The following is a 72,089-nucleotide window of genomic DNA, read 5'->3' as shown; positions in this document are numbered from 1 at the left end:
CCCATGTCCCCATATTTGTTCCAGGTATTACAGAGCCCAAATGTAGACCATCAGATGTACACTTTCAAGACTACAATTGCTTTCTCGTAGAGATTTGTTCCATTACAGACTGTGATGGATTCTGGCACTAAATGTCATTGCTAGTGGTTGTTCTAGAGTTTCACGGCCCAGGGTGAAGCGTCATCTATTTGGGCGAATTGTTTCCAACCCCAAAATATACATAGCTGGTTTACTGTTGATTTCAAAATTTCAATTCAATCTTACTCCTCTGAAGGAAAGATGCGTTTAGATTTCGTTTTTAAAAGCTGTTGCAGGATACACAATGTCTCCCTTGAAATGGATTGGAAATTTCATTTTCTCTAAAGAATATGTTAAATTTCTGTCAAGTAGAATCAATACGTTATATCCTTTGGCCATGTGTGTGTGCTCACAGAGAAAGGTGTGTGGAGAATCACTAAAATATTTTACCAAAGATCTGGTGGACTTCAAAGTAATGTTGTCAGTGAAAAGTGACATGTTTCATCAACTCCATGGCTTTGTCTTGTAGAAGTTACTTATTTCTAGAATGTTCCTTTTAAGGAAGTGATAATCCACAATTAAGATTCTTATTTGTAAATCTTCAAATAGTCTGCAGTTACCATTAGCATAATTTACTTTATTCATTAAAAAGTTTATCATTTCGGGCTTCCCTGGTGGTGCAGTGGTTGAGAGTCCTCCTGCCGATGCAGGGGGCACGGGTTCGTGCCCCAGTCCAGGAAGATCCCACATGCCGCGGAGCGGCTGGGCCTGTGAGCCATGGTTGCTGAGCCTGCGCAACGGGAGAGGCCACAGCAGTGAGAGGCCTGCGTACTGCAAAAAAAAAAAAAAAAAAAAAAAAAAAAAAAAAAAATTATCATTTTATTTTATTCATTTTCTTTCATTTTTTGTCTACAAACTCAGTGTCCCTATGCTTTTTAATTTTATTTTTATTTTATATTGGAGGATAGTTGATTTATAATGTGTTAGTTTCAGGGGTACAGCAAAGTGATTCAGTTATACAGATAATTGTATGTACTTTTCATATTCTTTTCCCATTTCGGTTATTACAGAAATATTGAGTATAACCCCCTGTGCTACACAGTAGGTTCTTGTTGGTTATCTGTTTTAAATATAGTAGTGTGTATATGTCAATCCCAAACTCCCAGTCTTTCCCTGCACTTTTTTATAAGGAATTCTTTTAAAGGAACACTGTTGTTGAACATACATTTCAAAAAACTTGAACATACATTTCAAAAAACTAGAACAGTTTGAAGTTGATCAGAGCAGAGAAAATAATGTTAAAAATTGGTTAAAGAAAACAGTACAGATACAAACAAACCTTATTTAGCACTTTATGAAGTGGACAGTCTCCGTTCCCAGAACTGCAAAATTGGGCAAAAGGCAAGAAGCTCTTATAGGATAAAGAATAAAGAACACGGAAGAGACAAATAGGAAATATCTGATTGGCGGGTGCCACGTAGCCAACCTCGTGTGGGTTGAGAAGACCCAGCAAATATTCCTGGCAGTATTGAATGACCCCCATGGATGCAAGAGGCATCCCCCAAAGAGGGTGCAGGTATACTATGTCCAAAGATCCAGAGCCAGTTCCAAAGGTAATCAGAAGAAAGGAAGACTTGGACAGTCCCCCTGAGAGCTGGCCACTGTCTGTAGGACACTGGCCACAAATGGGGTGCAGCCTACATTTCTGGCCATATCTGGGCACCCCCATATGCAAGAATGAACAACCTGTGTGACCCTGGGCAGGCAGAAAGCCAAGCCACATTCTCAGGATGCAAAACGAGATAAACAAGAAGGCAGTAGCTATCCCTGGGAAAGGAAGGATGGACAGCCTTCCTATGCAGTTGGTCCCCCAAAAGCATATTCACAAGAGTGTGCATTTGGAGAGGAAGGGACAACTTGAGATGTTAGCTCCCTTTCCCCACCAGTCACTGAGATCCCGGAAGAGCTGACTCTGGGGGTAATTCTCTCCTTCCCTGCCTTCTGCCAGTTTTCCCTGGATCCCATCTGCAGGATCCCCAGAATGTGGGGTTTAGAGAGCGTAGCCCTGGTACCTACCAGGATTTGGCCAGATTTTCCATTAATTTTAATTTGAGTTTTCCCCTTGCCTGTTTCAGGGAATACCCGGTAGCAGTCCCAGGAGAATCCCTTAAAGAGTCCCATCAACTCTGCGAGGGGCTGATAGGGGGACCCTCTTTTGAGGGTAGATATGACGCCATTCGGTTTGGTGTGGAAGGATTTGAGACAACCTTTGAGGACAATCTCTTTTCTGGTGTCCTGGTTGCCTACAAATGAGACCCTGAATTCTGGGCCCGTGTTTTGAGGATGGACCCTGTGAGAGTGCAAAGGGGGAGGCCCAGGTGTGTTAGGTTTTCTGGCCTTGGAGCTGTTGCACTATAAGAACGCTAACTTGGCCGACTTTTGTTTATGGTCCTGTGGCCTCTTCCGAGTAGAAAGGCAATTCACATAGAGGATCGGTAGACGGATTCTCAAGGTCAAGGAAGAGAGAGGAGAGTAGTAGGAATCGCTTGTACAGTCTTTTGTCTTAGGTCCCACTTGTGTCTTTAATTTGTCAGTAGCCTCTTGCAATCAATCAATCTTTCAAGGAAGCTATTTTGGAATCTTGAACATTTGGGGCAGCTTCTACGTGCCCATCAAAAGAGGTATACCATTCTGTTTGTTTATCTGGGATTCCTTATTGTCAAGTGCACCTTCTAAATGAATGACCCTAAATGTTCCCCATAATGACCATCATAATTCACTTGTCTGCGTGAAAGTGTGGCCATGTTTGTACATATCTACAGCTTTGGCTTTATGTTCTTAACCATAAAATAAGCAAGTGTGCCAGAAGGTGGCTGTTCAGTTCTTTGAAACTTGAGGATCCCCTTTCTTTTGCTAAACTGTAGGTCTCAGAGACAGTATTTAAGAAGGACGTGCCACTGGGTGGGGGATTGCGTGGTATTTTTCAGTGCACCTCACTGCACGGACGGTCTCGTGAGGTTGGCGGGTGACCCAGTGTCAATCTAACCCGTTTCATGATCACCTTATCCTAACACCAGAGTCTTAGATTTAGGTGGTGAGCATGCCAGCAGCTTTCAAGTGCTTGACCCATGCCCACTAGGTACTTCTGCAGTGTTGACTTTCAAGATTCCCATTAACAATAGATCTGTTATTGCTTTCACTGGAAGACTTCTTTATCCTTGATAGGTTTCAGTAGTCCCACTTTTGCCTGCTTAGACTTTGGTTTTGATGGCCAAAAGAGTCAGGACTTCTCCATGAATTTCTCCAGTCCCCCAGTGGTTTGTGCTGTGGACTTATCCCGAGACTTTGGGAATCTCCTAAGGGCTGCTGTTCATACTGAACAAACAATATAACCACCCAGGAACATTTGTGGGAATTTTAATAAACCTTGGAACAGTTTTGGGACCTCAGAACCTTTTTGAAAACGTAAACCTCTTTCTAGAGGTAATGTATATATACATATGTATATGTATGTGTGTATATATATAAAATATATGTATATATGTGTGTATATAAAGTATATGTATGTATGTATATATAGGTGTGTATGTATATATGCATATACATATATAATATACTTAAATAAAATTTGTTTGGCTTGGGGAGCTGCATGCAAGGAGTAGGTGTCCAGTCCAAGAGTGACTTGCCCACGGCTTTAGGAAGGACAGAGGCACAGAGGACCCCGAGGGCTCAGTGGACCCCTGGCCTGTGTGGCTCCCTGTCCTAGGACGTTTAACCATCACCTACGGATCCCATTTCTCATCCCCCAAAACTGTTAAGAAAATGATTAAAGAAGACAGTTTAGGAGATAAAAACAAACTTTATCTAATACTTTGTAAAGCAGACAGACTCCTTTGATAGACTGGCAGGCAGGAAGCTTTGATTAAAAGAAAAGAATAAAGAACTAGAGAGACACACATGGAAAGCCTTGGATTGGCTGGGGCCATAGAGTCACCCGTGGTGGGCGGGGCCTGGCCGGCCCCATATCCTGCGTGTCTGGTCAAGGGACACGTTTACAGAGACACGAAAGTGATCCAAGTGTGCTGCCCTGGCACCCTGTACGGGAGCTGCTCCCTCTTGGGCCTAGAAAATCATTTCAGCGATAAGAAGGGAATGATGTTTTTGCTTTAATTTTATTTTCAGTGTACACCATCAACATTTAAAAACATTATTTATCCCCAGTGAGAAGAAAATTTTATTCAGTAAAGTTGAAAGTCTTTTTTTTTTTTTTAAATGCACAGTATTATTTTTGGTATGATTTGAGAAAGAATGGTTGGTTTTTAATCTCAGAAGCGTGTGGACTTACAAAACTCAAGGGTCATTTGGAAGGAGGACGGTAAGACAAAGGTCTGGGCCTTCCAGCTCCAGATATGACAGGTTATGAAAGAGGAAAAATGATGTGGAAAAGAAAGTGGTGGATTCAGCTGGCTCTGGATTGGCACACAAGTTGGATCCCTTTAAAATATTTAGAGAGAGAATGCCTCAGCTAGGAACCACTAATTCAAAAGTTAATGCAATTTAATCTGTTTTTGCAAAGCATTTTTCCTATTCCTAGATTAATATCCTTGAATAATTTAGAAATATTTGTTTGATATCTGAATAAAGAAGTGTGTTCCTCAATTTGACATAATTTAAACATTTTTCCTTGTTTTTCTTGCAGTATAGTTGACTTACAATGTTGTATTAGTTTCAGGTGTACAGCAGGGTGATTTAGTTACACTTAAGTATATATACTTTTTCAGGTTCTTTTACATTTTAGGTAATACAAGATTATGAATATAGTTCCCTGTACTATACAGTAAGACCTTGTTGTTTATTTTATACATAGTAGTGTGTATCTATTAATCCCAAACTCCTAATTTATCCCTTCCCTGCTTCCTGTTTGGTAACCATAAGTTTGTTTTCTATGTCTGTGAGTCTGTTTCTGTCTTGTAAGTTTATTTGTGTCATTTTAGATTCCACATAAAAGTTATATCATATGGTATTTGTCTTTCTCTGTCTGACTGACTTAGTGTGCTAATCTCTAGGTCCACCCATGTTGCTGCAAATGGCATTATTTCATTCTTTTTTATGGCTGAGTAATATTCCCTTGTATATATGTACCACATCTTCTTTATCCATTCATCTGTTGATGGACACCTAGGTTGTTTCCATGTCCTGGTTGTTGTGAATAGTGCTGCTGTGAACACGAGGGTGCATGTATCTTTTTGAATTAGGGTTTTCTCTGGACATATGTCCAGGAGTGACATTGCTGGGTCATATGGTAACTCTATTTTTAGTTTAAGGAACCCCTCCATACTGTTCTCCATAGTGGCTGCACCAATTTACATTCCCACCAACAGTGTAGGAGGGTTCCCTTTTTTCCACACCCTCTCCAGCATTTATTATTTGTAGACTTGTTGATGATGGCCATTCTGACTGGTGTGAGGTGATACCTTATTGTAGTTTTGAGTTGCATTTCTCTAATAATTAGTGATGTTGAGCATCTTTTCTGCTAGCCATCTGTATGTTTTAAGATGTAATTTTAAAGCAATTCATTCACATTAAGGTCAATTTTTGCATTTGATGAGTTTTAACTCTGTTTAAGATGATCAGTTCACACCTTTCTTGGTCTTTGGGTTAAGCCGTTAATCTAAAAGGTAACTGCTGATAGAAATGTCTTTATCCTACTCGGCTCTCAATTTTTTTCTGAGACCACTGGCACTGTCCAGGAGAACTTTTTGCTGTGATGGAAATGTTCTATACTTGTCCTGTTCAATATAGTAGCCACTAGCCAAGTGTGGCTACAGAGCAGTTGAAATGTGGCAACTTTAACTCAGGTGCTGGACTGTGAACTGTTATTCATTTTAATTAACTTAAGTTTATCCATATATTGCTAATTGCTACCATATTGGACAGCCCAAGTCTCATCAAACTGTTTTTTTTCCTTACTCATTTTTTGTCTTATCAACAATAGATTTCACTGCTTACATCCCTATAGATAGACCTTATCCTTGAAGATTGACTGAGAACTATCACCTCCCCCTTGTTTATATTTGTTGCTTTTATCACTCCAAACATTGCTTCCCTTTGCCATTTGACTTCTCTGGATACTCTGTTTATAATTACATTTCCATTCTGTCTTATATGTGTCTTACACCTTTGCCTCCCTTATGTAAATTGGTATGGGTCCAAATGATAATATTTGTGCAATGAATTTGAAAAATGCATCATTAAATATGTAATTAAATATGTACTATATAATTCAGTGTTACTGATCAAAACACAGAATTCTTGGTGACACTCCCTGGGTTGAGATATCATTTAGTAGCTAGATGAAGATTTAAAGTTGTGAGATTCAGTTTCCTCGTCTAAAAATTGGAATACGATTAGTAGCTTGATAATGGATGGGTACTTGTAAGAAAAGTGGGATGAGTACTTTTAAGTGTTAGATTTATTTATTTATCAGTATAGGGAAAAAATGAAACAATTTTTGCCATTGATTCCACTAGTATTTCCGATAGATGAAAATATAGATAAGGAAGATGACTTGTATCTGTTTAGCTGTACATTGTATGGTAGATAATGCATGTCTTTATGATACATTGTATCATAGTAGTTCATGCCGTAATATTATGTATGTCACAACTCCCAACACAGATTTCATGTTGTTTTAACTTACGAACAACATCTTTGCAGTTGATTATAAGTAATAAGCCCCCAATTTTTGCATCATTGGCAAAACCTCCTAGTGTTTTGAATATATGTATAGTAAAGCAGTGTGTCCTCAAAGTGAATGACGTATTCGGCTGTCCAATTTCACCTAGAACGTCATAGATTTAGTAATAAACACATTATTAAGTACAGGAAGAAATCAAATGGCTCACTTAAGGTGACATCACACTTGACTCTTCAGCACATCTTCATTTATTTGAGTGTCTGAAGCGCTCTAAGATGTTCCTATCGTTAAACGTTTTGGACCCAGAATGGATAATGTTGCTGTCTTTCAGAGAGTGTTGTAGCACACACAATGTCTCTATGCCCTTATTACCTACAACCGTGGGTTTAATTTTAACTGCCTTCGGAACGGAGCAGGCATGGTGCAAGGATGCAAAAAGCATTCCCCAAACTCAAAGCACAGTCATTGGGTTATATTCTGCTGGCCAAATAGCTTTTGGGAATCCCATTTGTTGGTTATGACATAGAGGTGCTATTTCATTATGCAGCTGGATAGCTTTCCCATGGCCATCATAGTTGAGGTCTCTTTTGCCTTTGGCGTGAAAACATGAAGATACAGTAAAGCGACAACCGTATGATGAGAACTTCAGTATTACAGGAAAGGATGGACAATGAACACACAGAAATATTGTCATTCTTTTTAGGTTGTTCAAAGCCAAGGTCTAGGTTTATCAGGGATTGAAATGTGTAAGCTTAAGACCAGCACATGCCATTTTGACCAGGAATGAAGACATAAGAGCAAATCACGGAGGAACCAGAGAATAGAATTTATCTCGGCTGAAGGCAATAATCCGAATGCAGGCTTCCCTTTTTATAGAATGATGTAATGTGTTTAAGAAAGAAAAAGAGTTAAGCTAGAAAACTTCAGGAATGAAAATAATTTAATGCATTGAATAAGCTATGTCCAAACACAAATACTGTACATAGAGAATAACCCCAATCTCAGTGTCTTTAATTCTAGAAGATTTTCAGATTCTACAAGAACCCCATATTTTCTGCTGAAGTCAGATAATGTTAGCACTGAGAAGTGCTAAGTGGGTCAACATTCCAGCACTTCTGTCTTTTTTGAGCCTCATATGACATTGACATGGTAAAGAAAGCTGCGATCCTCTCTCCAGAAAAATTCAGGCAATCACGTATATATTGAATGATCCTCTTGAAGTCCCCATGGAACTACATCCAAACAACTAAGTCAGCTCAGCTACTAATTTAAGAAGTTAGAAATCTGAGTGCCAGAGAGATAAGCTATATGCCCAATACACAGTGCAAGAGCTTGAGTTCCACTTTTTTTTTTTTTACACTAATGCAGTCTTTTGACTATACTATATACTACCTCTATTTTAATTATAGTTAGTGTTTTAAATACTAAGTTAAAAAGTATTCTCAGAAAGACAAATATCATAGGCTATCACTTATATGTGGAATCTAACATAGGACACAAATGAACTTATCTAGAAAACAGAAACAGACTCACAGACATAGAGAACAGACTTGTGGTTGCCAAGGGGGTGGGGGGTGGGGGAGGGATGGATTGGGAGTTTGGGGTTAGCAGATGCAAACTATTATATATAGAATGGATAAACAACAAGGTCTTATGGTAGAGCCCAGGGAACTCTATTCAATACCCTGTGATAAACCATAATAGAAAAGAATACAAAAAGAAAAAGAATGTATATATACGTATAACTGAAGCACTTTGTACAGCAGAAATTAACACATTGCAAATCAACTATAATAAAATAAAATAAAATCAAGTATTCTCCATGTTGACCATGAAACATGACAGGATCCCCCCAGTCCCATCCTCCTGGGCTGCACATCTTGCCATGCAGCAGTGCGGGCCCTGAGACATGAATCTTTGCAACTTGGACGATTTTTTCCCCCCATTTAATACTTAGTTATTTTGAGGACTAGCCATGCTCAGTCACAGAGTTTTGTCACGGCTGGTGTTGTCGTGTCATTAAATCTGTCCTTGTTCTGTATTTTTGGAGGAAATATCAGAAACTGTACTCACAGCTGCTGTTACTTCAAACCATCTCTTTGGTAGATACTGAGTTTTTAGTTTTGGTTGCTTCTTTGACAGCTGTATTTGGAAGTATGTTTCTTTTTTTTTTTTTGTTTTGTTTTTTTTTTTGCGGTAGGCGGGCCTCTCACTGTTGTGGCCTCTCCCCTTGCGGAGCACAGGCTCCGGAGCGCAGGCTCAGCAGCCATGGCTCACGGGCCTAGCCGCTCTGCGGCATGTGGGATCTTCCCAGACCGGGGCACGAACCCGTGTCTCCTGCATCGGCAGGCGGACTCTCAACCACTGCGCCACCAGGGAAGCCCTGGAAGTATGTTTCTTAATGACTCATCTTTCTAATTTAATTTTTCTTTGCATGCCATTTAATTTTTGTTGGCTTATGGGTAGACTTTGCCCTGGGAGAGATCAAAGTACTGATTTTTATGGAAATTCCACTGATATATTGGAAAACAGCTCTCTTATTGAGGGCTGAAAGACCCCTTCCCATAGATAGGAATGTGGACCCAAAAGCAAGCTGGTGATTGTTAGTCACTTTCTCTTTATTCCTAATTTTGTAGTAAATCTGCCCAACCTGAATGAGGTTCACTGTAGTGTTTAAATTTTTATTTTTATCATTTTCAGATTATTTCTCATTTGTGTCTTCAACTGTCATGTTGGTAAGTCTACAAATTTATGACATAGCATCAGAAATTCCATCTTCAATCATTAAAAGTTCTCTTGATTCTGATTACTATGCTTAATCTAAAATTCCACATATGATATTAAAATTACTTTTATTATGTTCTTTTTTTGTATTCAGCATTTGTTCATCACTTAGTATTTAATCTCACTTTATATCTGTTTGAAGTATGTTTCTGCTGAATAATAATCTAAATAATTTGAATAATTTAAAATTTTAAGTCACAATTTTCACTTTAACAGAAAATATGTGACAGCCAATTTGTTTTTCCTTTCAACTTACTTCGTAGTTATCATGTTTTTAATATTTATTTTGTTGTGGTAAGAATACTTAACATGAAATCTACCCTCTTAAAATTTTAAGTGCACTACAGTGTTGTTCTTTTTTTTTCTTTCTATATTTCTGATTGCTTAGAAGATAGAATTTTTTTTTTTTTTTTTTTTTTTTTTTTTTTGCAGTATGTGGGCCTCTCACTGTTGTGGCCTCTCCCGTTGCGGAGCACAGGCTCCGGACGCTCAGGCTCAGCGGCCATGGCTCACGGGCCCAGCAGCTCCGTGGCATGTGGGATCTTCCCAGACTGGGGCACGAACCCGTGTCCCCTGCATCGGCAGGCGGACTCTCAACCACTGCGCCACCAGGGAAGCCCAGAAGATAGAATTTTTTTATTCATGATATTGGAAGTTAAAGCGGGATTCTTTTTCCTTTAATTCTTCTTAAATGTAATGTTTGATTTATTCAAGCATATCTAATGTTTGTTTGCTTTTTTGACTTACTAAATAAACTAACTCCTGTGGTGTCCGTTTATCCATCTACCATCTGGCATCTATTTACCTATCTATAGTCTATTATCTACCTACCTACCTACCTATCCTCTATCTAATTGAGTTTGAACATTGAGTCAGTTTCAAAGCATTGCTATATATCTAGGTTTTAGACAAATGACTCATCTTTATGTGGAAAATTTTACATTTTCCTTTTTTGCCATGTAGACTGCTAATCCATTTGGAGTCTATTTTTATTCGTGGTGTGAGGTAGGGAACCTCTTCTAGTTTTCCAAATATACATGTATATAAAGCAGTCCCTGTTGATTGAGCTCTTCATTTTATGGACTACATTGTCATATGTGCTTGGGTGTATTTCTAGAGTTTCTCTTCTGTTGACCTTGTCCGGCTACACGTGTAATAGAAAGGTACTAATTTACTTACTGAAGATTGTTGTTCTGCTTTAATGTGGTGTAGGGCTCATGCCCTCCGATGTGACCACTTGTGGGCTTTTCCATGGTTCTGCATACCTGCAGCCTCCCAAGGTCTACAGGTTCTGACGAGCATCTTCTTCCTCTTGTCCTTCCCATCCAGAGCTGGTTAAAGGCTAGCAATTCTGCTAGTGCAAATCCACAGTGCAGGTGGCCAAGTGCAGTCTTCAGCACACCTTTGTAAATGGTCCTCTCACTAAACTCTCTTCTGCATCACTTTGGAGTAGATCTGTTTACCCCTCCCTGGAGACGTAACCATCACTATACCCTTTCCTGTGTTGAGAAAACATCTCTGGGGTCCATACGTTAGCCCAATTCTGTTCCTTTTTTTTTTTTTCTTTTTGTATTTGGTAATTTCTTTACCGTGGTCATAAAGTTCCAGTGTTGATCACTTTAGCTGACTTTGCTGCACCTAATCTGCAAAATTGTTAACTGTTGAGGAAAGCTGTGTTACTTATTTGTACAACGAAATTTACAACAGTCCGTGTAGTTTAGTTCTTCCTATCTTTTTTTTTTTTTCTTAATCTCAACTCTTTTTCCCTCTTTGGTTCCCTCAAGAAAAATTTAGAATGCCAAGTTCAGGCTCCATGGCATATAGAAATTCATATCCCATTAACATTCTCCTTACTACTTTGTTTTCACACATCATGCCATGATTGGTAACCAGCTTGACCTATAACCTATAGTTGAAAGAAAAAAAAAAAAACCCCAAGGTGACTTCAATGCAAAGCATCTCTTGCTTCAGTGGACAGATGGCAGAAATGTCATCCGGGTGAAAAAACAGATCAGTTGTAAGCGGTGACTTAATGATAGCTTCTTAGAAAATAGCATCCCTTTGTTTTGCTTTATAGGCAGGTCCTTCTAAAGTCTGTGGTCAAATCACTAGCTGTCTGCTCAGCAGTGACAGGGGACCCCTGATCATTTACTTCACGGTTGGCGCTCGCAAACCCGAGGTAGCACCATTGTTTCCTTACTGGCTTGATGCGGAATCACAGCACAGAATGGACAGTTATCTTCTAGTGGGGGAAAAAAGGAACAGTCCTGTTTATGTTTAGAAGACAGATTCAGGCAGTTTTTTTGGGAAGGGAATTCTCTGTCATAAAATGCCTTCTTGTGGAATTTGGACATGCACCTTTTTTTTCTGAACACCGTCTGTACCTAACTGAAAATGATTGTGCCCAGGCTTCCTGGATCCCTTCAATCTTCTCAAGAACTTTTGGATGGGGGAAGAAAAAAAAAAAAAACTTCCCTGTGCATAAATAAAATTCTGAGGCATTTGCTCAAAGCGTCCTGAATATTTATTCAACAATATTGTTAATCTCAGTTGGTTTCCCTTTGTATTTATATTATTCTCATACGTTAAGTTATTAAAAATGGGGTAGAAGCCCATTGAATTCACCTGTCGCCCTGCCCAGTGAGGTAATATCATGTGATATGTTATCCCCTGAAAACGTTTGTTTAGAGCAAGGATCAGCACACACGCTCTGGACAATTTTATGGAACAGGACAGTATTAAATGTTTTAGGTTCTGTGTGCCTTGTCACAGCTACTCAGCTGTACCTGGTAGCCCAAAACGACCCACAGATAATGTCAGTGAATGGGTATGGCTGTGTTGCAATAATTGTATGGACACAATTTGAATTTCATATAATTTTTCATGTCATGAAATATTCTTCTTTTGAGTTATTTGTTCCCAACCATTTAAAAATGTAAAAAGAATATTAGGCAGTAGTCCATACGAAAAACAAGTGGCGGGCTAGATTTGCCTTATGGGCTGTCATCTGTGGGCCTCTTATTTTAGAGTAAAAATCTGTTAGCGCTTGAGTGACAATAGCTGCCTTCTGTGCCATGTCCGTGATTGAATTCCCCTTTTATTTTATTGAAGTGTACTTGATTTACAATGTTAATTTCTGCTGTAGAGCAGTGATTCCGTTATATACATATATTCTTTTTCAGTCTTTTCCAGTATGGTTTATCGCGGGAGATTGAATATAGTTCCCTGTGCTCTACAGTAGGACCCTGTTGTTCATCCATTCTGTATATAATAGTTTGCATCCGCTCATCCAAAACTCCCAATCCACCACTCGCCTCTCCACTGCACGTTGGCACCCACAAGTCTGGTCTTTACACCTGTGAATCTGTTTCTGTTTTGTAGATACGGTCATTTTTATCATATTTTAGATTCCACATATAAGTAATATCATATGGTATTTGTCTTTCTCTGTCTGATTTACTCAGTATGATAATCTCTAGTTGCATCCATGCTGCTGCAAATGTCATTATTTCATTCTTTTTATGGGTGCGTAGTATTCCATTGTATATATATACCACATCTTCTTTATCCATGATTGAATTCCGTTAATTCCCTCTTGGCTTCGTAGGGGAAAAGAGAGGGGAAAAAAAAGAAAGAAAACTAGCAGAAGAAACTAGGGGTGATCTGATTGCTTTAATTGAGTTTTGTCTTGAGCTGCCTTCATTTGTTCTGTCCCGAGGACGCAAATTTATGAGCTGTCATTGCTGAGTCACACTCCCCATCAGTATTTCCCAAAGACATGTGTCTTCTCCAAGAGAGTGGGTTGTTCTAGAAAGACTAGGGGTGAACAATCATTTTTAAAAAGGCTGCCTGTTGGATCACTGACCACGTGCGAGGTCCTCTGTAGAGGGATGTGTGTAAGTAATTTTGTAAAATGCTCTCACCAGCTCTAGGCACTTGGAATCCTTCTTCACCCGGCTTACAGTCGACGAAGTTGAAATAGCACGAGCGCACCTCCTAGAAAGTCACAGAGTGTTAAAGAGGGGAGACACTTAATGATGCCGAGTCCCATGCTCTAAAAATTGTGAGGAAGCATTGCTACACTGCTTTCCTCATGATAGAGTTTTCCTTTTGAACAAGAAGGGAAAGAAGAGAAGGATAGAAGATACAAAGACGGTAGATTTACGTCGACTCTTAATGAAAAGACGTGGGGATTGCCCCACCCTTCTTTCCCTGTGCATGCATTTTATTTATTCACACCACCTGCATTTATCATTGTGGGCTTATCACCTTCGGCATTGTATGCAAGGACCCAGTTTATAGAGCAGACCACTCTGTGGCAAGAAAACAAGGTAAAAAATGACACTCTTTGCCCCAAACGGTTTGGAAGGAAAGTAGCACCCCACAACCCGGCCCCCCGACATGCACATCCTGATGTTTGCCCTCACAGGAGGGATGCCATGCAGGCTTCTGCTCCTTGGTCCGCTCCAGTTCCCTGTTTATGTGATAATATTCTTTTGAAGGGGTTTCTAGCTGAAGATGTAGCATATGTGCATTAGGAGAAGCTTCAGCAGGTACACGTGACCTCAACAAACGAGCCCAAATACACACCTTTTGCAAGAGCACACAGCCTGGACTGAAAGATGGACTCAGGTTCAAAACAGCCCCCCTCAGTGTTCATCCTCTGGGGACCTGCAGTTGCCATGGTAACCTGATAGCTTGTACGTTGGCTAGAAGAATTGCAGATGGTACAGGTCTATGTTTCCTAGTACGTGGAGGTGAGTTGATTATATACAAGTCTCTGATCTCCAGTCATGAGAAAAAGGAAAAAACGAGTAAAGCAGACATAGTACTTAGATGCAGGGACAAAGAAGGAAGTATCCCCCCCCATATGTAAACAGTTGCATTTCCACCCCGGCCACTGGGAGTGTTGATACGTGAGGCTGATGCCGGAACCTCCGGGGCCTTGTCCACTGTTGTATAGATGTAGCTGGTGGTGACTGTCATGTCAGGAATAGCAACCTCATCTCAAGCCTGGATCTTGGGTTCCTTGAGCTCATTTGTCTTCTCCACGCCTTGTCCACTGAAAACGAGATCCATCGATCCCAAGATGGTTATAAGAATGGGCATCCTTCTCACTGACCTGCTTATTCCACCTTAAGGTCTTTATGTTTGCACGTCCTCTCCCGGTTGGCAAATAGCCTCCCTTTGAAACTGTCTGCAGGAGGCAGACGGCCTCCCAAAACCTTCTCTCTCCTCAAGAACACTTTTCACAACCATACAGCCAGTCCTTAGAGGGAGCCTTTGTCAATTTCCCCGTAAACACAACGGGAGTCCATTTAACCCCCTCAGTGGTGTTCATCTGGATTGGCTATGGTTTCTCCACGTGTATCTTGAAATGTGTAATTGGAAAGATATGCAATGCCCCAGGTATGCTTTAATCACACCGGGAGCTGGTAAACTGCTTTCTCTTCGCATCATGCATCCATTAACTAGATTTAATGAACAGTGAAACTAGCAGTTCGCCATCCTGCCTTTGAGAAACGAAATGCAAGAGTTTACCCTTTCTCGGTTGATTATCATTGTAATTTGGCTGGTCATTTTAGCTTTCTCGACAACGTGAAATGTTGCTCCAAGCAAGCTAACGCTTTGGAGAATGATCATGTTTTTTATGGATCCGTGCAAGCCGTGGACAATCATGTGAAGGGGGGAAACCAGGGAAAAGGCCTTTTCTGTGCAGTCCTAATAAACTTCCAGCAGCTTGATAACAAGCCATAAAAAAACACTCCTCATCACATTCTGAAGTCCATCCCCTAACCAGCTGCAAGACAATTTGCTTACACTATTATCAAGCTCAAAATTTTTCATAGGGTTTCCCTGGCGGCGCAGTGGTTAACAGTCCACCTGCCAATGCAGAGGACACGGGTTCGAGCCCTGGCCCGGGAAGATCCCACATGCCACAGAGCAACTAAGCCCGTGTGCCACAACTACTGAGCCTGCATGCCACAACTACTGAAGCCCGCGCACCTAGAGCCCATGCTCTGCCACAAGAGAAGCCACCACAATGAGAAGCCTGAGCACCGCAATGAAGAGTAGCCTCCGCTCACCCCTCAACTACAGAAAGCCCGCGTGCAGCAACGGAGACCCAATGCAGCCAAAAATGAATAAAGAAAAGATGGCTGTTGCTATAAAAAAAAAAATTTTTTTTTAATAGTCTCAATAAGACTATCACCAGAAACTTTGCCAGGCATTTTTCAGAAATTGGAATGTATGTTTTGTGTATGTCTCTCCTAATCTCTCCTCAAGTTTTAAATAGCATTTTTTGCTTCTGCTGGGTTTTTTTTGTTTGAATCAAATATTTTCTTGTATTTCATCCTAATTACAGATCCCAGTGGGTTAAATTAGAAGTTGATGAACATCGCATATGTAGAAAATCTCCAAATATTTAGGAATTAAACAACATGCTTCTGAATTAACGTTGATCAAAAGAGAATGTCCTTAGGGAAATTTAAAATAATATTTTGAACTGAAAGAAATTGAAATCAACATGTATGAAAATCTGTTGCTTGCAAGCAAAGCAGAGCATGGAGGAAAACTTATGTCTATAAATTCTTACTCGGAAATATAAAAATATGAAATCAGCTAAGTTTTCACCTACTTAGCAAAAAAGAGCAAGTTTAGTGGAAAATAAGGAGAAAAAATGATAAAATAAATATTAGATCACTGAAATAGAAAACTGAGTCATTTATTAACAAAATCCTAAGTTGATTCTCCTACATATACAATCAGTGCATTACAATGTAAAAAAGGGTGAAATTTGAATAAGATCTGTAGCTTGGTTAACAGAGTATTGCATCAATTTCAAGTCCTGGTAGTGATACTCCACTATAGTTATGAGATGTTATCTTTGGATAAGCTGGGTAAGACAACAAGTGACTCTGTCAGTTTTATAGCTTATGTGTGTCTCTATTTCAAAATAAGGAAGTTTTAAAAAATATATTTATTTATTACTTATTTATTTATTTTGGCTGCGCTGGGTCTTAGTTGTGGCATGTGGGCTTCTTAGTTGCGGCATGCATGCAGGATCTAGTTCCCTGACCAGGAACTAGAGATGGAACCCAGGACCCTGCATTAGGAATGCAGAGTCTTACCCACTGGACCACCAGGGAAGTCCCAAAATAAAGTTCTAAGACGTTGATTCTTTATGAAGTCAGTAAACGTTTTTCTTAATGGCACCAAACTAAGAGCACCCAAATGTCCTTCAACAGGAAAATGAACAACCAAATTGTAATGTTTTTCACATAATGGAATGCTGTTCAATGGGAAAAAAATGGCTTATAGACACAACAAAGTGGGTGAATCCCAAAACATTATGTGAAGTGAAGTGGTAAGAGAAAAAAAACAACGTCTACTACGTAATTCTGTTCATAACACATTTCAACACAGGGCAAAACTAATCCAGCTTGTTGAATAGCTGTGGTATTTATTCTGGGAATAAAGACACTGAGTAGAAAGTGACTTTTTTGAGTGGTGAGAGTATACTTCTCTTGGTATGGAAGATGTATACCTATTCGCACATATTTGAGAATACTCATTGGACTGTATGTTCAAATCTATGACCTTCACTCATGTACATTTATTTCAATAAAAACTTACCCAGTTCTATTTATAGTCCCAAACAGCATAAGTACGTGAATATACATATTAGCTCAGTAAGCCAGGACATGTTGTCACCCAATCATAGTTCACTTAGACTTCTCGAAAAACCAGAAAATATGGAAGTTTAATCCCTAGTTTAGAGTAATGTGTTGGGAGTGTCTCCATTTTTACTCTTGAGAAATTTAGAGGCTTCTCAGTTCTTTGAGGGCTCACCTTTTAAGGGCATCTAGTTTTCTCCTTAGCAATGTAACTTACAAGATTGTTCCAAATTACAGTTTCTTCTTTCTATGGTAGTAGAAACAGCCTTCTCATCTGTGCTTTGAGTTAAGGTTTTGAATACATTTAGATAGTTTTTGTTTTGCAAGAAAAATATTTTTTAGAGGCTTCTGTATTCTTCTCTCCCTACAACTATTGAGGTATCTTCCATTGGGCCCAGGTGTCAAAAAACAAAACAAAAAGCAGGGATTGTTTTTCCCAAGCCCAATCAATATTGTTCACTTCTTATCCTGCAAAATGTTGCTGAAGTTCTATTCAAGGTGAAGCCTGATAGCTTTCGTATCGTCGTATTTCTGGTACAATTTGATTGAAATTATCTAAGTTCTCATAGGACCTTCTTTCTGTGTTCTGACTTGTAAAAACGAAGATGGCAGTTCTTTTATTTCTTCGTTATTAAACGGTGGTTCATTTAGATCCAGGGCTTCTGGGTAGCTTACTATGTGATCAGCATGGCAGCTAGCCCAAATAATCTGATTTTCCTGAGATAACCAACACTGATTTCTGCTGCCATCTACATTTACACTTTTTTCATCAAGGTAAACATTTTTGTAAGTGTTTCTTTTTTAAATTTTATTCACGTATAGTTGATTTACAATGTTGTGTTAATTTGTGCTGTACAGCAAAGTGACTCAGTTATACATATGTATGTTCTTTTTTCGTATTCTTTTCCATGATGGTTTATCACAGGATATTGAATGTGGTTCCCTGTGCTCTACAGTAGGACCTTGTTGTTTATCCATCCTATAGATACTGGTTTGCATCTGCTAACCCCAAACTCCCAATTCTTCCCTCCTCTCCCCCCTCCCCCTTGGCAGCCACAAATCTGTTCTGTCTGTGAGACTGTTTCTGTTCCGTAGATGAGGTCATTTGTATCATATTTTAGATTCCACATATAAGTGACATCGTATGCTATTTGTGCTTCTCTGTCTGACTTACTTAGTATGATAATCTCTAGGTCCATCCATGTAACTGCAAATGGTATTATTTCACTCCTTCTTATGGCTGAGTAGTATTCCATTGTATATATGCACCACATCTTTAACCATTCATCTGTTGATGGATATTTAGGTTGTTTTAAAAGTGTTTCTTTTTCTGGAACCAGGTATTACCTTATTTGTTTTATTAAATGTTAAAAAGTAGATAAACCTCGAAAGAATAATACATTGAATAAGCATCATTTAGTTTTAACAGAAAGTTTATATTCTATCATAGTTGCTACATAGACATACACATACATGTGTATGTATGTAGATTGATTATTAGATAGATAGATAGATAAAAGGACTGTGAACATTTGGGGCTGATGAATCTGTTATGTGGGGCTGTCTTGCACATTGTAGAGCATGCAGCATCCTTGCTGGGCCCTGCCCACTGCAAGTCTATAGGGTGGGTCCCCTGCCCTGCAAAAAAAGTCTTCAGGCAATAAGAAATGCCCACTGGAGGGAGACTCATTCCCACGTTAGAAACAGAATATTAAGTTATAAACATGTAGATGTAGTATATTATAGAAACATAATCTTATCCAATTCAAATAAATACAAACATCATAGCATTTCATCCCCAAAATACTTTAGTAACGCATCTCCAAAAAATAAAAGATCATTTTCCTGCCTGGCAACAAATTTTTTTTTTATCACACCTCATGAAAATAAAGTTCATTTTTCTGATATCATAAAATCCCATTATTTGTATACAGATTTCCTCAGTGGCATCCAGTCATATTTGTTACTTTTCACAGACCAGTTATGTCTGTTAAGGGTCTCTTTTTTTTTTTTTTTTGAGGTACGTGGGCCTCTCACTGCTGTGGCCTCTCCCGTTGCGGGGCACAGGCTCCAGATGCACAGGCTCAGCAGCCATGGCTCACGGGCCCAGCCGCTCCGCGGCATGTGGGATCTTCCCAGACCGGGGGACGAACCTGTGTCCCCTGCATCAGCAGGCGGACTCTCAACCACTGCGCCACTAGGGAAGCCCCTGTTAAGTGTCTCTTAATCTGGCCCAGTCTCTCACGTTGCACTGGTATCTGATTTCAAGTACCTCTTTTGAGGTCAGACCAGGGCTTTAGTAGAACAACCCGCTTGCATCCTGGATGTAGATGATATCTGATTGTATCTCCTGGAGTTGGGAGATGCCTCTTTATTCTGTTTTCTGTTGAGTTAGTGATGAGATCTGAAGTCACCATTTGATTGAAGGTAATAATCCCAGACAACTCTTCCGAGTGATGCTGAGGGCATCAAATCGCCTTCAGTTGGGCAAATGTCACACCTGTTCATCTCAGAATTCCTTATCCTAGATGGAGGTCTGGCCTCCGGTAAAGGCACCCAGATCTGTCCACTGCAGAGACACTTATATCCTTTTTTGAAAAGCGATTCTTCTCTTATCAATAAGAGCTCGCAGCCTACCTGGGCGGTGTTTGCAAAATAACTCTTGGAAAATGTGTATACACACATCCTTCTCCAAGCAGCATGTGCGTGCAATGTGCAAAGAATGTTAATTTTTTCCATATCACACATAGCCGAATTTCTCCTGTGATGTCATTCTCTGCCTTCCACAGGATCGTATTTTAATGTGAATGAAATGACATAAAATAATACCTACAGTTTCAAAGCCACATTAGAATCCTAACAGACAACATCCTGCAACTCAAAATTTGGTGGCTTTCAGCTTCATACCATTAGCTTCAAATGTCAGCTCACGGTTTGCAGGAAGCTTTTGTCTCCTGTGCTTTCAAACCACACGGTCATAAAAGAGGTAAAGTCAGAAACGAGTTACAAGATGAGAAGCTTGACATCAACAGTTAGAAAGGGGAGGTCATTTTCCCTCCGCCAACATCTGATGGTTCTCAGAACTATACTGGGTGATTGTTACCATCTGAAAACTGGATTCCTTTATGGTAACGGTTACCTTTCTCTCTAAACAGAGACTTCTAAGTGGTCCTCTGATCCATAATAGACATTCTGCCATTAAGAGTGTGACACTCAGGGTTCAGCGCGGCATATTTGCTAAAAGTTCCAAGAGATTGCTTGTGGTGTAATTATGTATTAGAGAAAATTTTTTTTTACTACACTTAATATTATACCCACAAAAATTGTTAAAATGTTAATGACATCCATAGCATGCTCAGTCTTGAAGTGCAAAGAGACTTTTAATTTGCTAAAATTGTTCAATTAGCAAATAAATTGCTTGATTGACCATTTCTGCACTTACTAAGCCAGGCATTGATTGTCTGAATAAGTATTGCAGGAATATTTCATGTCAGAATTTTAAATGCATTAAGTACTTTGTTATATTGGACTTAGGTTGATTTACTTTTTGTTTTTCTGCACTGAACCGGTGAACACGAGGGCAAAATAGAAACTGTGTCGCCATAAGTTGGCGCTCAGTGCTTTTGTACTACGTTTGTGTTCTCTTCTTTTTGGTTTTTGTAAATCTGTATGTTTTTGATTTGTGGTTTCCCTGTTTTTCAAGTACGTTAACCCCTTCCTATATCTAGGTACTTGCTTTAGACTGATAGTCATATAGGCTCAAACCATTCTAAAAAAAAAGCTGTTTTCTTACTCTCCTCCACCACGTTTTATAATTTTGACCTCTTTTACATCTTCATGTTTTTCCTTTTGCCGTTCATTGTAGTTATCATTGCTCTCACAAATTTTTTTTTGATTTTTTTTTTTAATCTGAATACTGGCTTATTTATGTGATTTACTTTCCAATTGTGATCTTCCCTTTCCTATAGATTCCTCCTGCTTTTCCATTTTAAAATTTTTATTTCTTTTTTAAATTAAAAGTTTTTATTTTATATTGACATAGTTGATTTACAATGTTGTTAGTTTCTGCTGTACAGCAAAGTGAATCAGTTACACATATATGTATAACTTTTTAAGATTCTTTTCCCATATAGGTCATTACAGAGTACTGAGTAGAGTTTCCTGTGCTATATACTTGGTCCTTATCAGTTATCTGTTTTATATATAGTAGTGTGTATATGACAGTCCCAATTTACCCCTCCCCTCCCTTACCCCCTGGTAACCATGTTTGTTTTCTACATCTGTAACTCTTTTTATGTTTTGTAGATAAGTCTTCTTGTATCATTTTTTTAAGATTCCACATATAAGCAATACCATACGATATTTGTCTTTATCATACTAAGTGAAGTAGGTCAGACAATCTCCAGGTTCATCCATGTTGCTGCAAATGGTATTATTTTATTCTTTTCATGGCTGAGTAATATTCCATTTTATATATGTACCACATCTTCTTTATCCATTCCTCTGTAGATGGAGATTTAGCTTGCTTCCATGTCCTGGCTATTGTAAATAATGCTGCAGTGAACATTGGGGTGCATGTGTCTTTTTGAATTATGGTTTTCTCAGGGTATATGCCCAGTAGTGGGATTGCTGGGTCATATGGTAGTTCTGTTTATAGTTTTTTAAGGAACCTCCATACTGTTCTCCACAGTGGCTGTATCAACTTACATTCCCACCAACAGCGTAAGAGGGTTCCCTTTTCTCCACACCCTCTTCAGGATTGGTTATTTGTAGACTTTTTTTTTTTAATTAAAAGTTTCTAGGTGAACTCTTTTTTTATTTGATTTGATTTTTTTTATACAGCAGGTTCTTATCAGTTATCCATTTTATACATATTAGTGTATATATGTCAATCCCAGTCTCCCAGTGATGATAGACATTCTGTCTGGTGTGAGGTGGTGTCTCATGTTGATGTGCATTTCTCTGATAATTAGTGATCTTGAGCATCTTTTCATGTGCCTCTTCTGTATGTCTTCTTTGGAGAAATGTCTATTTAGGTCTTCTCCCATTTTTTTAGTTGTTTGTGTTTTTTGTTTTTTCTTTTGATATTTAGCTGCATGAGCTGTTTTTAAATTTTGGAGATGAATCCCTTGTCAGTTGCATCGTTGGCAAATATTTTCTCCCATTCTGTGCTTCTTTTCTATTTAAGGTAGACCTTTCAATATTTCTTTTAGGATAGATTTAATATTGCTGTGTTCTTTTAGTTTTTGCTTGTCTGAGAAATTCTTTATCTCTCCTTCTATTCTAAATGCTACAAGTTGAGGCTAAATGCTACATTTTGTCTTAAACAGCATTACTCTGTGTCATAAAAGACACAGGTTTTTGGTTTTTGTTTTTTCTTTCCTGAATATCAAGTACCCTACCAATTCAAAAAATGTTATCAATATACCTTATTGTTTCATGTACCACATAGCTAATGAGAAAATTTACCTTGAGTCACGATGTGTATTAGCATTGAGGAGTCCCAACGGTGATAAATCTTGAGGTCTTTTTGTTTGTTTGTTATTTGGTTTTTTTTTTGGCAGTATGTGAGCCTCTCACTGTTGTGGCCTCTCCCGTTGCGGAGCACAGGCTCCGGACGCGCAGGCTCAGCGGCCATGGCTCACGGGCCCAGCCGCTCCGTGGCATGTGGGATCTTCCCGGACCGGGGCACGAACCTGTGTCCCCTGCATCAGCAGGCGGACTCTGAACCACTGTGCCACCAGGGAAGCCCCTATTTTGTTTTTTAAGAAAACACAGGAAGGGCAGTTTAAACACACCTGTCAAATGTGGTAAGACTTGTTGCAATCGTGGAGAGAGGAATTGCTTCTGCAGTAGTCAGAGAAAGTTTTGGTGTGTATTGGTTACCTACTGCTGCTGTAACAAATGACCACAAAGGTAGTGCCTTTAAGAAAAGGAAAAAAACAAACAAAAAAACAAGAATAGAGAATTCTCCGGCTTTCCAGTGGTTAGGACTCCATGCTTTTACTTCGAATCCCTGGTCAGGGAACTAAGATCCCACAAGCCATGCGTCGAGGCCAAAAAAAACCAAAACACAAAATACCAAGCGTACAGCTCTCAAGATCAAAGTTTGATGCACTTCTCACTGGACTAACTCAAGGCATTGACAGGGCTGTGTTTCTTCTGGTTTTTGTAGAAATCTGTCCTTGCCTTTTCCGGTGTCTAGAGAACACCCAGCTTTCTTGGGCCATGGCCCCTACTTCCATCTTCAAAAATAATAATTACTGGTCATCACTGTGCCCGTTTTGCCTCCCGGTTCCACTGTTAAGGACCTTGATGGTTACAGGGAGCCCACCCGGATTATCTCCCAATCTCTAAATTGGTTGGCAATGTTAATTCCATCTACAAGCTTAATTCTCTTTTGCCATGTCACCTAACCAATTCACAGGTTCTAGGAATTAGGGTGTACATATCATGGGGGGGGGTGTGGAGGGCTATTGTTTGATCTACTACAAGCCCCTGAAACTCAGAATTTTCACGGGCTCTGATGCAACCTCTCAGACAAAAGCAGGGAAGCGTGAAATGATCGAGGCTTGAAAAAGCATGCAATCAGGTTACGTTATGGATTATACCAGTGCTTTTGGGAGAGGAAGACTGGCTGGAAATATATGTTGCTTACGCCATCCAACCAGGGCAAAACTTTGCAAGACTGAGTGTAAAACGTTTGAACTCCGTGCATCCCGCAGTGGAGAGATGTAGATGATGTTAGAAAAAGACAGAGATGCTGTGCATCGTTTCCATAAACAGAGCCTTATTTTCAAGGATTCACTGCCACTTGATGGATGAACAGAATGGAAATACCTCCATAGGATGGTCTGGTTGACCCCATGCACCTTCCCAAGCCTAGACCAAATCTTCTGGACAAGTGTCCTAAAATATGCTTACGGTTGGCCATTTTGGAATCTCTTTTCTGTTCTCCTACATGCAATGGTCAATCATATCATTTAAGGATCTGACGTGGCAGGGAATCTCCATTCTAGGTGTTCACTTCGTTGTTCTCTTTTAGGGATTATTTTAAGCACTGTCTAATTTATTGGTCTGTCCTAAGGTGTGAGTACCAATCTACAGTTAAAATATTGCAATTCTGTTTGTGGAATTTAGTAGAGCCAGATCCTCAAATAAAAGATGACTCACTAACAATTATGTCTATACATCCCCCTGTATATTGAATAAGTAGTGGTCAGGGAATAGAAGGCATCCACAACCACAATAAATGCCTAGCTTATGAGCCTGTTTTACTCTTTTTTTGGGGGGGGGATAGGAGTTTTATTAATTTATTTATGCTGTGTTGGGTCTTCGTTTCTGTGCGAGGGCTTTCTCTAGTTGTGGCAAGCGGGGTCCACTCTTCATCGCGGTGCGCGGGCCTCTCACTGTCACGGCCTCTCCCGTTGCGGAGCGCAGGCTCAGTAGTTGTGGCTCATGGGCCCAGTCGCTCTGCGGCATGCGGGATCCTCCCAGGCCCGGGCTCGAACCCGTGTCCCCTGCATTAGCAGGCGGACTCCCAACCACTGCACCACCAGGGAGGCCCCTGTTTTACTCTTAATGTACATTAAAATATAGTCATTTTCTCTAAACATGCATCTTGCATTTGCATATATGTTTATTTTCAGTTTCTAAACATTTATTTAGATCGTGAAGCTATATTTGTTTTTAAAAAATATTTTAAAAATTAAATCAAGATTTTTTAGAGAAGCATAGTTGATTGACAATGTTGTGTTAGTTTCTGCTGAACAGCAAAGTAATTCAGTTATACATATACATACATTGTTGTTTTATATTCTTTTCCATGATGGTTTATCACAGGATATTGAATATAGTTCCCTGTGCTCTACAGTAGGACCTTGTTGTCTATCCATCCTATATATACTAGTTTGCATCTGTTAACCCCAAACTCCCACCCCATCCCTCCCCCATGCCCCTCCCCCTTGGCAACCACCAGTCTGTTCTTTATGTCAGTGAGTCTGTTTTTATTTTGTAAATAAGTTCACCTGTATCATTTTTTTAGATTCCCACCTATAAATGATAGCATACAGTATTTCTTTCTCTGACTTACTTCACTTAGTATGATCATCTGTAGTTGCATCCATGTTGCTGCAAATGGCATTATATTGTTCTTTTTTATGGCTGAGTAGTATTCCATTTAAAAATTCTTGTATATCCATAGAAAGAAGTCTAGAAAGATACACATATGACTTAATAGCAGTTACTTGTTCAATGATGTATTCATAGATTCTTTGAATTTCATTATTTATATTTATCTGCATTTATAAAAAGCTCCACAACAAACTTGCCTTTGATATTCAGAAGTTAAGATTTTAAATATCTTGTATACCCTATTTTTTCAGATTCTTGTGGGAAAACTACTTCACAACTTAATTGTTAAATGAAAAATGTGTAAGTTCTAGTTTTGATGAATGATCTGTCATTACTTCCTTCCCCTGGGTTTTCAATCTCCCCCAAATATGTTATTGATCACCTGGAAATCAAAGGTGCTTTAGAATTCGTTTTATAGCATAAAGTTATATTAAAACTCTGGGGCTTCCCTGGTGGCGCAGTGGTTGAGAGTCCGCCTGCCGATGCAGGGGACATGGGTTCGTGCCCCGGTCCGGGAAGATCCCACATGCTGCAGAGCAGCTGGTCCCGTGAGCCATGACCGCTGAGCCTGCGCGTCCAGAGCCTGTGCTCCGCAACGGGAGAGGCCACAACAGTGAGAGGCCTGCGTACCGCAAAAAAAAAAAAAAAAAATTAAAACTCTGTAATGATAAACGTTTTTTGCCAGTGAAGGAGAACTATTCTTTTACAGTAGTTCTTTTCTGATATTCTTTAAGAGTCCTATTTTTAAATACCGTGAAAAAGAAAGCAAACTATTTCATTAACACTTCTATGTGAACTACATGTTAAAATGGTATTTTGAATACTGTACATTCAGTTAAATAACATACTTTAAAATTTGTTTCACCTGTTCCTTTTCACTTGTTTTTAACGTGGCCGCTGGAAAATGTAATGACTGTAAGGGTCTCCTATTCTATTTCTAATTGACAGTGTTGATCTAGGACAAAACTTGTCACACAGTGTCCTGCAAAGTATTATAGTCGGTGCGGGGCAAACGCCTGCATGATGAGAATTCAGAGCCCCCCAGCAGACCTCGCTCAGAGTCTAATTTTATCTGTTTGGATTACTGGTCTCTGAAGAAAGAACACCCCCCCCCTTTAAAATGGTTGAAGCCCTCTGCCTTTAAAGAGCTTTAGAAAGGCCAGTGATTGGGCTTCATCTGTTAGCATCGTCAGCCTCAGTCAGGGGCTGTTACAACGAAGAGAGCCTGCCTTAGGCCAGAGACGATGACCAGGACCCCGGTGATGGTCATCTCCATGATGAAGAGGTAACAGAGAGATTTAGGAGGTGGACTGGACCCCAGAAAGCTGTCAGGGTTGTGGAGAGTGAGGCGTGTGTGTGTTCTCAGAACCCTGGCATATTTTATATGCGGGAGTCCAAAAGCTCCGTGCTGACCAGGTGGAGACGTGCAGAGAGCGGGAACCTGGGAAAGACAGGATTGCTGTCTTTTTTTTTTTTTTTAATTTATTTTATTTATTTATTTTTGGCTGTGCTGGGTCTTCCTTGCTGTGCACGGGCTTTCTCTAGTTGCAGCGAGCGGGGGCTACTCATTGTTGCAGTGCGCGGGCTTCTCATTGCGGTGGCTTCTCTTGCTGTGGAGCACGGGCTCTAGGTGCGCGGGCTTCAGTAGTTGTGGCTCACGGGCTCAGTAGTTGTGGCTCGTGGGCTTAGCTGGTCCACGGCATGTGGGATCTTCCCCGACCAGGGCTCGAACCCGTGTCCCCTGCCTTGGCAGGTGGATTCTTAACCACTGCACCACCAGGGAAGCCCAGGATTGCTGTCTTTTTTTTTTTTTTTTGGTTTCTGCTTTATAATAAAATGAATCAGTTATACCTATACATCTGTTTACATATCCCTTCCCTCTTGCGTCTCCCTCCCTCCCACCCTCCCTAGGATTGCTGTCTTTGTATGTTGAAAGCTGTACCTCAAAGGAGGGTGTATCAGGGAACAAGGCTACTTGCAATCAGTAAAGCTGTGGGATAAGCTTGTTTTTGTTTTTTATTCCCCTCTAACTGTGCAGGTTCAATCAGGAACCCCGAATTAGTTACAGTTCCGTAACTGATTGGCTGCGGTTCTAGTTAGCCACAGCACGGATAAATCCTGTGCGAGAAACGTGTGCTGGGATTCAGTTTCTGCCCTCCAGCAGTTAGAATTTAGGGCAGAAAAGTCTTGATGAAGATTCATTAAATGGATAGGGATTTGTTGCTCATCTTGGTGTGTTCAAAGAAATTTCGCTGGTGAACCCTTAGGTCTGGGAGATAAACAGTCTAATGTTGTCACAGAATAAAAGTGTGAGGAAATAAGAAAAGCTTTTATCCCCCGATGGCAATGGCTGTCTTCCTTCCCAGGCTACTGTCTCCAGAGAAACTGGATTTGTCGCCTTTTCTCTTAATCCGCAATTCTTTTCTTTTTCTCTGTGAACAGGCCACTTCATCACAGCTCACCGTGAAAGGTTGTGCTTTCTTTTACAAAGAAGTGGGTTCTTTTTTCATCTTGAAATGTTCATTCAGCTGCAAATAGCTCAGCTTAGAAGTGCTTAATGAGTCTTGTATTTTCAGTCCCACTAATTACATTTTTAATCAAGTTTTTTCTTTCACATACTAGGCAGTTCTACATTGCTTCTGTTACAAGGAACTCTAAAATACAACACCTGGTAACGAGGGGATAGCTTTTTAGTTAAGCTGGTTAGGTAGGTCCTTACCTGTTACGTAACCATCATCAAACCAACAACGGAGTTGTTCTTTCAGCCCTGAATAGACTGACCCATTCCTCCCAGAGCCAGCTGGAACTCACCTAGATTCCTGTAGCAGGAGGAAAGGCATTCATCACTTATGACGATGCCCAGTGTCCACAAATTTCCTTGGAGGAGAATTCATACGTTTGGTTCCTTGACTTGTTTTGCGCTGGCTCCTATGGTCGTGGATTTTTCTTCCTTTATGAGTCTACTCTACCCAAGGTAGACACATAAAATTCAAGTTTCCCGCTTCCCTTGCAGCTAGGACCCAAGTCAGTGACCCAGGCTCCTTCAGTCAGAGGTGTTTTTCTAGGTGTCCATCGTGAGAGGGGTTTCCACCTTCCCATGGTGGCAGGTCACAACCCTGACTTAAGGCATGACATCATGGGGTGACAGTGTAGTTGGCAATAACCCCTGCCACCAAGTGTCACCTGGCAGTGTCTACTCCAGACCAATTCATGAGCTTTCTGTTGGAGACTATTCCTGGAAGATTTCCCCGTAACCTGGTTCACTGGCCCTTCCATACAGTGTTGAGGTCTGTGCAGTCGATCTCACTAAGTGGCTTTCTGCTTAATCAGCCAGAGTCTATTGCTGAGAGCTGTGGTGAACAACCCTGGCTAACTCATATCTCTAAGGTAGCTGGTGGCCAGGGACTTTCTCAGTGTCATGAAGTATTACGTAAGATCACCTCCAAAACAGAGGGCAGTCAGCTGATGGAAATATTCACGTCTCCCTTTTAGGAAGGAAGAACCAATTCAGGATAAGAATTTTAGAGTTGCCTGCTCTGCATATCCACATACTGCCTGCATCTGACCTCATAATCCATAATGAAGGAACCTTAATGGGGGTCACCTCACCATTATTGAACCTTCTGAAATGTATGCAGACTGCATGAGGCTAGATGATTCCAAGTGAGCAGGCATTTCTTTTCTATGTATGTAGTTTCTTTTATTTATATATATGTGTGTGTTTGTGTATATATATATTCTTTTTCAGATTCTTTCCCCTTATAGTTTATTACAGAATATTGAGTATAGTTCCCTGTGCTCTACAGTAGAGGTTCTTGTTTATCTTATTTTGTATATAGTAGTGTGTATATGTTAATGCCAAACTCCTAATTTATCCCCCATTCCCCTTTGGTAACTATAAGTTTGTTTTTTATGTCTGTGGATCTATTTCTGTTTTGTATATAAGTTCATTTGAATCTTTTTTTTTTTATTTTTACATTCCACATATAAGCGATATCACATGGTATTTGTGTTTCTGTCTGATATAATTTACCTAGTATGACAACCTCTAAGTCAGGGGTCCCCAGTCCCCGGGCCGCGGATCAGTACCAGTCTGCGGCCTGTTAGGACCTGGGCCGCACAGCGGGAGGTGAGTGGTGGGTGAGCGAGTGAAGCTTCATCTGCAGCTCCCCACTGTGTGCATTACCGCCCGAACCATCTGCACCCCACCCCACCGTGGAAAAATTGTCCTCCACGAAAATGGTCCCTGGTGCCGAAAAGGTTGGGGACCGCTGCTCAAGGTCCACCATGTTGCTGCAAATGACGTGATTTAATTCTTTTTCTATGGCTGAGTCATATTCCATTGTATATATGCACCACATCTTCTTTATCCATTCCTCTGTCGATGGACATTTAGGTTGCTTCCATGTCCTGGCTATTGTAAATAGTGCTGCAGTGAACATTGGGGTGTATGTATCTGTTTTCAAATTATGGTTTTCAATGTAGCAGCATTAAGGATATCACTTTTGCATAGACAAACATTCAGTGAATTTTTACCACCTGAATGAAAGGGTTTAAGTCCAGAAGAGATGTGGGGGGGAGGTTAAAACACAGCAATAACAGCAAAATGATCATTGTGCTTTAGTCCATTGATTCTTTGAGCCCTAGTTTGTCCACACTGAGGGAAAAGCAGCTTGATCAGGCTTGTAAACCTGCAGCTGCAGAGCCTTAACTGTGCTAATACTGGGGCAATTTCAGAGTGCCTGTAACTCTCTCCAGGAAACAGAGGGTAGAAATTCTTCTCTCCAGAAAGAGCATCATTTTTTCCTCTCAAGAGCAAATGGAACTGGTCTCTACATGCCACATGCATGCACGTATGCAAAGATACATGCATTCACACATACACACACATGCACACACTTCACACAGACATACAGATCGTGCACACAAAACCCACAGTAGCAGAATAAAAAGCAGCCCATCCTGTTTCAGAAGCCATGAGTGGGATCCTATGTAGGATTCTACCCTGGAACTTCTATACGCAAACCTCTGGTAAAGATTTTTTCCTTATTTTACACGAAGTTGTGTGTTTACAAATGTTGTGTGCTACGTTATCAAATATTACACTTCCCCTTGCCTTTCTGTAAGTCTTTTAAAGATACGTAGAAACTATCATGCTTCTTTGACCCCGTGCGCTTGACACTGAAACGGGTACATCCTGGGGTTTATGTAACAACCCGTCACTGGTGAAGCAATAAGCCCCTGGAAGTATTTGCATAGTTTTCATTTGAAAGAGGAGGATGCTGATTCTGAACAGGCTGAAGGAGGAAGATTTTCTCTCAGTCACATGTTTTTTATGCAATTCCCAATGGTGGTTAAACCATTTGAAACTTGCCATAAAGTGTGTTATTACTTGGATTCTGTTACTATGTTTCCTATTAAAAAGCCTTGTTTGGAAGGAAAAGCCAAGGGAACAGAGTGGGCTAAAAGTTGGAAGAATTACATGCACAAGAGAATTAAAATATAGGACAGGGAATTCCCCGGTGGTCCAGTGGTTAGGACTCCACGCTTTCACTGCCGTGGGCCCCGGGGTTCAGTCCCTGGTCAGGGGACTAAGATCCCACAAGCTGCGTGGCACAGCCAAAAAATAAATTAAAAATTTTTTAAAATTATATTAAAAAAGACATAAGAGGCTTGGTGGTGAATCTAACTACTCAGCACAATTTGGAATCAAATACAGATAAATCTGTGTCCAGTGACATAGGCTTCTTCTTAGAACACTGATTAGGTCCCAAGACCATCGGGAGGATGGATTCCTCTGCTGTATTTTACTCAGTGTTTCTCATCAGAGCTCTTAATTTAGAGCTTTGGAACAAACTAAGATGCATATAAAAATAAGTCAGTATAGAGATACTTAAAATGCATGGGCAGGGCTTCCCTGGTCGCGCAGTGGTTAAGAATACACCTGCCAATGCAGGGGACACGGGTTCGAGCCCTGGTCCAGAAAGATCCCACATGCCACGGAGCAACGAAGCCCGCGCGCCACAACTACTGAGCCCGTGCGCCACAACTACTGAGCCCATGCGCCACAACTGCTGAGCCTGCGCACCACAACTACGGAGCCCGCGCACCTAGAGCCCACGCTCTGCAACAAGAGAAGCCACCGCAATGAGAAGTCTGCACACCACAACAAAGAGTAACCCCCTCTTGCCTCAACTAGAGAAAGCCTATGCGCAGCAACGAAGACCCAGTGCAACCAAAAATAAATAATAAATTAATTAATTTTAAAAAATCATAAAAAATGCATGGGCAGTATGGCTCCATGATGAATTCTAGACTGTATGTAATTATTCCTGACACCTAGAGGCTTGCTAAAGTCACTTTCATAAGTAGAGGCTGTCCTCACTCACGTGTGTCCATAAAACCGACTTCATTTCAGTCATACACTTTGGAGGGACGGGCCATGAATATGCTTTCTTCCCGCTCATTCAGCCATCCTCTCGTATTTGAAGATTTGTGTTCATGTCTGTAGCATATGCACATTGAATCCGTCCTATGATAACTGCAAACACCTCCCCATAAGTTCACTGGCCCCCTGTGTGCTTTCTCCTTCTCTTTGGAAGGAAGCAAACATGCCTCTTCCGAGGTGTTTACTATCTCCAGGCTTCTTCTCCATCTCGCTGTTCCTTGTTTGTTTGTTTTATAAATTTATTTACGTATTTTTGGCTGCATTGGGTCTTCGTTGCTACGCATGGTCTTTCTCTAGTTGTGGCGAGCGGGGGCTGCTCTTCATTGTGGTGCGCCGTCTTCTCACTGTGGTGGCTTCTCTTGTTGCAGAGCACGGGCTCTAGGCACATGGGCTTCAGTAGTTGTGGCACATGGGCTCAGTAGTTGTGGCTCACGGGCTCTAGAGCGCAGGCTCAGTAGTTGTGGCGCGCGGGCTTCGTTGCTCCACGGCATGTGGGATCTTCCCGGATGAGGGCTCGAACCCATGTCCCCTGCATTGGCAGGCCGATTCTTAACCACTGCGCCACCAGGGCCATCCCTTGGCTGTTCCTTGTTGATCTTGAACAACTGTGCACACACTGGTGGGTACTCCTGTGGTTTTAACAACAGTGAAAAAAGCGAAATTGTAGCTCTATCTAAGGAAAATCAGTCATCTCACCTTGGACATGACCTGGTGTCATGGAGTGAATACGTGTACCCCACCCAGATTCCTAGGTTGAAGCTCTAACTCCCAGGGTGTTCACCTTGGAAGAAATGAGGTCATAGGGCTGGAGGCCTGATCCTATAGGGTTCACGTCCTTATAATAAGAAACGTAAGGCATCTCTTTCATTCTCTCTCTCGCTTCCTCTCTATCCTGCCCCGCAGTGTGAGGACCGAGGTAGAAGCCACCCACCTGTAACCCAAGAAGGGAGCCTTCCCCAGACACCAGCCGGGGCTGACCGAGGTATCGGGGAAGGCACCTCCTCTATTTCAAATCCTCTCCAGCTTCTGCGTTTGCCTCAGGTTCAAAGGGGTCGAACATCAGAGTGCACACGGGCACCCACCCAGCTCTTTTCAGCGCTCCCAGCTCATTCACTGTGACTTGCCTGCTGGCGTTTGGGTTTCCTGTTCATGGTCCTTCCCTCTCTAGTGTTCTCTGCATTTACCCTTACCTGGTGAGGGAAGTCGTTAAGAGTTGGATGGTAATGAGGCACTGTTCATTTTACTGTGACACCATGGAATCATAGTTGCATGGACAATAAATTTGAGGAAAATCAGTCACGTTGCCTTAGATTATCTCACTCTGCTTCCTTCCCTTCTTTCCTCCTCTCTCCTGTGTCTCTCTCCTGTGTCTCTCTCCTGTGTCTCTCTCCTGTGTCTCTCTCCTGTGTCTCTCTCCTGTCTCTCTCTCTCTCTGCCTCCTCTCTCTTCTGTATTTCTCTACTCTGCCCTCCACCCCCAAGCCCCTGCACTCACCCCCTACCCAAAACACAGAAGTGAGTGCTAAACACATGGCGACAAAGCTCAAATTCCACATGTTTGATAGTGTTTTACCTACTACGAGGCATAATTTATTTCGTTAAAACTAGCTTTTATCTAATATTAGTTGTAGGAGGATTAGAGGAAAAGAATCAGAGTCAGGGTCTATCTGAGGGACAAAAAATACTGGTAGAGAACTTGCTTCAAAGTTATGCACATTGGGGGTGTCAGGAAGGCATGATCCCAAATTATGATGGGAGACAGCTCCCTCACCTACAGTGTGAAAAAAAAAAAAGAGGTGGGTTTCTCCAGTGTGGCAGCCTGGGTCACTTTCTCTTGTGTATTCCAGTAAGTATAACGTATTCATTTGATTAGAGTGTCTTTACGGGGTGTCCTCATACATAGGAGAACGTAGCCTGGATTACTGATGATGCTTAAAATTTATTTCCTAACTGTACTTGTAAAGGCATCTTCCTTACAAACTCTAAGGTCACTCTGCCCAATGAAAAACAGGAAACACCTTGTTAGGAATCCGATTTGAATTGCAGTAGATTCCTCGATTAATTTGGGTAGTATTGGTGTTTACATGAGATGAAACTTAAGCATTTGAAGAGAAAACATGTTCTTTCATTTGCTCAAATCTTGTTTTGTTTCCTTTAATGAGATTTGATCTGTTTCTTCCCACTGGCTTTTTTAATTAAATGCACTGCAAATATTTTATATTGTTATTTTTATATCATTATTGGATTTTGCATAAAATCTGTCTGTATTTCTTCCTAGGTTTTTATTGCTAGTATAGGAAAAAAGCTAAGATTTTTAAAGTTTACTTCATATTCTTCAGTTTTACCAAATTGCCCTATTAGGTTTTTAATGCATCCTCTCAGGTACACATTCATGTTATGAACTAAAGAGTCCCCATTTTGTTTGTTCTTTTCCAGTAGTTCTAACACATTTTCATTTACTCGTCTCATTGCATTTTCAAGAATCTTAAAAAAAAAAAAAAAAAAAAAAGAAATGTTTTGGTATAATGGAAACAGAAGGCAGGCCTGTCTGCTTTTTTAGTCTGATTCTGGTATTGATTTTAGAAGGTGCTTTTCTTATGTGAGTTTTTCTTTTTTTAACTTCTTCCTGTTACCTTTTTGGATTGAGCTACCTAAGTCTTTTCAAATGCATTTTCCGTGTCTTTTGATACAATCACATGGCTTTCTTCTTCCACCGGTTGAATTAAAAGATGATACTGATAGATTTTCAAACACAGAAAGGCCTTATCATTCATCACAGTAACCCCTGTGTAGGCAAAGGGTATCCTTTTGGGGCTTGTTTTAGTTTTTAATTTAATTTTTTATTTTACTTTGTGAGTATATTTGATTTACAACGTTTCGGGTGTACAGCAAAGTGATTCAGTTATACATATATTCATTCATTTTAAGATTCGTTTCTCATATAAGTTATCACAGAATATAGAGCAGGGTTCCCTGGGCTATACAGTGGGTCCTTGTTGGTTCTCCATTTTATACATAGTCGTGTGTATATGTCAATCCCGACTCCTAATTTATCCCCCCGTCACCTTTGGTAGCCATAAGTTGGCTTTTGATATCTGCCAGTCTGTTTCTGTTTTGTAAAGAAGCTCATTTGTGCCTTTTTTTGTTTTTTTAGATTCCACATATAAATGATATCACATGGTATTTGTCTTTCTCTGTCTGACTTACTTCACTTAGTATGATCATCTCCAGGTCCATCCATGTTGCTGCAAATGGCATTATGTCATTCTTTTTTATGGCTGAGTAATATTCCATTGTATACACTTACCACATCTTCTTTATCCATTCGTCTGTCAATGGACGTTTAGGTTGCTTCCGTGTCTTGGCTATTGTAAATAGTGCTGCAGTGAACATTGGGGTGCATGTATCCTTTCAGATTATGGTTTTCTCCAGAAAGGGTATCATTTTTGGATGTGGTAATGGATTTTAAAGGCATCAGTATTCTCCAGGTGTTGCCTGGACAACATTTTCTGTTCCCAAGTGTCTTCACACTTTTCCAGGCTTAGCACAAGGAAGAATCCACCCACATGTCCATCTTCCTCTTGGCTTCTTAGGTATCAGGGGCCATTAGCACATGAATTCAGAGCTGAGAAGAAACTGTCTTTGCGAGCTCACCTGTTTCTGGGATTACGCTGGATGCCAGGGGTCCCTACATTTTGCCCTAAAGCATTCAAGTCCAGTGGGACTAAAGCACCATTCAAGATGCCATGTCCAAGCTACGCCTAACCCTGTAGGTCTAAGCAACCATTGGACAGGTGTCTTATGAGAGACAGGTGGATTAGGGAGGGAATCCCTTACCTGTAAGGGTATTAAGGTCTGATTGCCTGGCATCTATCGCCCATTAAGTCCAGATTTAAGAAGAGAGCAAACTGATACTCTTCCATTGTGTTGGAGAAACAATGCTACTTGTAACAGATAAATGTAACAAATACATAGATATGTTTTGGTTCCTCACACATATCCTCCCAAAGCCTTCACTAACTTGACATGGAAACTGTGCCAAAAATGCACTGAAGTATAATGTCACATGATCACTTGGAAAACATATTTTTATAAGAAAGGTAAGAAAGCTACAAATTCAACATAGCAATATAATTTATTTTTCTGTATTATACTTGCTTCATAAAAAATGCTTATCATAATGCATTTATAAGTAACTACTAGAATAAGTCTTTCCTTTCTACGAATATAATTTAATTTAGAGAAGGAACATTTGCCAATGTGTGAGTCTTTTGTCCTCTACATGTAAAAACCTATGCTTTATTTTTCTGCTCCTGAAAAAACAGAAGCCATACGGCATTTAAACTTTAATAAAAGGACTGTTCTTGAGCTCACATACTGTAGGCAGCAACAATAATCTAGGATTTAGTTCGTCTCCCAATTAAATTCCACCTAGAGTTATTAGTGGCCTAAATTGAATTTTATTGTCCTGCATAATTGCTTAAGATGTTTAATCAGCAATAAAGTTTTAAGTGTTTATTTTTGGTTTGAAGGGTTTTTTTGCACATCATCCGCTAATGAGGATATTTTAGAGAACTGTACCTAGCAGTTTCTTCTAAGAACATTTAAGTAGAAACTCAGTCAGGCACTGTTTCCTGCAATGTTTATGCCACTTTTAGATGATACAAAGCTGCAATCTCAAAATGTTTCCACTGTGAGGAAATCTGTTTCTTTGTATTCCATGTTGTTGCCATGAACCTATATAAACCAATGTTGATTGTGTTTTAAAAATGAGCCCCTATTTTAATTTCTAGACTGCTGAGCCATGCTGAGTTGTTAAATCAGGAAAGACAAGAGTTGGAGTAAACATAGTTATATGCTCTGTCTTTACCAATTAGGGCAGGTCAAAAATAAAAGGAATGAAGAAAAAAATAAAAGGAATGGAAAACACTTTGCACAGGAAGAGCAAAAGGAAAGTAGCGCCAGAGCAGAGGAAACAAAAGAGAAAATCAGAAGCTGGTTGGTGAGAGAGAGACAGAAACAGAGAGATGCAGAGACAAGAGAGGGACGGAGGGAAACTCCAAAAGCAGGAAATCCAGAAAGTCTGTTTTAGGCATTGCAGGTGATAATAAACAGTACCGTTAATGAGTTAGTTATTTCGGAGCTGGAATTTTATTTTTCCAAGAATAAATTGTGAATGAGGGTGTCAAATTATTGTAAACATTAAAAAATACGTAAACGGTAGAAGTAAGCAGATGTGTACTACAGAGCGTCAGAGTATTCATATAAAGCAGTACAGCATACCGTTATGTTTAAATTACATGAGCCCTTGACCATGGATTGAAAATATTTGAAAAAAATTCCAGAAAGTTCCAAAAAGTGAAACTTGAATTTGCCAGATACTGGCAACTCTTTATTATTCACATTGTCTTTAAAACTATCGATATAGTATAATATTTACATTGTATTTGGTCGTATAAGTAATCTAGAGAGGATTTAAAGTATAGTGGAGGATGTACCTAGGTTATACACAAATATCACACCATTTAGATAAGGGTCTTGAGCATCCTCCGATTTTGGTATCCTCAGGGGTCATGGAACCAATCCCCTCAGTTACTAAGGGACCACTGTACAGGCAGACCTCATTTTACTGTGCTTTGCAGAATCCGTATTTTTTTAACAAATTTAAAGGTTTGTGGCAACCCTGCATCAAGGAGGTCTGTCACCGTTTTTCCAACAGCCTTTGCTTCCTTGGTGTCTCTGTGTCACATTTTGGTAAATCTTGCATATTTCATGCTTTTTCATTACTATTATACTTGTGATGGTATCTGTAATCCAGGATCCTTTTATGTTCTTACTACAGCTCGCTGAAGGCTCAGGATGGTTAGCATTTTTTAACAATAAAGTGGTTTTTAAATTAAAGTCTGTACATTGTTTTTTTAAGACACAACACTATTGCACGCTTAACAGGCTACAGTAGACTGTAAACATCACTTATATGCACTGGAAAACCAGAAGATTTTATATGCACTGGAAAACCGACTTTATTGCAATATTCACTTTATTGTGGTCTGGTACTGAACCAAACCTGAGTGTATTAGTAAATATAAATCACCCTCATCTTTTTAAAGGTCTGCATACTACTGTACAAAATTTATATGGTACAATTTATTTAAACTGATCATGCAGAAATTTAACTTTTCTCAAGCCTATTGGTACTTCAAATAATACTGCATTGTTTATCTTTACGTGACCATTTGGGGCACATTTCAGCCTGTTTTATTAGGGGCACTCTTACGGTTAGAATCACAGGGACAGGTATGTCATGTTTATCTTAGCAAATATTGAAGGAACATCCCCAAAAGGGATTGAATCATTTTACACGTCTCCAAAATGTATGAAGAGTTTATTATTCTTTTAAATTTTCCCAAGCTTTTTACCAGCCCATTTTAAAACTTTTGAATCTTTGTCAGTAGTTGAAAAAACGCCTGCCTGTTTTTGATATTTGCCTGTCTCTTATCTGTGGGGATGATTATAATCAAAAGCCATATAAAATGTGGAGTGTGAATCTGTATTTCATCATATTTCCTTACCTCATTCTGTGCTAAGACCTCAGAGTTTGTGCGGTGCACATCCGGCCGTCGCATTTTCTGCATTGCTGAACTCAAGTTAATAATTCTCACATGAGGAAAATGAGTGTCTTGAGGACACTGCATCCTGCGAAGCCTGACACTGGGCTCTGGGGTGGAGAAATCTTCCCTTGACTGTTTGCAGAGGATCCCATAGCACTCAAGCCTGTGGTGATGGAGATAAAAAGTCCTATTCTAAGGAGATTGCCTGGGTATCAAGCGAATGCTCTTCCCTTTTGGAAAATGCTAAAATGGCCTCTTTATCTCTACATTTGACCACAGTAAAATGTGCATCATTTGGTCATGGTGCACAATCCTTTTTATATGCTGCCACATGTTTTTTGATGTGTAAGATTTTACTGAGGATTTTTGTGTATATGTTCATCAGGGATATTGGCTGTAGTTTTCTTGTATCTTCTGGTTCTGGTATCAGGGCAGTGCTGTCCTCATGGAGTAAATCGAGAAGAGGTTCTTTTCTCATTTTTGGAAGGCTTCATGAAGTTATTCTAAAATATTTGGTAGACTTCACCAGAGAAGTCATCTGGGCTGGACCTTTCTTTGTGGGAAGGGCTCTGTGTGTGTGTGTGTGTGTGTGTGTGTGTGTGTGTGTGTGTGTGTAGTGACTAACTCAGCCTCTTAAAGGTCTGTTTAGGTTCTCTGCTGTTTGAGTCACTCTCAGTAATTTCTGTCTTTCTAGGGCTTTCCATTCTATCTAGGTTCTCTAATATGTCAGCATACAATTATGCATCATACTCCCTTAGTCATATTTATTTCTGTAAGGCCAGTTATAATGTCCCTCTTGCAGTCCTGATTTCAATAATTCGAGTCAACTTTTTTGGGGGGGGCGGGGGTTGGTCAACTTAACTAAAGATTTGTTAATTTTTTAAATCTTTCCAAAGAACCAAACTTTGATTTCATTGCTTTTCTGTACTGATTTTTCTATTCTCTATTTCACCTGTTCACACATTAATATTTATAATTGCCTTCCTTGTGCTTGCGTTGGGTTTAATTTGCTCTTAATTTAGATACTCACGGTGAATGGGTACATTTGCTTTTTTGAGACTTATTTTTCAAAACAGACTTTTGCAGCAATAAACGGCCCTCTCAGCTCTAGTCTTGCTGCATCCTGTACGTTTTTGGTACATTGTGTGCTTCGTTTCATTGATCCCCAAATCTTTTCTCATTTCCTTTCTGACTTCTTTGACCCTTGCATCATTAGTGAAGGTCGAATGTTTCATTTCTACGTTTGTAAATTTCCCCAATTCCCTTCCGTTCCGGATTACTGGTTTACTTCCCTTGTGGTCACAGAAAGACTTTGCAAGATTTCAGTCCCTTTAAATTGCTTGGGTCTTGTAGGACCTAATACAGCTTCTAACTAAGGATGAGTTCCATGTGCACATGAGAACCACATGTATCCTGGTAACTGATGTGGGGAAAGAGCTTTTTTCTCGGGGTGAGCATCAAATTTTTTTTTTTAAGATATTGGGGGTAGGAGTTTATTAATTAATTAATTAATTTTTGCTGTGTTGGGTCTTCATTTCCGTGCGAGGGCTTTCTCTAGTTGCAGCGAGCGGGGGCCACTCTTCATCGCGGTGCACGGGCCTCTCACTATCGTGGCCTCTCTTGTTGCGGAGCACAGGCTCAGTAGTTGTGGCTCACGGGCCCAGTTGCTCCGCGGCATGTGGGATCCTCCCAGGCCAGGGCTCAAACCCATGTCCCCTGCATTAGCAGGCAGATTCTCAACCACTGCGCCAGCAGGGAAGCCCCCAAGCATCAAATTTTTAAAAATCCTGAGAATGGAACTTTTTCAGAGAGCTTCCAGATTGGTCAAACAGAGTAGATTCTCTTTGCGTGGGGTTCCTTGAGGAACTATGGTCCTTGCAAATCTGTTGAACTCCATGGACCAAGAAACTGAGTTAGAGAAAAGGTAATGGATCAAGTTAAAACACCACAGGCTTCCTGCTCTTCTGAAAATCCATCCATTTTCCTTGAATAAACCCTCCACTGATGATTGCAAGCTTTTGGTTCATTCCCAGAGTTCTTAGTATTTTAATTTTGACAGCTTAGGCAGGCGTATCTTCAGTGCTTTCATGGAAGAACAGACTCTTAAAAGTTCTTGCTCCAAAATTTCAAAAGCAACTCCAGTTTTCATTTTATTAATATGTGCCCTTACCTTGATTTACATTCTTCTAACATTGGAGTCCCATTCGTCGCATTCTTTTTTAAACTTGCTCAAATAGATACTTGTAGCATCAATTTCTAGCATTAAGTAAACAAATATACATTTCCCTCTTAAGTCTAAATTTGGTTGCACCTCACAGACTTTGACAAGTTACTTTAATTATCACTAAATTCAAAATATTTGAATAATCCATATCTTTTCTGCCCCATGGATTAGTTAATTGTGTTTTCTTCAATTAGCAACATTTGGGAATTTTCTAGAGCCTTTATGCTCTTTAATTTCTGCTCCAAAATTTCAGAAGCAATTCCAGTTTTCATTCTATTAATATCTGCCCTTACTTTGATTTACATTTCTCTAATATGCGAGTTCCACTGGTTGCATTCTTTTTCTAACTTGCTCACATAGATACTTGTGGCATCCATTTTTAGCATTAATTAAATGGATATATATTTCAGGCTGCATAGTTCCCTCTAAGCCTCAATTTGGGTACATCTCACAAGCTTTGACAAGTCACATTTTAATATCATTATATGCAAAGTATTTTTTAATTGCCCATATCTATCTTTTTTGCCCCGTGGGTTAGTGAGTTGTGTTTTCTTTAATTTACAAACATTTGGGAATAAGTGTCTTTTTGCTCTTTAATTTCTGCTAATTCCATGGCGATGAGAGTACACTCCCATTTTAGGAAATGTGTTAACACTTGTTTTATGACGTGCATATGGTCACTGTCCCTTGTGGATTTGAAGAGAATTTGCTGTAGATAGTTCTGGGTGAATTGCCTTCTATTTGTCAATTAGGTGCCATGTGCTTCGAAATGATGTTCATCATTCCTTATTATCTAGCTTGTCCTGTCAGGCACTGTGATAAATATGTTAAAATAGTCTATCTTTGGGAGTGTGTTGATTTCTCCTTTATGGTATGTGAGGTGTCCATCTAAATACTTTGAAACTTTCTTACTAGTCACCAACGGATTTATAATTTTATATCTTCTGGTGAAATAGTGAAATACTCTTTTATATCTTTAATAATTCTGCCTTTTTTTTTGGTCTGAAACAAGTATTGCTACACACATATTATTTTGGTTAGTGCTTGCTTGATACACATCTTCCCTTCATTATAATTTTAATCTTTACCTATTTTTGTTCTCAGATTTTCTCTCATGCAAGCAACATATATTTGAATTTTATTTCCATTCAGTATGAGAGTTATTTTTAATTGTACTATTTAGACTGCTAGTGTTTATTTTAGGATATATTTACATTTTGTGGGTAAATTGAGTGTTTTTATTAGTATGCATTTCAGCCATTTTTGTTGTTTTTACAATTGTTTACTTTTTCTTTTTTTTTTTTTTTTTTTTTTTTGGCGGTACGCGGGCCTCGCACTGTTGTGGCCTCTCCCGCTGTGGAGCACAGGCTCTGGACGTGCAGGCTCAGCGGCTGTGGCTCACGAGCCTAGCTGCTCCGCGGCATGTGGGATCTTCCCGGACTGGGGCACGAACCTGTGTCCCCTGCATTGGCAGGCGGACTCTCAACCACTGTGCCACCAGGGAAGCCCTACAATTGTTTACTTTTTCATTCTATTTTAAGCATTTGCTCTGCAAGATAAAATATGTGCCAGTGCTTTCTTCAAGTCTAATAAAAATGAGCATATTTACTGCAGCACTTTACACAATATGTCATCAACTTATGAGGACACTATTATGATTATCACTTACATTCTCGTCATCTTTTACTTTTAAAAAAAAATAAATTATTCATCTATTTTTGGCTGCGTTGGGTGTTCGTTGCTGTGTGTGGGCTTTCTCTAATTTCAGTGAGCCAGGGCTACTCTTCGTTGCGGTACACGGGCTTCTCATTACAGTGGCTTCTCTTGTTGCGGAGCACGGGCTCTAGGCACGCAAGTTTCAGTAGTTACAGCACATGGGCTCAGTAGTTGTGGCTCGCAGGCTGTAGAGCACAGGCTCAGTAGTTTATTGGAACACGCCCATTTGTTTCTGTCTTGTCTGTGGTTTCCTTAGCTCAGTGGCAGAGTATATGGGCTGAAAAGCCCAAAATATATACTATCTAGCCCTTTGCAAAAAATAGTGGCAGACCATTCACAAAGAAATAAACCTGTCCACAGCCCTATTTATACTATATGCTAAAACACATTTCAAATGTATTAAATATTTACATGCACATTTGAGGAAATGGGGAGATTTCCAGGTGGGCATGATCTAACCACGTGTGCTCTGGCTGTTGGCACAGAGTCATGCAAGGAAATTCATAGCATGAGATGGACCCAGTGTGCCACCTGTAGCTTTGAAGGGGCTGCACTGAGAGATGTGATTGGCTTCTAGCAGCTGAGAGCCTCCCTGGGCTGACGAACACCCCAGGAAAGAAATCAGTTCTACAGCCACACGCAACTGAATTCTGAAAAGCCCCAAATGAACCGGAAGGGGATTTATCCCAATGCCTCCGATAGGAGCCCAGCTCAGCCGACACCTGGAGTGTGAGGCTGTGGGTAGAGAACCCAAACACCCCGCACTGGACTTCTGACCTACAGAATTATAGGCCAGTGAATGTGAATTTTTTTTTTTAAGATTTATTATTGATGGATTGATTTTTGGCTGCACTGGGTCTTAGTTGCCATGTGCGGGATCTTTCGTTGTGGTGCTCGGGCTTCTCTCTAGTTGTGGTGTGCGGGATTTCTCTTCTCTAGTTGTGGCGTGTGGGCTCTGTAGTTTGCAGCACGCTGGCTCTCGTTGAGGCATGCAAGCTCAGTAGTTACGACATGTGGGCTTAGTTGCCCCGCGGCATGTGGGATCTTAGCTCCCTGACTAGGGATCGAACCCGCGTCCCCTACATTGGAAAGTGGATTCTTTACCACTGGACCACCAGCAAAGTCCCTGTGTATTGGTTTAAGACACTGTGGCAAATAGGATGTGAGGAATTTGGAGAAGAAGAAAGTAGTCAGGGACGTTGGGTTTATGGACGTGGGAGCACAGACTACACCTGGGTTAATTTGCTTCCTTATCCTGAGACACATTTTCTAGTTTACAGACATCTTCCATTTGCATGGAAAATGGGTGTCATAGGACCTGCGGGTCAACCATCTTTTGTATTTCCTATTTCACAAGGCTCAGGGAAAATACCAGAAATCACCTTTTATAGTCCTGGAGGGTAACATAAGTTAAAGATCATCATAGGGAATGATAGTTAAGATATAAGAAATAACGAAGAAAATAGCAAGACATGAAGCCTTATCCCTCTGTGGTTCATGGGCTGCATTTTCCCTGTCCTCTCTTCCCCACCTCCCTCTCCTTTCTTTGTCTTCCTTCTCTTATTCTCTTGTCATCTTTGCTCGTTTTATTTCTTTCTCTCTAAATGGAGAATATGCCCTGATCATTGACTCTGAGAAATGTGGCCAATTGTAGGTATTGGTAAATATTCTTATCTTACGGAAGATGGGGTGAGTGTAGGGGAGAGGACTGCAGGAAAGTGGATGGATGGATGGAAGAAAGGAAGACACATTCTTGTTAATGCAGTAAAAGAGAATAAAAATGAGAGATGATAGAAAAACGGCTGACAGTTGGATAATAGATAGGATAGACGATATATATCTAGAGTGAGGATAGATATCAGATAGATGTATATAGAACAGGAACAAACAGCAAGACAATCCCCAAAGATAGGAAAACAAATAACTCAGGGATAATAGGAGCAGCATCATATTGGATTTGAATAACAGACACGGCATCGTCCCCAAGTGAAGATGGTCAGAATTTAATCCGAGTCCTCTCCCTCCGCTGGCAGTGTTTCTGTCTATACAAGGGCACCAGGGGCTGGGATGGTCCAGAAATGAGGAATATCTTCTAAAGTTTTTGTGTCTCAAAGGTGTTTTCCTCTTAAGAAGCCCTGGCTCCCTTATCACCAACCACAAGGGATCCAGAAGCTCCTCTGTGTCACACATGAGTTCTTTGTCAAGGAATTGAGAATGGTCCTTGGCCAGTCTGCCTGCATCCATGTGCTCCTAAATTCTATGGCACCAAATACTTTAGTATCTGCCCACCCCCCTACACACAGTCCATCCAGAATGCTGGTGGATGATCAGCATTGGCCAATGATCATTTCTTCACATACATACAGAACGGTCTTGATTTCTTCCACTGCACAGGCTTTCGTGGACAATTGAGATATCTCGTAGTTCGGTCTCGTTGTGTCTCTTCTGTTTTAGACGCCCACGTTTCCTATGAAATTTGTGGGCTGCAGCATACTTCCTGTCTTTATGGATTGTCTCGCTTGTCTCGAGTTCTTCTTAAATATTTTCAAATGCCTTCTCTTCTTTTTACACTCTGTCAACCCTCCTTAAATATCCAGTTCCTTTTCTACACCCACATCGGACGCTTGTTCAACTATAGTCGTGAAAAATGGGTCCTCTGTGGGGTCTTACGGATCCTTTTTTCTTTATACCAGTAAGTCTAGGATGTAATTAAATGACAGTTAATCTAAGGGTAATAGGTCTGCAGTGGTTTCAAGAACAAATCGCGATCAGCACCATTAAATACCCTTTCTCCAAGGGTATACGAACACACACACACACACACACACACACACACAAGAACTGTATTAGAGACCATGATTCTGTACAACATGGGAAATGCTTCCTTACAGATTCCTCACAGGATGCGATATCCCTTGGGATAAAAGAGTTTAAACACCCATCTCCAAAGAAAATGGGCTTGCCCATCTATGGAGTCCTGGGTCTCGGAGTTGAAAAATTAAAACCCTGATGTATAAAGCACCAGTAGAAAAATTCACACACCGACATTGACAATTATTCTTCAATTCTAAAAAAATATTTAGTAGCACTTACAGGATTAGGATTTAAATAAAAACGTGGCAACAAGCATATGGTGCCATCTTTTAATATTGTATGGAAGATGAACATCTTATAAGGGTCTCACCTGGAATAGAACTCTTCCTTAGCTTCTTTGCTAAAGGATAATTACTGCCGTCTCAAGAAAAGGAACTGTAAACTTTGAGTGTCTTGTGAAACGTAATCTATAGCAACAGTATGTGTCTGTGCTTTCAGCCGTTCTCCAACAAATACCTCATATTCATCAAACCCTAGGTAGAATTTTTTTAAAGCTCTTCCTACACAAATACCCCTCGTCCAGAAAGCTACCCCCATAGTTCTTGTTCCCTATCAGCATTGCTCACTTGTTTGCTTCAGACAAGGATGATGTCTAAGCATCCAAGGGCTTACACTCTGCAGGTTTAAGATTGCTTTTAGATGTCAAAATAAATCAGAAATATATAACAAATCAACAATGATACAGTAAAGGCAGTTCTTTTGAGTCAAGAAATGGTGCCGTTGGGCCATACTTAGAAGATCTGAAATGTCTTTTTCCTCTTGATGATGTGATGAGTTTGCATTAAAGACGTAAGTCCCATAGCCTTCCCCCTGGATTTCCCTCTCTACAGCAAAGACCAAAATTGTTTTTCTGAGCGACAGAAGAAAGCTCACTACTGTTATCCCATGGGGTTGGTCTCATCAAAGCCACAGGCACGTAGACCCGATAGGAAGGATAAGCCAGTACCAAAGAGAGTCAATAGGAAAACAGAAGCAAAGCATCCCAAACAGAGCAGTAATAATCCCCATCAGTCACAGGGGCTGATGTCTTTCAATAATTCTTTGGTAATTGGGAAGAAATAGATTGACCTCATCCCTTGATCTGTCTGCAGCTGTCTTCGGTTGTGTGAGCCTTCCAGTTGTATGCTCAGGGGTCTATGGAACGGGTGAGACCCCCAAACATTACACTTCCTTTTTAATCAACAAGTCCATGGTTTATATTCAGTACAGTGGGTTTGAAAATACACAGTGCGTTTGTTTACGCATAACGTAGAAGTTGCAGGTAAATAGGAAGATTCCTCATGTATAGTGGAAAGAGTTCTCAGGCATAATAAAAAGCAGATGTACTGTGCTTGTGAATCCGAAGAGAATCTGATACTCCAAGTGGGAGGCCACGTGACAAACACCTATTTAAAGCAGGCGTGACTGCTTCTCCATCCCTACTCTTGGGTGTGTAAGACACACAGCAATATGATTTCATTATGTATTCATCCTATGAAATGATGAAAATCTAGAATTTATACTTTTTTGCAAATACAGCAACAGAAAGACATATTAGACATATGTCTAATATAAAGAGACACATACTATGTGTCTCACTACTTAGCATTAGTGATTTAGAGCTGAAAGTAGCAAGGAGAAGCAGCTGCTACTTTTAATCACTAAGTGAGGATCTCTACTTTCTCATACAAACAGTCACTTTTACACTCGTCGGAGGCTAAGGAACAAGTCTTAAAAGCAGGCACGTGTAGGAGACAATGATTAACTTCCAGTTTTATGAAGCTCTGCACTGCAGTCTTCAAAACATTCGGCACAGGATCACTTATGCATAGTAGCGAATTAAACAAAATATATTCTATGTTTTATATATAAATGTACAGAAGAAGCTAAGCAGAGTGTGTTGTACACACAACCTAAGATTTGACAAGGGGACAGGTTGGCTTTTATTTAATTTTTTCGGACCCCACCTGTTCTAAGCAACTGAGAATCTACTGTCTGCTGAGTATAGGCTATGTCCATGACAAAGCCTTGTAAAGCATTCGTTGTCCATGTAGCATTGCTGTTGAAAGGAAAGCATTGTTGCAGTCTGATTTGGGGCAAAGAGTGATGATGTCATAGATGGTAACAGCCATGCCTGCGCCCATCCATTCCAAATCCTTCTGATGCAAGAGCCCAAGCCTGGGATTGAGGAATATCCCTTGATCTTTGTCCTATGATTTCCTTTTCTTAGGATCTTGGGGAACTTTATGATCTTTTTGCTTTGGTTAATTTCTTTTTTAAAAAGAATTTATTGAAATATAGTTGATTTACAATATCGTGTTACTTTCAGATATACAGCAAAGTGATTCAGATATATACATATATAGATATAGATATATCTATATATATAGATAGATATACATAAACACACACACTGAAGATTCTTTTCCATTATAGGTTATTACAAGATACTGAGTATAGTTCCCTGTGCTACACAGTAGGTCCTTGTTGGTTATCTATCTTTTTTTTTTTTTTTTTTAACAGAAGATGTTGGGGGTAGGAGTTTATTAATTAATTAATTAATTTTTGCTGTGTTGGGTCTTCATTTATGTGCGAGGGCTTTCTCTAGTTGTGGCAAGCGGGGGCCACTCACTATCGCGGCCTCTCTTGTTGCGGAGCACAGGCTCCAGACGCGCAGGCTCAGTAGTTGTGGCTCACGGGCCTAGTTGCTCCGCGGCATGTGGGATCCTCCCAGACCAGGGCTCGAACCCGTGTCCCCTGCATTGGCAGGCAGATTCTCAACCACTGAGCCACCAGGGAAGCCCAGTGATCTATCGTATATATAGTAGTGTGTGTGTGTTCATCCCAAGCTCCTAATTTATCCCTCTCCCGCCTTCCCCTTTGGTAACCATAAGTTTATTTTCTGTCTGTGAGTCTATTTCTGTTTTGTAAATAAGTTTATTTGTGTCATTTTTAAAGTTTCTACATATAAATGCTATCACATGACATTTGTCTCTCAAATGTGCCTGCTTCCTTTGAAGAGCGTTGGCTTTTGAGTCATAGATATCAGCAATTCTAAATTTATATACCAGTTGAAGGAAGGAAATCTACATAGACTCAACCATGTTTGTTCAAAAGGGATATTCGACCCATGTTAGGGAAAAGTGAAACATAAAGAGCTGGTTATTCGAGGTTTAACCACTGGACTGCATTCCACCTTTGACAAGGCACAAAGTTTGAAAGATTTCACTACCCCTAGTTCAGGTTTAATTCAGTTTAAAGCACTATGAGACGGTTGCCATATTAACAATGTCCTAACTCCCACCTGTCCTTAAAAGTAGATTTTTTTTGCCTAGGGAAAAACTGGAACACGACTGAGCTTTGTTGGTTGCTTGCTGGTGGGTGTTAGTTGCAAGATGCTCACGCGATGTTCTCCGTACATCCGTAGCTTCCCATTGGCCGCAAAGCTCTGCCCACCTTTCAACACTGGGAGAAGGTTGGTGTCCATCCGCCATGATGCCTCAACGTGTACCTTTGACCAGTTGCTCCCACCAAGGTAAGCCCATCCGTGAATGGCCTCAGGTATGTGACTCCAGTTTTCTTTGCATTCAATACTGGTCTTTTCATAAAATGCAAACTACTCTTTCAAGGACACGAAGGTAAGATACAACTACAGTTAGATTTCCTGTCTATGCATCCACCGTCCCTGTCTTCCGAAATTTCCCAAAATCGTTGTTCCTCTCTGTAAATGCTCATAGCCCTAAGGTGCTTATACATCTATTTTGCACACGTATTATTTTCCTTTAGGTGTAAAGCAGGGTTTCTGAGCTACAACACCATCGGCATTTGAGGCTGGATAATCTTTTTTTTTTCCTGCGTTTTCTTTTATTTGTATTTATTTATTTATTTATTTTGCAGCATTTATTCCCAGGGCTGTAAGTTTTGTTTCTTCAGTTTCTTCTGGGATATCTTTTTCTTCTCTGCAACCTCCTCTTCTGGTTTAGGGACAATCTCTTCTTTTTCAGTAAGGATCATCTCAGTGTGTTAGGGAGAGCTCACGTATGGATTGATCCGACCATGAGCTCTGTAAGTCCTGAGCCGTATCGCGGGGGATTTGTTCACCTGGATGTGCTCATTGACCAGAGAATCTACATCTAAGACCTTAAGTTCAGCATTACACTTTGTATTTGTGAGCTGTGTATTTGTAAAGATTCAGCACTCTTTTTGGGCCACCGACCCTGCATCCAGCCCCACTGGACACACCAACCAACTCCACCATTGTGACGATGGAATGGCACCCGTTGCTTCTGTAAAGTGACATCCTTTAGATACTTGGTGGCTTTTGGATATTCCTACGCTTCTTGGCCTGGGCAGTTTCACTTGTGTTCTTAAAGTGAACACAAAGATTTGAACCTCTTGCTTCACGTGATTTTGTAGGGTTTTCTGGGTCAAGTGAATAGTGAACCATTTTTTACATGTTGCCTCACTCAGGCTGCTTACCGGAAAAGCGAGGCTGGATGATTCTTTGCTATGGTGGGGAATGGGTACACTCCAGGATGTTGAGCAGCATCCCTGGTCTCTTCCCCTGATACCAGTAGCATCCTCAGTTGTGACAGACATTGCCAAATGTTCCTGGCCTGGGGGAACAAAACTGCCCCTGTTACAACCTCTCTTGTAGATAGTTAATGGTACAACCCCTCACCTCTTCAACAGACCACAAGTGTCCTGGTGTTAAGAACTGTATCTTATTTAGATATGAATATACCCGGGGCTAGAGCATAACCTGGCTTACCATTAATTAGGTCCTTGATCTTTATACATTAAATTGCCTGAATCCAGAGATTAAAAATTCCTTGAAAGAGAAAAGTTTTATATAACATCGTTCTCTTATTTCAAAAGGTGATGGTATCTAGAGACAAGATCATAGATTTCATAGATTCAACCACCGGCATGAAATTTGGAGTCGACATAAATCTTACCATAATATATAAAGACATACAGCCTCAACCTCCCAGAGGGAGACATGGCATGCAATTTTTATTCCCTAACTCAAGATTTGGGAGTGGAAGAGACCAATTATCACCGAAGAGATTTATTTTCACATCGAAAGTAGTCCATTTCCCCCCTTTTTCCTTGTATAAACAGCCAATGGTGTTTGTCTCTTCTGATAAGTGTGGGCCTATAAGCATCTTATCAGCACTTGACTGTTTCTACGTTGCACTTTCCTACGTAAATCAGCGTGAGCAGGAAATGGTCCTCGTAAACTCATGTTCCAGGCTGCTCTTAAAAAAATCTTTAGGTGGCGTTATCTGAAAAGAGAAATCATCTCAAGCTTTTCACGGGTTCAGTTTGCCTTAGGACAGGTGTCAGTGTCTGCTTCACATCGTGCCTGTAGAATCACACAGTCCGGCAAGGTTCTGTTTACGTGCAGATGGGGAAACGGAGAAGCTGATGATGGGCGGATTGGGATAATGGCCCACGGAGCTTCAGGAACAGTCAAGGCCTATACCCGGCAGCAAACACAGGGCTGGCTGCGTCTGAAGGCTGAGCCACATGGCTGCAGTATTATGAGCAAGTGAAGAAGCTGTACAAACAGAGGGACCCAAGCAAATGAGGTTTCGTTGTCCTTGGCAAATGCTTGGGGTCGATTCTAAGTACCATGAACAGTGATGGACCCAGTTGAAGTAAGGGAGTGGCTCCGTCAGATGTATGCTTTAGGAATGTCTCCTTGACTGCTGCCGGGGTGGGGGCGGGGGTGAGTTATGCTCCAGTGGAAGCAGAGAGAACAACAGGAAGGCTGATCACGGGAGGAGGTGAAACATAGGGCGGGGGCGGGGTGTGGGTTTCATTTTGGAAGTAGGGTCAAAGGTACTGGCTGATGGGTGAGATGCACAGGGTCCAGGAAAAGAGGAGTGCATTATGACCCTTTCACTGTGGCTTAGGCAACACAGTGGGATCATTTGCAGAAATGGTAAAAATGGGAGACTGGGAGGCAGGTGGTTTTGTAGGATGAGAACCAAAAGTTCTGTTTGGAACATGTCCAGTTGGACATGACTGTTGATACAGAAATTGAGACAATGCCAACATCTGGAGCTTCTCATAGATGTTGTTGTTACAAGTGTGTGTGTGTGTTGTATTTTTTAAATTGTATTTAGAAGTAAAGGTAGGTTATGCTTGTTTTTCTCCAAGAGGTTCCTTTTCATTACTGCCGCCTATAAAATTGTTCAAGGTTTTTTGTTTTGTTTTGATGTGGTCCATTTTTTAAAGTCTTTATTGAAGTTGTTACAATATTGCTTCTGTTTTCTGTTGTGGGTTTTTGGTCCCGAAAAATGTGGAATCTTAGCCCCCTGACCAGGGATTGAACTCACACCCCCTGCATTGGAAGGCAAAGTCCCAACCACTGGACTGCCAGGGAAGTCCCTATAAAATTGTTGAGAAGAGCACGTGGCTCGTGAATAAGTCCCTTCGGTGTCTTGTGTCATAAAGGGAATTTGATGGATATCAAAATATCCATCGAGAGATAAATGAATAAGTAGGCATCTGGTATACCTAACGCAGAGGAATTGTATGTGTCCCTTAAAAGGAAAGGCATAAATCATTCTGTGGTGATGTGTAATCATGGCACAACATATATTAGGTGCAAAATAGCATGAATAATAAGCATGGAATCATTTCTGGATTAAGGTTTTCCAGAACCAACCGAGATTTATTTTAAGGAATTGCTCACTTGATCGTCTGGACAGGCAAATGTGAAACCTGAAGGGCCCACCAGCAGGCTGGAAACTCGGGCAGAATTTCTGTGTTACCGGTCTGAGGCAGAATTCCTTTTTGTCTAGACTTTCTCAGTTTTTTTTGCTCGTAAGGCCTTCAGAGATCAGATGATGCCCTTGCACATGATCAAGGGTCGTCTCCCTTAAAGTCAACTGAATATAGATGTGAGGTACGTCTACAAAATACCTTTAGAGCAACATCTAGACGACTGTTTGACCAAATGCCTGGGCACCATAGCCTAGCCAAGTTCACACATAAAATCGACTGTCAAAATTCTGTGTATATTAAAACAACAATGAATGTGTTGTCTGTAGATCTGTGTACGTATATAAAGGAAATGAATAGAATGATATGTAGCCAACTCTTTAATTGATGAAGGGATTTGTCTCTGGGATTGAATTGGATTGAGAGGAGGGAGATAAAAAAATGTGTAACAAAATGCGTGTGAGGCTGAGGATATTTCACTGGAGATAGGTCACTGCTACAGGAAGAAACATTGTAAATTGTATTGTGTCCTCACTGTAAGTAAAACATATAATTTTTCTATAACCCAAAAGATATAAAAGAAACAACAACAAAAAAATGTCATCATTTATCAAGAAATTAAGTTGCAGACAGAATTTGAAACCTGAAGAAGTTTTGCAAAGACATTCACACCTAAGGTGGGAGGGTGGGCTGAGTCCCCCAATTTTTGTGAATCGCCCTCAAACTAAGGAGATCAGGTCAAACTTTACGTTTTGAATAACTTCATCAGCTTTCTTATACCTTCACATGCTCGCTTGTCTTAAAATACATTTTGAGTTAAATAATAATGTCAGTTACCGTATTTGCCACCCTGTTTTTGAGAGTAATTCACAATAAATAACAAGGGACTCAAATGATTGTTCCCATAGACTTTAATTCCTGTCCTAGGACTTTATCCTTAGAAATGTGTCCAAGAGGCAAGTTATTACAGTAGAGGGTTCACAGCATTTTGAATTTTTAAGCTGCTAAAAATAACCTAAATGCCCAATTTTAAATAAAGCAAAAGAATGTTGCATGATGTGATTTTTTTCTTTTCTTTTTCTTTCTCTTTTTTAATTGAAGCATGATATAATTGTTTAAGTGAAAAAATCTGGTACAAAGCATTTTATGTCCCAATTATGTAAATACATACAAATATCTAGCACCAGTGAGATTGAAGAAAACTGAAGGGATAGAAAGTGAGATTGATTATGAAAGATAAATGAATTTAAAAGAAGACTGAAAAAATACCTACATTCTCATATAAACTAGACATGAAAATCCTCTCTCTTGTTTTCATGTTTCTTTCCTCTAGTGCTGATGGGTTAGATTCGCCTTTGTCCACGAGGCTGATAAATTCCAGAAGGCTGGATGGGGCATAGCAGGGGAGAGTCCACAGGTTGGGTTATCTTTTCTTCAGGGTTGCGTGTTGTCAGCCACTATGACCTTTATTCTAAAAGTGATAAATCCTGGACTCTGCCAACAGTTCTGGTCTCCTCTCTGCTTCTTTGGAAGCTCCGAAGCAAGAGTGAAGCCGTCTAATTATTGGAAGATCATTGCTTTTTACATTCTTGAAAACCAATGGGTACACAGTTTCTAGGGCTGGAGAGTCTAGAGATGGAGATTGCATAATCATAGGCTAGCCGTGATGGATGTCTTTGTATTTTTTTATTTTTTATTTTCTTAGTTGAGGTCTAGTTGATTTACAGTGCTGTGTTAACTTCTGCTGTACAGCAAAGGGATTTAGTTATACATACATATACAATATTTTTTAATATTCTTTTCCACTATGGTTTATCACAGGATATTGACTATAGTTCCCTGTGCTGTACAGTAGGACCTTGTTGTTTATCCATTCTATGTATACTAGTTTGCATCTGCTAACCCCAAACTCCCAGCCCTTCCATCCCCCACCCTCTCTGGCCCACCGCAAGTCTGTTCTCTATGTCTGTGAGTCTGTTTCTGTTTTATAAATAAGTTCATTAGTGTCATATTTTAGATTCCACATATAAATGACATCATATGATGTTTGTGCTTCTCTGACTTACTTCACATAGTATGATCATCTCTAGGTTCATCCATGTAGCTGCAAATGGCATTATTTCATCCTTTTTTAGGGCTGAGTAGTATTCCATTGTATATATGTACCAGCTCTTCCTTATGCAATGGATGTTCTTTTATACTAGTTTTTCTTCTCCCAAAGAGGCTACTTTCAGCCTCTGTGTGGTTCAGAGCTTCTGTGCCCTGGGAAGGGCATGCTTTCTCTCTCTTGCTCTGGCCACATGCTTGTTTTCCTCTTTGACCCCCAAGCTGGAAAGCATACTTGGATTTAGTGTCCCTGCACCTTTTGGAGGAGAGGACGTGGAGAAACACATCCTGCCAAGCGCCTGTCCATCCACCTGCATCTGCTACTGCTCCAGTATGGGTAATGAGTGATCTGTGTGTGTGAAATTAAAGGGGCGCTTAAGAAGTATCAGAGAGAGTCTTAACAAGAGGCTGCAGGGCAACTGGAGGTGGAATTAAATGTGGGGTTTCACATAATTGTGAAATTCAAGGGTTCGAAGGAACAGACTGGTTTATTCTGAGGAAATAGGTGCTTGGATCTTCACTCCACTTCATACACAAAAGTAAATACTAGATGACTTAAACATCTATATCTATCCATTATCTTTCTGTCTATCCATCATCTATGTGTTATCTATTGACATCTGTTATCCATCTATCTGTATCTACTTATCATCTGTCTATTATCTATCTGTATCTGTATATCTACCCATCATGTATCATCTATCTATAAAAGTAAATACTAGATTACATAAATGTATCTAGTTATTGATCATCTACTTATTTCTATTCATTATTGATATCTTTCATCTATCTATATCTATTATGTATCTTTATATCTATTATCTATCATCTGTTTAGCATCTGTCTATATCTATCATCTATCTTTGTCCATCTCTCTGTCATCTATCTCTTTAATATATTAAAAAAATCACAATAAATTTTAAGTTTTTTAAAAACAAATTCAATTTTGCAGAGTATCAACTAGCAAAATCCATTTGAATATCAGGTTGGAATACATAAAAATTAAACCTTTATCATGGGGAAAAAAGGGCATTATGAACAGAGTGAAATGGTAGAATAAAGATTTGGAGATGTGTTTTCCAAAAGCATAATTAAAAGTCTGCTAAGTAAGGGTAATTAACTAATTAAATTATGATCTACTTATATCCTTTGGGACATTGTGAATCCTTTCAGGAGACTAAGGGGAGGTCTCTCAGGACTGGAAAGATGTATAAAAGTTACTGTGATAACACAGAGAAGTGTTATATATTCACACGGTGGTCGTATAGCACGGTGGGGACAGACTCAACCTGCTCGCTGCAGTGTTCAAGTCTCCCTCAGGCTATGTATCAACCCTGTGGTCCTGGGCAACTTCCTTCATCCATTTTTGCCTCTGTTATCCTCATAAAAATAGCCCGACTTCAAAATAACCCTACTTCAACCAAGAGAGTAGGAGCAAAAAACGAGACGTGTTGGCCTCTGTGTCTGGACCAGGGTAATCATTCCGTCGGGGGGAAGGTCCCCACTCAGGCAGATACACAGAGAAAAGTCCAGGAGAGAAAGTCATGAAATGATGTCTGTTGATTCCCTCCTAGGACTGGATGGATCTCTCTACCCATCTGTCTGTCTCCATATACACTCACTGTGGATAAAGCATCTTTGAAAGGTTTTATGAGAAACTAAGTTAAGAATCTGGGTCACAGGAGCAAGCTCACCTAGGAATAGTCCTGGGAAAGGGTTGATCTCCTTTAAAGCATTTAGATGGTGCCGCCCAAGATAAAAATGCTGTCACAGAGAAAGCGTGGTATGTGAAAACATAATTAATACTATGAGTGTTGAACTTCTAATTCTTCAGGCAGTTTTAATGTTTGCTGTGTTGTTTGAAGTATTCTTTATTATCAGATGTGTGCTTGTGCTAGAATTGCTAAGAAATTAGGAAAAGATGAAAAGGAGGACTGGGAACTTTCTTCGGGGCAATTTAATTATAAAAGAGATGAATCCTCAAAGATTGTGTCATTGTGAGATGCTCCTATACAACAGGGGAAAGAAAACCCATCATACCTTTAAAGGAGACTGATTTGAACTCTTGGCTTTTATTCAGATGTTCACAGTCTGTCTTGTAGAAGAACAGTTGTTTTGACATAAATAGATGGGGCTTCGATGAAATAAATTTTGTTATAAACCACCAAGAGGGAAACATAATCCCATTTAAAAAGAAAGCATGTCCCAATCTTCAGGGGACCTCAGTTTATTTTTACTTACCCTTTAAAGATCATATATTGTTTTGAAAGAACGCTTTGCAAAAACAGAAACCAGAAATGACTTGAAATATTCATTTTTACGAAACGTATTGTGGTTGGTTTATAAGACTTCGTAGTACTTGGCAGTGATACGTCAGAGTAATGACATTTAAAAATACTTGAACACAGAGATTGCACTATTAAGCAACTTGGTAAAGAGCTTTTAGTACTATTATTGATATGACAAAGGAAACCCAATGCAGTGGTTGAATTGGACTCTGTACAGTCAAACAAAATAATCCACAATAGTAAAATCGCAGTATTGGAAATCATTTTGTAATTCATTTTGTAAATTATTTGTTTTGTAAAATGAAGCCAAACACTTGTGTAATCAAATCCTATAGAATGGGTTAATATCAGATTGATTCTGGGAATTCCCTGGCGGTCTAGCAGTTAGGACTCTGCTCACACTGCCGAGGGCCCAGGTTCAATCCCTGGTCGGGGAATTAAGGTCCCACAAGCCACGCAGCTTGGTGAAAAAAAAATAAAAATCAGACTCATTCTAATCTGAATACTATTTTAAAGGGAAAATATTACCATGATGTTCCGTGTAGGTATTTGTAAAAGTAAAAAGAGCTTCCAAAGCCGCTGTTCCAATGGTAAGGTAGGTTGTGCTAGGCAGATATGCAAACAGCACAAACCAGGGACAAACCAGTACGTCCTTACAGGTCTTTTATAGTGTGATTCTAGTTTTTTTTTTTTTTAAAAAAAACATAATTTGCCAAAGTGCTATGATAATCTTATTACACTTGAATACCAAAAAGAAAATGTAAGGTACACCAAAGAACATTTCTGCATTCAGTACTTCCATCCAGGTTGTCCCTTCTGTGGCAAAGAACGGCCCACATCCTACCAAAACCACTTCTTTTTCCGTAGCACACCTAACTTCCTTGTGCTTCACAGATATTGCCTTTTTTTTTTTTTTTTTTTAATCTCAAATTCAAGGTTTGGGGCAACTCTAATTGAGCAAGTGTATTGGCACCATTTTCCCAAAGGCATTTGCTCACTTTGTGTCTCCCTTTGGGTCGTAGGTTGGTAGTTCTCACATCTCAGACTTTTTCATTATTTGTGTATCTGTGATGATGATCTTTGATCAGTGATCTGTGATATTATCTTGCAGAAAGGTTATGGCTCAGATCATGACTCACTGAAGGCTCCGAGGATGGTTTGAATTTTTCAGCAAGAAAGTATTTTTTAGTTAAGGTATATGCATTGTCTTTAGGGTTAATGTTATTGCACACTTAACAGACGAGGGTCTAGTGTATACATAACTGTTATATGCACTAGGAAAGCAAAATATTCCTGTAACTCTCTTTGTTATAATTTTGGCTTTATTGTATCTCCAAGGTGTATGCCTGTAGTAGGCGGCCAGGTGGGTGGGGCTGTTGGACCCCAATCATAACGAGGTAGTTGAAAATAACAAAGTTATTAGTAGCCTGGATCCCTGCATGATTCTATGGAGCATAGTCAGCAACCAACCTGGAAAATGAGAGACAAGCTTTTCTGTTAGAGCTTTCGCCTTTTTAGATTTTCATATTACAGCGTTGTAACTTTTTGGCTGAATACTACATCCTGAGTGATTTATGCTACCACGTCTTTCTTCATGGAAAGTCTAGTCATTTTGCTCTGATATTCAACAATGCAATTTTGAAGGCATTTTTACTTCTAGTATAGTTTTGGATGGGAAAGTATGTAACTTTATTACTTTCCTAAAATTTTTCTCATGATCATGTTTTAAAGCTGAAGCTGTCCCTCTGAAGCCTTGCTGGAAGCAAATAAAATAGCATGCATGTTTTCTCATGCCTGCTTATATATGTGTGCAAGGATAGTCCTTTAATTTTTTTTTCTGTTAAATTAGACGTTCAAGAAGTTCATGCTTCACTACGGAGTGACAATGAAATACTTGGAAGATAACCAAACTGAAATCAGAGAACCCTTTTGACTCCTAGCTCTGGAGACGTGGGGCTAATTAACATCTTCCATTTGTAGTTTTTATATATGGAATAAAATGATGTCAAAATATTAAAAATTCTGGAACAAGTGCACAAAATAGAGAATTTGCTCCTTATCAGCTTGGGGTCTTCAGCTCCTTCAACATAACATAAAGAAGTTTTTGTTTTTGTCTCCACAGAAAGTAAAGTCAATTAAGTGACATTTTATTCCCACCTTAACTATTGTTTTTGTTTGTTTGGGTTTTTTTTTTTTTTTTTTTTTTTGCTTAGTAAGAGTTTTCTTTTTCCCCCCCAAAGGTAGCTTTGAACAGCTTTGTTCTATTTTGATGGGGTGGAATTTAAGATTTAAAAACAAATGATTTAATTGAAGTATAGCTGATTTACAATGTTGTGTTAATTTATGCTGTACAGCAAAGCGATTCTATTATATATACATATGTATGTACTCTGTGTGTGTGTGTGTCTACACACACACACACATTCTTTTTTTTTTTTTTTTTTTTTTTTTCTGCATTACGCGGGCCTCTCACTGTTGTGGCCTCTCCTGTTGTGGAGCACAGGCTCCGGACGCGCAGGCTCAGCAGCCATGGCTCACAGGCCCAGCCGCTCCGCAGCATGTGGGATCTTCCTGGACTGGGGCACGAACCGGTGTCCCCTGCATCGGCAGGCGGCCTCTCAACCACTGCGCCACCAGGGAAGCCCACACACACACACATTCTTTTTCCATGATGGTTTATCACAGGATATTGAATATAGTTCCTTGTGCTATACAGTAGGGCCTTGTTGTTTATCCATCCTATGTATACTCGTTTGCATCTGCTAACCCCAAACTCCCAATCCATCCCTCCCCCAACCCCTCCCCCTTGGCAACCACAAGTCAGTTCTCTGTCTGTGACTCTTCTTCTGTTTTGTAGATAAGTTCATTTGTGTCATATTTTAGATTCTACATATAAGTGATATATGGTATTTGTATTTCTCTGTCTGACTTCACTTAGTATGATCATCTCTAGGTCTATCCACGTTGATGCAAAAGGCATTATTTCATTCTTTTTTATGGCTGAGTAGTATTCCATTGTATATATGTACCACATCTTCTTTATCCATTCATCTGTTGATGGACACTTAGGTTGTTTCCATGTCTTGGCTATTGTAAACAGTGCTGCTACGAACATTGGGGTGTATGTATCTTTTTGAATGATAGTTTTGTCTGGATATATGCCCAGGAGTTGGATTGCTGGGTCAAATGGTAGTACTGTTTTTAGTTTTTGAGGAACCTCCATACTGTTCTCCATAGTGGCTGTACCAACTTAACATTCCCACCAACAGTGCAGGAAGGTTCCCTTTTCTCCACGCCCTCTCCAGCGTTTTCAACTGTTAAGTTTTTAAGTGCAGTGAGGAAGAAATAGAAAACTGTGTTGGAAAATTATTTTAAACCAAATTATTATGGCTTTACCTTTTACCAGAAACTAGGAAATAACATATTTTCAGTATGAAGAATATAGAGGTATTTATGCTGAATTTTTCACTTTTAAGTAAAATACGTATGGATTTCTATCTACTGGTTTTCTTTTATTTCTTACCATGTGACTTTCCTTTGAGAGAAGCATTTTATCCCCAACATGCACAAACTTGAAAATGGCTACTTTTGATCTGCATTTTGAATAAATGTTTCTGATCACAAGTGTGGGACAGTTTGAATCATCATACTTCGCTATTTCAATTTTCATACATGTCAAATCCAGTACATTGCAGATACGAAATCTGTATGAATAGTTGTTGATCAATGATGTACATATTTTACATAAATGGTTTGATAATTTCAATTTATTGAGCATTAAAAATAAAATGTATTCTACATCAAAATACAATGTAGTATTCATCACATCCTAAAAATAAATGCGCTATGGACACTAACTGATTTAAACTTGTGACCATAGACAATTTATTTGTTCTGAACATTTGAAGACATTCTTCCTATTTTCTCTGTAAGAGTTTAATCAACGAATTACTCTCTCTATCTTCTGCTGGGAGCATCAGGTTTCTTGCTTTCCTGATATTATATCGGCTCCTCCATTTACAATTATGTTGTGTGTTTCTTCATTCAGTACTTGCTTTGCTGTGGACTTTTAATGAATTGGATATTGAAGCTCATCCTATAAAATTTTTTTCTAAATATAGACAATTCATAAACATTTTACATGAATATTTTATAAAATTTTATGATGTATCTAAAAATGTCAGAGTATATAATCATGCTAGTTTCAAAACTTTTTTCGCAATTATTTTTTAGAACACCAAACCATGCCCCTATGAAAGTACTAGTCTACTGAGGTAGAGAAAGATTGTCACGGGAGATGGGAAATACCAAATGCTCTATATTGACCAGACATTTTGATGTATGTGCCGCAGTAATGCAAAAGGAGGGAGTTTCATGCATGCCTGTGTATTTCTTATTTTCCCATAGGCTTATAAAGGAGATGGCTTTTTTGTTGGATAAACGTACATAGTGCTGCATGGTAATTATTTCTATTTCTCACTAAAATGCTACTACTTTTAAATCCAACAAACATGGTAAGAACTACCTCAAAGCCATCTGTGTCTATGTTAGCAGAAATCACCTACAGGTTTGCTTCTCTAGAATTCAAAGCATAGCAAATATAAAAAATCCCGCTCCATTAAGTGTAAGATGAATTCCTAGCCGCTCTCTGGGTACAAAGTTTACTGGGCAAGTCTGGACAGATGGATTTGTGCTAACACAAAGAATAATCATAGAAATAGGTATAAAGAATAATCATAGAAGTAGGTATAAAGATGTTTGCAAACCAGCATCATGAGCTTCCTAAAATTAGGGCCAGTTTTCCACCGGCAACCACCAAACATGATGTATGTATCTTTCAAGTATGGGATACATTTGTCTACCATCTTTCACGCCTCCATTCCATAACACTCAAAATGCATCGGGCAGGCTTCCCTGGTGGCGCAGTGGTTGAGAGTCCGCCTGCCGATGCAGGGGACACGGGTTCGTGCCCCGGTCCGGGAAGATCCCACATGCTGTGGAGCGGCTGGGCCCATGAGCCATGGCCGCTGAGCCTGCGCGTCCGGAGCTTGTGCTCCGCAACGGGAGAGGCCACAACAGTGAGAGGCTCGCGTACCGCAAAAAAAAAAAAAAAAAAAATGCATTGGGCATGAAAAATACACAGAGCTTGGAACAGTAATAAGGTATCCGAATATGTTCCTTCCTGAAGGTTTTCTATCTTTGGACATCCGACCACCTCTGACAGCGTATGTTTGTGGTAAACTAGGTTGAGAAAGGAGTCAGGAAGGTAACCTGCAGGAAACTGGGATGTGGAAAGTTTATTTTTACTCCGTAGAGCAAAGGCCTGACCTCACATTCACTGACCTCAGAGAGGCAGGCCACCCCGCCTAGAAAGTGCGTGTTGACCACTTACTCTGAGGAATCAGAATTACATATACTATATAGACTCATAGTACAGGATTGTCATCTTTTACCCAAAAAAATCTCTGTATGTCCCATGTACAAATTAGACAGCTAGAGGATTGAACATTCCTAACCGTGAAAGGAAGAAGGCATTGTTATCAAGTCTAAGCCCATACTGCTCGCCACAGGACAGGCCAGTAAATGGGGAGATGAGGTCCTGGGGCAAGCAATAGCCACTTTATTTGGAAAGCCAGCAGACCGAGAAGGTGGCAGGCTCATGTCCCAGAGAACCGTCGTGCCCAAGTCAGAATTCAGGCTTCTTTTATACTAAAAAGGGGCGGGGGTGTGGTTGGTTCTCGCAGACGTCTTTGTGTTGGAGTCCTTGCATCTGTCCGGGTAGGTCAGGTCTTGATGTTCCTGTAAACCTCCAACAAGACGAATGTTATTCTCTGTTCTGCAACTTTTTATCTCTATAGGAGTGGAAAAGTGTTACACCCTTAAAGGTCAGAGCCTTGAGAATGGGCTTTCCTGTATATTTCAGGCTCTAGGCAACATTTTTAACTTGAAGCTAAAGCCATAGACCAGCGGTCCCCACCTTTTTGGCACCAGGGACCGGTTTCATGGAAGACAGTTTTTCCACAGACCGGAGTTGGGGATGACGGTCAAGCGGTCATGCGCGCGATGGGGAGTGGCAGATGAAGCTTGAAGCTTCCCTCACTTGCCCGCCACTTGCCTCCTGCTTTGTGGCCCTGTTCCTAACAGGCTGCGGACCAGTAACCGTCCGCGACCTGGGGGTTGGGAACCCCTGCAATAGAATACAAAGGTTAAAGTTAAAAACAGATCCAAAATGGAGTCAGATTTGTTCTGATGTATTACAGTATCATTTTCCTGAAGCTTCTGTCTTTGTTTAAAAATTTTTATTGGAGTATTGTTGATTTGCAATGTTGTGTTAGTTTCAGGTGTACAGCAAAGCGAATCAGTTATACATACACATATATCCACTCTTTTTTAGATTCTTTTCCCATCTAGGTTGTCAGAGTATTGAGTAGAGTTCCCTGTGCTCCACGGTAGGTCCTTATTAGTTATCTATTTTATATACAGTACTCTGTATGTGTCAATCCCAGTCTTCCAGTTTGTCACTTCCCCCATGTTTCCCCTTGGGTAACCATAAGTTTGATTTTGATACCTGTGAAGACTTGACTGTGGGGGAGATGAGACTGGTTTTAGGGAGAATGCTTTTGCTCCAATGCTGAAAACACCCCAGACCAACTATAGCCAGTTAAGTAATCTCTATCCAAGGCTCTGTGGAAACAAGGAAGGTGCATAGTTAATGCAGATGGAGGGTTCTCTGTCAGCTGCCTTACAAATATACTGCATTTAACGTTCTCTAACATTGTCTGAACTTGTTGTAACCTGGAAACGTTGAGAAAGCCCCAAAGCTGGTAATCACTACACTAAGATTTTAAGCCTAGGTGAAACAATCCTCAAAACCCATGATTCGAAGCTTAAAAGCATCAGGGAACAAAATACTGGTCCACCTTCTCCTTGAGATTCCAAGGACTGAAGAAGCCTTGAGTTTCTGCCAACTCCATGTCACCCAAACAATTGAAGGAAGAATTGCCATGACTTTGATGAAGAGAAGTTTGAATCAAGGATTTCTAGAGTGACACAAAGAAATGAGAAAACATATCTCAAATAAAAAGAAAACTATTCAAGGTTAATTTACAGGGTTCTCTGTCATTATCCTCTTATTTTTGTTTTCGTGTATAAACTAAACCAGTAATAATCCAGGCTGTGATGAACACTTCCAGTATAAAAGGATAGAAGTTACTTGTGCAGGTCATACTGACCTTATACAAGCATGAGTATGTAGAATAAGCACTTGTGGGACTTCCCTGGTGGCGCAGTGGTTAAGAATCCGCCTGCCAATGCAGGCGACATGGGTTTGAGCCCTGATCTGGGAAGATCCCGCATGCTGTGGAGCAACTAAGCCCGTGCACCACAACTACTGAGCACACGTGCTGCAACTACTGAAGCCCGCGTGCCTAGAGCCCGTGCTCCACAACAAGAGAAGCCACTGCAATGAGAAGCCTGCTCACCACAACTAGAGAAAGCCCGTGTGCAGCAACGAAGACCCAACATGGCCAAAACTAAATAAAAGTAAATAAATTAAAAAAAAAAAGAATAACCATTTGTATAGAAAGATGTCAGTGAAATCATCTGTGGTTTTATTTTCATTTACATTTTATCATTTCATTTACTTTAAATCTTTGGATTTTATCAACAAAATCTGTTTTAATTCATAACTTAGAATAATGGATCAACCTTACGTAGTTTACAAAATAAGACACTACTGGTTGAATTATTTCTTCATAAAAGAAGCTTTGTTACTAAACTGTAATACTAGAGTTTAAGCTTAAATATTCTCCCTAAAATTTTGCCTTCAGTTACAAGGTCTCCCATACATTAAACTGACAGATTCTTTCAATCCAGCAACAACTGTTGTTTTCCTTGCCCTAGTGAAAAATAAACTGCAGGAGATTCCTGGATTAACAAGAGAGATGGGGTCCATATGCATATAGTTGTCTCCTCCTGCAAACTCTCTGGTCATAATATGTGTTACACGATTCAGTGTAATTGCCAGATAATTTCCTAGGATGTAATTTGTATTTCTGCATTGACTTAAAGACTGAAATATTAAAGACTCATAAATTAATGAAGGCCTCCTCAGTTCATTGTATCAGAATCAAGTACTTAGGTTGAACCTCTCTACTTGACAAACAGGCTCATTGGGCAGACACTGAGAGTGAGAATGCCATGTGGCTTTCACTACATTTAAAATTTTTCATTTGACCTCAGGGTAAAAAGAAAAAATAGATACACTCTACTACAAATGATTTGACAAAAGCCATTGGATCAAATGAGCCTTGCTTTTTCCTTCATGTCATGTTTTTTAAATTTATTTTATTCAACTATACTTGATTTACAATGTTGTGTTAATTTCTGCTGTACAGCAAAGTGATTCAGTTCTACATATTTGTACATTCTTTTTCATATTCTTTTCCATGATGGTTTATCACAGGGTATTGAATAGAGTTCCCTCTGGTAGACAGTAGGACCTTGTTGTGATGCATCCTATACATACTAGTTTGCATCTGCTAATCCCAAACTCCTAATCCTTTCCTCCCCCACCCCTTCCCCCTTTACAACCACAAGTCTGTTCTCTCTGTCTATAAGTCTGCTGCTGTTTTATAAATAAGTTCATTTATATCATTTTTAGATTCCACATATAAGCGATATCATACGGTATTTGTATTTCTCTGACATACTTCACTCAGTGTGATCATCTCTAGGTCCATCCATGTTGTTGCCAATGACATTATCTCCTTCTTTTTCATGGCTGAGTAATACTCCATTGTATGTGTGTACCACATCTTCTTTATCCATTCCTCTACTGATGGACACCTAGGTTGCTTCCATGCCTTGGCTATTGTGAATAGTGCTGCTATGAGCGTTGGGGTGCATGCATCTTTTTGAATCATAGTTTTGTCTGGATATGTGCCCAGGAGTGGGATTGCTGGGTCATATGGTAGCTCTATTTTTAGTTTTCTGGGGAACCGCCATACTGTTCTCCATAGTGGCTGCACTGATGTACATTCCCACCAACAGTGCAGTAGAGGGCTCCCTCCTTGGTGTGACTTTCTATTCCCTGAGTTCTTTCTCTTTGAGTCCATGCTCCTTGGTTTGTTTCTGTCCTTCTGCTCCATTTGTCAGTATCTCCACGTAGTATCTTCCATTTTCCTCACAAGATCAACAGTCATAGCAACGGCAGACAATGACGACACCAAAGTTCCCAAATCTACAGAAATTTCAGGTGACATTCACTCTGCCTTCACCTCCTTCTCCACCATCTGCCCTTATGCCTTGTTTCCGTCCCGTAGTTTGCACACCTCCTAGTTAGGAATAATTCTTTGTGAGGCTTCTGATATCAGGGAACGACGTCTGTCCTCACTTTTTCTGTTGTTCCCCTTTTCTCCTGGATTGCGTCCTCTTAAGAGACTAGAATGAACACAAGTGCAAACCTATTTTTATTCTGTATTTCCCCGATTTCTTCGTAATTGAACCCTCTTGCTTCGGTGCTCCCTCCTTTCTCCTTTTCAAGGTTTGGGGTAGATCCAGCTTCTTCTGAATCATGAGGTTTGTCTACTCTTGCCTGCCCCCTGAATATTCTTTTCTTTTCTTTCTTTTTTTTTTTACATCTTTATTGGAGTATAATTGCTTTACAATGGTGTATTAGTTTCTGCTTTATAACAAAGTGAATCAGCTATACATATATCCCCACATCTCCTCCCTCTTGTGTCTCCCTCCCACCCTCCCTATCCCACCCCTCCAGACGGTCACAGAGCACCGAGCTGATCTCCCTGTGCTATGCGGCTGCTTCCCACTAGCTCTCTATTTTATGTTTGGTAGTGTATATATGTCCACGCCTCTTTCTCGCTTTCTCACAGCTTACCCTTCCCCCTCCCCATGTCCTCAAGTCCATTCTCTAGTAGGTCTGTGTCTTTATTCCTGTCTTACCCCTATTCTTTTCTAATGCCATGCATTCCACTCCTTTTTCTAAAAGCCACTCCCAGACTTCTGTCTTCAATTCAGAGCTTTCTGAAAATCCACATTGCTTTCCAAAAGGTTAAACATTGTCATGTCTCTTTGGATATCTGATAGCATCTCAAACTGGAAAAGTCAGTTGTGATTTTATGAGCTTTTTAAAAATTAGAGTTGATTATTATAACTCTATATATTATATATTATAACAGTTTCAGGTGTACAGCATATTTTATAGATTATAATCCATTTAAAGTTATTATAAATTATTGGCTATATTCCCTGTGTTCTACATTGTATCTTTGTATTTTATTTATCTTATACATAATAGTTTGTATGTATGGTCTTTCTGCAGCCATCTGAGCTTAGCCAATTTGTTTTCTAGTTTATTTAGAGATCATGGTGCCAATTAACTGGGAGAAATTATTTCTCATAAATTAGAAATATAGATTAGGGCAACTATTAAAAGGGAATTGCATCTTCTAATGTTAAATCTAGGCTTTATGATCTCCTAGGGAATTGTCAGTGTCTATGTTTTTTTTTCCCATTTCTACATGGCATTGGGAGCAGCCTTAAGAATCATTAAATATACTTTCACAGGGCTTCCCTGGTGGCGCAGTGGTTGAGAGCCCGCCTGCCGATGCAGGGGACACGGGTTCGTGCCCCGGTCCGGGAAGATTCCACATGCCGCGGAGCGGCTGGGCCCGTGAGCCATGGCCGTTGAGCCTGCGCGTCCAGAGCCTGTGCTCCGCAACGGGAGAGGCCACAACAGCGCGAGGCCCACATACCGCAAAAAAAAAAAAAAAAAAAATATATATATATATACTTTCACAGTACAAAATGCTTAGAGCCTCCATAAAATGAACATGTTAAAAATAAAATTTGAAAATCAGTGCAACTGTGCTCAATGAAGAGACATGTATATTGAGAGGGTCATTAAGAGAAAGTGTTCCAGTGGTTTCACAGTAAATAAAAACTCAATCTCAGGAGGCCCCTTTTAATTAAAGTGGAATTTCAGAATATTTCAAAGTGAACTACTTATTGCATAGTTTTAAGTGTAAGATTATTTTTCCTGTGTATGAGAATAAGCCATGAGATAAAAGAGGAATTCTCATTAAAACATATAACACAAAAACACTTGAGAATTTCTCTCTGATGAAGTTATTCATAATTTATGCATAATGCCATTGGATTTTATTTCACAAGGACTTTTATTTGCATCAATTCAATATCCTTTTGTTCATAGTTTGATCCTGAAATGTCTGAGAATCTACAACATATTTTTGATAAAAGTCCTATTCAGAGGAGAACATCACACCATTATTTATAACACACAGTCCTTTAAATTGGATGGAACTGCAGCTGGCTTCATGATTACATGTCTACATGTGTTATCATGCAACTGAAAATGAAAAAGATCTCAATTCTGTGCTCAAATGTGGATCTGGTTATCAGGACAGGGTTATGGTCTAGCACAAGTTAGAATACAGAGATAAGCTCTCCACATTCCAGGGTCTACCTTTCTTGGAGCAGCGTTATATTTTATCTAGAACGTTCCTCAGTTCCTCACTTCGGAGGCTTGGAGTCAAAAATCCATGAGATCTTCCCCATTCTCGTTCACTTAGTCAATGACCATGTGTAGACTTTTCCCTTTTAGCGTATAATGGCTATAGGACAGTTGAACCCAAGGAGATGCGAAGAGAAACCTAACTGCCTTGTTTTAAGAGCATCCCGGTGTTGCCTTGACTTCACTGTAATCCCCAGGATTTCAGTGCTGTCTAGGTGGAATGCCAGGTCCAGTAGGCCATCAAGGTGAGTAGCTTTCAATACACGAGAATGCACATCCAAGAAAATTAATGCAGTGTCCCGATACTTCAGCTTAGCATTGAAAAGTAAAATCACATCTGCTTGGATAGAGTTCCACATACCCAGGATCTTCCTAGAGGCCGTTAAATGCAAAGTTTTAAAATTTACTGGACCCTCTTTATTGAACTATTTTTAACAGGCTAGAGTGGCAAAATATTTTTAGGCATTGGGGTGTCTGTTCCTTTCCCAAACGATGTGAAAGACCGGGCTGTGTTAGACGGGGTAGCGAGACCAATACAGCTTCAGGGATTTTCTGGTTGTTTTCTCTAATAAATATATTTTCCACATCAGCTGCTTTGAGCTGCGTTGCTGGAACTTTTTTTCCATTCTTTACAAGTACATGTTTTTGGGTGAGTTCAAAAAGATTCGACTAGGCACTGTCCTTTGAGTGTGGTGATAAAATAGAGGTGACACAGGCCCAAGACCAAGTGTCAGTTGCTGATGGAGAATTGTCAGGATTTGAGCACCACGTGCTTTCCAGGGAGCACAGGTGACAGGAACCAAATGAAAACCAAGACACTAGTATATCAAAAATAACTCATAAAAAATAACTTGTAAAAAATTTTGGGGAAAGAAAACAAAACAGGACTTCCCTGGTGGCACAGTGGTTAAGAATCCACCTGCCAACAGAGGGGCCATGGGTTCGATTCCTGGTCCTGGAAGATCCCACATGCCACGGAGCTGCTAAGCCCGTGAGCCACAACTACTGAAGCTCGCATGCCTAGAGCCTGTGCTCCGCAACAAGAGAAGCCACTGCAATGAGAAGCCCGCGCACCGCAACGAAGAGTAGCCCCCGCTCGCTGCAACTAGAGAAAGCCTGTGTGCAGCAACAAAGACCCAATGCAGCCAAAAATAAATAACAAAACAAAAAAAAACAAAACCCAGTTAAGAAAAAGCAAGCGTAGTCTCTTTTAAAAATAAAATTGACTATAATATTGGGAACCACGAGGAATGTCTTCCTTAACGTGAAAGTTTTTAATAAAAGGATTAATATCCCTCTGTTTACAAATCTCTCAATCTTTCTCCCAATTTTATTCACATTATGATTTTTTTTTTTTTTTTTGGCTCTCAAGTCTCAAGAGATTTACTTATATACTTTGGAAAGACAATGTCCGTGAACTGTTGAACCATATTTGAAATCTATTTCAGTAAGAATGTGGATACTTGGAAAATCAGATTACTTCTGGGTTTGGAAGAACAGTTAGTCTAATCTAAGCGTCTTCCTCCTAGTTCAACCATTTTTCCAGCGTTCCACCAAATTATTCATCAGCCTATGCCTGTACATCTCCAGGGTGGGGGGATTCAATGCCTTGAAAAGAACAAACTTGAAAGTATAACTTTTTACTGAAACGTGACTAAAAGGGTAAAACTGTTAAAATAGAAAAATGTTGTATCCACATTCATTTAAGATTAAGAAAAGCCTATCATTTCTTACCTTCTCCCAAATTAAATGAAAGAAATAATATTTGATTGCAGTTTTAAATTCCATAACAGTTTTCACATATATTTAATCCAATTATGGTCGCAAAGTTAAAGCAAGTTCCCACAGCTTTAAACAAACATCTTAACTATATATATTATGAAACTATCCAACACTAAATAAATGGGCAATATGTGTGGATCCTTCTGTCTTAGGCATTAAATAATCCCTATTTGATAAATAAAGGCAGTGAGGGTCAGGAGAGAGAAATGAATTACCAAAGATACCATTAGAATTCAGATTTCCTGCTTTAAAACTGTATGACCTTTCCATCTACCATGCTAATTTTCTTGTTCTCCAATAGGAATATTTTTCAAGCTAACTTTTTTCTAATTTTTTTCTCCCAGAGGGATATTTATTGCTCTCTATGCCAGTACCTGTTAAAAGACAGTTTAAGAAAGGTATGCTTATGTCATTATTTGCCTGTCTGTATAGTGAAATATCACGTGTATCGATGTCAAGACAAAATATGTTCAAATTCAGCTTTGTTGATGATCTGTTGCATGAATTCACATAAATTACATTTCTTATGCCTCAGCACTCTATTCTCTGTGATGTGTATTTTTTTTAATCTTTCCAAGCTTTTACTGTGCCAAAAAAACATAACCTATAATTTCAAATTTTAACCAGTTTAAAGTATACAATTTTTTACCTTTTTGTTGATTTTTATTGAGATATAATTTATATAGATAACATTGTGTACATTTAAGGTGTCCAGTGGGTTAATTTGACACATTTGTATATTGCTTTACGACCACCGTGGCTTTAGCTAATGTCTCTGTCCCATTACATAATTATTATTATTTTTTTTGTAGTCAGAAGGTTTAAGATCTAGTCTCTTAGGAATTTTGAAGTATATAATACACTATTGTTGACTGTAATCTCTATGCTGTGCATTAGCTCTCCAAAATTTACGCATCTTCTGTTCGTAAGTTTGTATCAGTAAACAGCATCTCCACCTACTCCGTACCCTCCCAGTCTCTGGGAACCACCATTCTACTCTCTGATTCTACGAGTTCAGCTTTTTTAGATTCAACACATAAGTGAGATCATACAGTATTTATATTTGCCCTTCTGTGTCTGGCTTGTCTCACTTAGTATAATGCCCTCGAGGTCCATCCAAGTCGTCTCAAAAGGCAAGGTTTCCTTCTTTTTATGGTGAATAATATTCTGCTATGTATATTTACCACATCTTTTTTTTTAAAAATTGTATTGGAGTATAGTTGACTTATAATATTGTGTTACTTTTTGCTGTACAGCAAAGTGAATCAGTTATACATATATACAGTCTTTTTAGGTTCTTTTCACATATAGGTCATTACAGAGTATTGAGTAGAGTTCCCTGTGCTATACAGTAGGTCCTTATTTGTTATCTATTTATATACAGTAGTCTATATATGTCAGTCCCAATCTCCCAATTTATGCTTCCCCTGCTTTCCCCCCTGGTAACCATACGTTTATTTTCTACTTCTGTGACTCTATATTTGTACCATTTTTTAAGATTCCACATATAAGCGATATATGATATTTGTCATTCTCTGACTTATTTCACTTAGTATGACCATCTCTAGATCCATCCATATTGCTGCAAATGGCATTATTTCATTCTTTTTTTTTTTTTAATCACTGAGCAATATTCCATTGTGTATATGTACCACATCTTCTTTATCCACTCATCTGTCGATGGGCATTTAGGTTGCTCCCATGTCCTGGCTACTGTAAATAGTGCTGCTATGAGCACTGGGGTGCATGTATCTTTTCGAATTTCGGTTTTCTCTCATATATGCCCAGGACTGGGATTGCTGGGTCATATGGCAGCTCTATTTTTAGTTTTTTAAGGAACCTCTGTACTGTTCTCCATAGTGGCTGCACCAATTTACATTCCCACCAACAGTGTAAGAGGGTTCCCTCTTCTCCACACCCTCTCCAGCATTTATTGTTTGTAGATTTTTTGATGATGGCCATTCTGACCAGTGTGAGGTGGTACCTCATTGCAGTTTTGATTTGCATTTCTCTAATAATTAGTGATGTTCAGCATCCTTTCATGTGTTTGTTGTCAATCTGTATGTCTTCTTTGGAGAAATGGCTATTTAGATCTTCTGCCCAGTTTTTGATTGGGTTGTTTGTTTTTGTTGATACTGAGCTGCATGAGTTGTTTGTATATTTTGGAGATGAATCCCTTGTTGGTTGCTTCATTTGCAAGTGTTTTCTCCCATTCTGAGGGGTTTTTTTTTTTTTCATTTTGTTCATGGTTTCCTTTGCTGTGCAACAGCTTATAAATTAAGTTTATCCGTATTGTAGTGAGTATCAGATCTTCATCCCTTTCTGTGTTTGAACATTCCATTGAACGGATAGACCACATTTTGTCTATCTGTTCATCTGCTGATGTACATTTGCACTGCTTCCACCTTTCACTATTATGAATACTAACTCTCTGATCATCCATGTAGATGTATTTGCTTAAATACTTG

At 39.8% G+C, this 72,089-nt stretch overlaps 1 pseudogene across 1 annotated transcript; it reads right to left on the bottom strand.

Moving 5' to 3' along the window:
- Window positions 1–49,059: 49,059 nt before the first annotated feature.
- LOC307069078 (large ribosomal subunit protein uL22-like) lies at window positions 49,060–49,606 on the bottom strand (annotated as a pseudogene). Its single transcript has one exon. The product of its transcript is annotated as a large ribosomal subunit protein uL22-like (transcript).
- Window positions 49,607–72,089: the final 22,483 nt, after the last annotated feature.

Source organism: Hyperoodon ampullatus, assembly GCF_949752795.1.
Source record: "Hyperoodon ampullatus genome assembly, chromosome: X".
NCBI classification, from domain to species: Eukaryota; Metazoa; Chordata; class Mammalia; order Artiodactyla; family Ziphiidae; genus Hyperoodon; species Hyperoodon ampullatus.
The sequence above is the reverse complement of the archived record's forward strand: the minus strand, read 5'-3'. Positions and strand labels throughout refer to the sequence as shown.